The following is a 71,151-nucleotide window of genomic DNA, read 5'->3' as shown; positions in this document are numbered from 1 at the left end:
TTATTCAAAAGACAGTAAAAGGGTTACAACTAACCTACAGACAGTAAAGGGTCACCATTAATCTATACATAACCTGTGACAAAGATCAACCAAGACAAAGTACACCCAAGGCAATCCTCTGTCAAATCAAGCAGCTGACTTCCTAGATGAGGCAAAGTCTGCAAAGGGACGCAGCAGCACTCAGTGAGTGACATTCTGCTGTTCTGCCTAAGTGCCCAACATCTAGGGCACAGAGAACCAGGTGCCTAAGTCCCACCTGTGCCTCGGCATAGCTAGGAGTCAGGATCCAAGAAGGAGTCTAAAATCAGCAACGATAGACTCATCCAATATACATCACCGGGACCCAGACCCAGGCAGCAAGCCGGCTCCAACCTGTCATCTGAGGACGGCTGTCTTCCCTGCAGGACGGTGGGAAGCCTGCGCTGCCCTCCTGTGACTTCAGGTATCTGGAATGGAGTGGTCCATGGTGTGCTGAAGCAGCAATGGGGACAACCTAGACAGGGCGACAGTGACATTAGTAACTGAAACCACAGCTGTTCTTCCTTCATCCTCACCCCAGCCTGCTCACCCCACGGGAGCTGCATACGTCCCCCACTTCTAAGGACTTCAAGTCACAAGAAGCCACCACAGAGCTGACAAAAGGTCAAAGAGCAGACCAGACCTTTACTCTGGGTCAGCACCAAGGCTGCCAGGGCAGGGGGCAGAGTGCAGAGGTGGGGATAATAGCCTTACTTTTTGATCATATGCTCGTAGATCACAGTGGGAATGATGGTCAGTGTGATGACGTTTCCAGCTGAGGTCAGAATCTCAGTAATCTTTTTGTCCTAAAGAGGAGGAAGGCGCTTGGTCATCCTGGGTACCAGGGATAGCATTGCAGCCCAACTGATGCTTAGCATGGCTCCGGCTCTGGCTTGAGGATACCACCCACACCTCACATCTGCCTGCAGCAGCTGGCTGCCCAGGACCCTGGGCATCTCAGGTGGGGTATTCCTCGCATCTGAGAATTGCCAGGGTCATGACACTGGCCTCCCATTCCTTGAAGGCCAGCCAGCCATATGGACCTGATAGCACTGTCCCACAACTGTGATTCTTGGGTCCCTACCAACTCTGCTTGGCCCAGCCACACTTGGTCTCCAGCGGGAGGCACTGGATCCACCTGTACCCACAGGCTCCTGTTGGCTCACCGGCCTCCACCTGTACCCACAGGCTCCTGTTGGCTCACCGGCCTGAAGGCCTCTCCCACACCTCATTGACAGTAAGGAGAGCTTGAGAAACCGCTTAGACCATGAAGCAAATAGCAGAAAATCCCCATGCAAAGGGTGTCCAGCAGGTGAACGGCCGCAGCCATGGTGCTGAGCCTCCGCCCAGGCTCTGGTCACCATCCTTTTGCATTTATAAGGAATCTGCTTTCTTAGTTCGAGGAAAAGATGCTTCAGAGGGCTATCAATGGCCACAAACTTTGAAAAATGATAGATCTCAAAAATTGTTAAGTACCAGACACTGAGCAAGAGCATAGACCTAGTACCCTAGCCCTAAGGGTCTCATGGTATCGCAGCTAGGCAGAGTAACTTGCAAGTTCACAGTGGTGCTTTGGGCCAGCTGTAAGAACCACAGCCGAGCATGACTCCTCTTAATGTTATGACTGAATTGGCGGCTTTTCACCAGAAGCGGTCTGCAGCCGCTCAGGAGTGGCATTGCTGCACTCGGATTTCCAAGCGCAGACTACGGTGGCCTTCTGCTTAGTGTGCTTGCTCACAGACAGACAGGAGAGGACGCGTCAGGAGGGGCCTCAGATGCAGAAAGGATTTCCTGAGCACAGCAGCACAAGCCACCAGAATCAGTCTCCACAGAAGGTGAGGGGAGACTGCTGCCCCCGAGGAAGAAGGCACGTGATAGGAGTGGCTTGTGGCCACTACTGAGTGAGATGCCACCACCTACCCGTGTGCACGTGGGGTGGAGCAGCACAGCCACTGTAGAGCGGCATGAGTGAGGTCAGGACTGAGTCGCTTCAGCTGTGCATGGCCCAGACCACACAACTCATCGCTGCCCATTCCCAGAAGACACCCATCTTTCCAGATCTATAGAGTGGGCCTAAAGCCATGTGCACATTCTCGCTCTGTAAAGATATAATTCATCTGCCCTCCCTGAAGAATAAGTCAAAGTCAGAAATGGATTTCCAAGTCAGTATTCTAAAGGAAGCCATTACTGAATGTAATCAGCATCCAAAGAGAAGTGCCGTGTGGAGGAGGAGGAAGAGGAGGAGGAGGAAGAGGAGGAGGAAGAGGAGGAAGAGGAGGAGGAGGAAGAGGAGGAGGAGGAAGAGGAGGAGGAAGAGGAGGAAGAGGAGGAGGAGGAAGAGGAGGAGGAGGAAGAGGAGGAGGAGGAAAAGGAGGAAGAAGAGAAGGAGAAGAGGAGGAAAAGGAGAAGGAAGAGGAAGAGGAGGAGGAGGAAGAGGAGGAGGAAGAGGAGGAGGAAGAGGAGGAGGAAGAGGAGGAGGTATTTTTCCTTGTGGCCAGCAGCAGCCCAGGTGCCCATGTAGCCACACATTGCAACACCCCTCTGGTACACTCTGTGTGTTAGGAGGAAGGAATTCTTACCAGGCATCTGCTCAGTCTGATTAACATTGCTCAAAGCCCCCATCAATCTTAGGATGGGAAGTTGAGGCTCTGGCATGTTTCACAGACTATGCAGACAGGAACTGTCCCACCATCATCATCTCCACGGTGACATGGCCGCACCACTGCCTACCTTGAGCCCAATGACGTTCTGTCCGTTCACCTCACACACACAGTGGTTGGTTAGAAGTCCATTGCGGGCTGCAGAACTTCCCTTTACCACAGACACAATCTTCCCCTTTTTGATGGAAAAGCCAACTTGGCCTGAGCTGTCTTTGTGCATGGTGACAGTCCTCTGGAATGGCCTGGTGGAGAGTGACAGTAAGCTGGGCTTGCAGGTGTGGCTGGGGCCAGGCAGGGAGGATGTCGGGACCTGGATACTGACCTGTCCCGAACAATCATGACAATCTTCTCTGCTGATGCCTTCTTCAGTGCCTTGTGAGCTTTGTGTGTGCTCCACCCAGCACAGTCACAGCCATCAATCTGCAGGATCTGGTCCCCAAAGCGCAACCCCACAAGGGATGCAGGGGTGTTGGCCTGCACCAGCTGCACAAAGAGCCCCTGGGAAGCAGGACCCCAGAGTTAGCACCCCAGGCCCCTCCTCTGAGATGTTCTTTCCCCATATCCTGTGAGCTTACAGTGTAGTGAGACCTAAGATCTGTAAGGGATATACAGGTTACCCCTATTTCCTGGAGGAGGAAACACACCAGACCACACAGAGTAAGCTGAATAGAATTTCAGCATCATGGTCAATTCTCCTGTACTGTCCTTCCCAAATATGTCTGGCTGGTTTTCTCTACAGTCATCAGGAAGCCATGCACATGGGAGTTGTGACACAGGAAAATGGGGCAGGGGTGGGGAACTCTTGGGTGTCACGAGCCTTGTATGGGGCTAATTCCTGCTACAATAAGGCACAGCCTCGAGGCCTCAGATATTGGGTACCTTCTCAGAATCTTTCTTGCTATGAATAGAGGCTCTCTGAGCACTGGGAAGGGAGGCCCCTATATACTATGCCTGCATTGTATATAGGGGAGTTAGAAGACAGCCTGGACATATATACTATGCCATCTCAGGCTGCTGGGTGACCGTCCCAAGGGGAACTTGTATTCCTAGGGCTGTGACAAGGCTGTCTAGCACCAGAGGAGCACACTCTCCTGCAAGGGTCCCCCACGGGCATTGCTTACCTTGTCAACAGCCTGTAGGCGCAGTCCAGTCTTGCCACGTTCATCCTTGCACAGGTGGATCTCTCGCACGCCAGGCTTGATCTCTGCACGCAGTACACCCAGGTTGTTCCCAGATACTGGCGCTACCAGCTGGCCAGGTCCAGGGCTAGTGACCACCATCTGGAGATACAGTGGTGGGAGTGGGGGTGTCAGCCAGCCACCTGGGGCCCATGCCTCAAGGGTCTCCGAGCTCTAGGTAGGGATGTATCAAGAGGACCAGACAGTCCCTGAGTTCCCCTCTCACACACTTTGCAGAGGCTGAGAGGAAATGATGCCACCAATAGAGAGCATCAAAATCCACACCCTAAACACGAGGGGAGGGAGAGAGGAAGCTGGGTTCAAGAAGGGGTCACTGTATTTTCCAAAGGAAATTAATATCAGGAAAAGATGCACTTAAATTTCACTTTTAAAAAAAAAGACATTTTCAATCAAAGACCAGTGGTGGCACATGCCTTTAATCCCAGCACTTGGGAGGCAGAGGCAGGTGGATCTCTGTGACTTTGAGGCCAGCCTGGTCAATAGAAGTGAGTTCCAGGAGAGCTAGGACTACACAGAGAAACCCTGTTGTGAAAATGTAATCAAGTCCATAAGTAAATGCTTTCTTTTGTAAGGGAAAAAAAAAGACATTTTCATGAGAAATAGCCATCAAAGATGACAGGGCTAGTTTTGACTTTGTCTTGGACAAAATAATTTGAGCCAAAAATAAAAATTAATAAACAACCCCACCTATAGATATCCAAAGGATGTCCAGTCTCACCAGACACAGGACTATACAACTGCCCAGGACAATGAAGCAAGAAAACGGAAAAGATCACACAGGACAGGAAGATACAATCGCTCCTGTTGACAAATGCCATGATTGTCCACTAGGATGTCTGCAGAAATCTAAAACTCCTAGCCATGAGTTAAATACAAACATTCATCAAGATCTAGAATTCAATGTCGACATACAGAAATCAGCCGTGCTGGAACAGGGCCATACACTGTAGTCTTAGTTACTAAGGAGGCTGAGGTAAGAGGGTCACTTGAACCCAGGAGTTAGAAGACAGCCTGGGCAACAGACTCAACTATTTATCTACACCCTGACCACCTTCTCCTCCCCCACCCCCCCCAAAAAAGAGAAAAAAATGATATATGTGTGAATCTAAGAAGACACGTGCAGAGACTGTATACCAAAGCTGACAAAATCTAGGATGCAGAAACATTAACAAAGACCTAAACAAACAAAGTCTCCTGTGTACACTCACTGGAAGAGCTAGCAAAGGGGCCAGGACCTGCGACACAGATAGCACGTTTCTATGGAAGCTCTATGAGCTGTCTTAGAGACACAGGCAAGGCCACCTAGCTTCAGGCAGAAAGACAATGGGATGTGAGCAGTGACACTAATTCAGACAAGAAGGACAAGATCCGAATAGCCCCACACTGGGACGTCTCTTGCCTCAGGATCTGAGGCAGCAGGTTCTAGACACCTCGGTCAACAGCCATGTAGGAAATCCAGAGATCCTTATCCTGGGGAGGACAACTGCTTTGTGGCAGTTGTCAAGGTTGCTAGGGGTAAAGGCTATCTCAATAAGACCTACTCCAGCAATGGACAGACAGGGCCAAAAATAGGAACCATGACATAAACGTCTCAATTTTCCCAAAAATCTACTCAAATTCAAATATAAAGTTAAATGTAAAGAAAATTGTAGTAATTTCAGTATAATGTAAAAGAGAAAATCTTTAGAACTCAGGACTTAGGGAAAATTTCTTTATAATGGAAACTGAAGAAAAGAAGGAAAACTATGAAAAAAATATTTGACCTCATCAAAATGAAAAGCTTTCCCCCTTCTCTGTCAAGGAGATAAAGAGCTAAACCGAAGACTGGATGGTATTTACAACCAACATATCTGATGAGAAGCCCAGATTATAAAATGTAATCCCTAAACCCAACCTTTAAAAGTCCAATTAAAATGCATGAAATGGGGGTGGTGATTCGACTCAGTCAGAAGAGTGTTGCCTAGCATACACAAGGCCCTGGGTTTGATCCCCAATACCACACAAACAAGGTGCGTTTCACACATCTGGAACCCCAGCACTTGAGGGCTGGAACAGGAGGGTCAGAAGTTCAAGATTACCCTGAGCCAGACCTTGTCTCATGTGGTGACATAGAATATTCCACATCACTAACAGCTAGGAAAACGCAGGTGAAGACCTGTCATAACTAGTGATGGTACCACAATGCTGGTAAGGGTGTGGAGGCACCAGGTAGGCGTATTTGGCACCGCCCACAGGAGAGGAGATGCACAGCCAGCCCCTCCAGAAGACAGCCTGACAGCAGCTGCCTGTGAACACTCGTTTATCACATGATGTAGCAACTGTATTCCAGCCTGCTACAGCATAAGTGCCTTGAATATAATAGTAAGAAACTGTATAAAATAGTAAGGAAAAAAGGAATGCGAATTATGCATACATGGGGACCTGAATTCAGGTTCTTACAACCTGGGGGACAGAGACAGGAAGATCCCTGCCATTCGGTTCTCAGCCTGGATTAATCGGTGAGCTTCAGGCCCAGTGAGACACCCTGTCTCAAAAAATAAAGATGAAAAGGGACAGAACAAGACATGGACTGTAGTCTACGCATACATACACATATACCACAGACCCACAACACAACACATGTATACAACATTCTAGTCTATACCCACATGCACATATTCCTCAGACCCACAACATAACACATGCATACAACATCCTAGAAGCATCATTGTTTCTGATTTATGCTTAGATAGCATTCTGAAATGATAAAATTATACAGACAGAGAACCAAGGTTGGGAGGACACAGCTGGGAGTCCACAGCTGTCTGACATCTGTGAGGCCCCAAGTACTGCCAAAGGAATACAAATGAAAGGGACGAGGAAGAGTAAGGAATGAGGGAAGGAGAAGGGAGAGGAGGCTGCCGGAGGTCAGGGAGAGATGTCGGTGTGAGCACAGGGGGGTGGGAGGAGAGCTTCATGAGCAGGGATGGACGGTCCTGTCTTTAGATGGGGTGGTCATGGGGTGTCTTCATTTGAACAGTGATAAGCTGACAGAGCTACAGACACACACTCTACTAGTGTAAATTGTTGATCTTGCTACTGTACTGTCGTTATGAAAGTTACACTTGATGAAATAGACTTTCTATCTTTGCAACCTCCCAGGAACCTTTATTTTTAAAAAATACATTGAAAACATTGATACAATGATAAAAATTGCTGAGTGTGGAGCTGGAGAGAGGTTGCTCAGCAGTGAAGAGCATCTGCTGCTCTTGCAGAGGACCCAGCACCCACATGATGGACCCAGCACCCACTCACAACCTTCTGTAACTCCAGTTCAAGGCTCTCTGACATCCTCTCCCATCTTCCTTGGGTAGTAATCACACATGCAGTGCACATACATACAGACAAAACAATCATATATGTAAAAATAAAACAAATCTTTTTCAAAGACAACCAAGGAGGGGCGTGCTTAGCTTCAGCACTTGGAAGGCAGAAGCAGGCAGATTTCTATGACTCTGAGGCCATTTGGGTTTACAGTTCCAGGATAGCCAAGGCTACAATAGTGAGAAACTGTCTTAAAAAAAAAAAAGTAGCAAACGTAATTTAGGATGAGTACATCTGGTCCTAATTACCGGTATAAAGAATGGTTGGGTTGACATGCATGTATATGTGTGTGCAAAACACACACACACACACACACACACACACGCCTTTTAAAATGGCCACAACTAAAAGGTAGGCAACTATTTAGTAGCCACCTAAGGCAGGAGACAAATACCTACATTGTCACCATTTGGAATCTGAGGCAGGTTCTGCTGAACTTCTTGGCTAGAGAGGGACAGTCCCATGTAACTCTCCAGTTCTGCCAGGTTTGGATACAACTCTGATGGTAAAGAAGGGACAAGGTGTCACCAGGGCTTATATAGAACCACCCGGGCTGGCCCACTCTTTTTTTGTGAAGTTAGGAAAATTCACCAAGATTACCCTGATCCCAAGTACCCACATATGTCACGTGTCTGGGAGACGCTTGCCCGTGGAATGGGCCAGCTCTGCCGCAGGCTTGAAGCACCTTTGCCTAGGAGCGGCCTCAGACACTGAGGCCCTCCTATACTGCTGAGGTACTGAGCTTGGTTACTTTGGTACCCATTGGACAATTAACACAAGGCCAGAGCAGGTGCAAGACCACTAGGGACCATGGGCCATGATGGGGGCAGCTCAAGGAGACCTCAAAACCCTTACAAGAGGAACCATGGGCCCTAGTTTAAGCTTCTCTCACAGGACTGACCCATAATTGCCATGAGCTTCTGTATGGGTTACCTCAAACATCTTGTCTCCCTGAGATGGCCTGCCCATCCATGGTGGCACCAAATCAGGCACCAAATTTACGCCTCACTAGGTCAGTTTCTCCAATGTTTCCTCAAAGGGTAAGGTGAAGGTTAATTGTACATAAGCCCCCACTAAAGGGACAGATGAGAGCATTAAGAAGCGGCCAGAATACTGGGTCATTTCCTCAAGGTCAGCATATCCCACATGTCCAGGAGAGGCAGGTCTGCCCAACCCTGGGAACAGGCACTTCCAAAGTTCCCTTCTATGCCCGGGTGACAGGTCCAGCAGTGCAGAGGTGTGTGAAGGCGCTGCGGTTGTCATTGTTTGAATACTGGGGTCAGGCTCACTCACCTGAAAGTGGGGGTGCAGAAGCCATCGGGGCTGGCAGAGTGGGCATCATGGGCGAGGCTCTGGCCTGAGCCTGGCAAAAAGAACACAAAGTGCTGTTCATCCTTACCTTGGACCTCTCTGAGGCAGGGACTCTGAACATTGAGTACTACGATTGTAGACCTGTGGTGGTGGGGTGTCCTTGAACCCTCAAGGCTCTGTCCGGAGTGTAAATGTAGCCTCTACATATACACACCATATAAGCCAAGTATAAAAAGTCAAATACTGCATGGGCTCACTCACTTTGGACACGCTCTCAAAGCTAGATGGATGCTCTAAAGCACATAGGGAAACTGTGGTTTATAGTCAGCAATTACTAATATCACAAAATATCTAGCTGAAAGAAGTTTGAGTGTTCCAACCCCAAAGAACTGACATGAGTCTGAAAGGACGGATGTGCTAGCCACCCTGATCTGACAGGTACACTGTGTATACAGGCTGAAATGTCACATGTACCTCCATGAGTATGTATAGCCAGAAGCGTTAATTAAAAATCAAAACTGCATATTTGTTTAAAATGTGGCCTCTTGGGGACCAGTGAGCTGGCTCAGTGGTCAAGAGCACTTGCTGCTCTTGCAGAGGACATAAGTTCAATTCCCAGCACCTACATCACAAATAACAACCATCTACAACTTATCTGATGCCCTATTGTGGCCTCTGAAGACACTGGACGTGCCCACGGTATGTATACATACATGCAGAGAAAACATGCATATAATAAAAATAAATAAATCTTTTTTAAATGTGGCATGCGTCTTTCTGGCAGAACGTCCTCTGGTGCCTGTGACCAACTATTTTCTATCCATGGCAGCCAAAGCATGAAATCCCGACTCCCAACCAGGGAAAGAGGCTGAAGTTTCCAGGCCTCTGGGAAGGGAACAAAGAGGGTGTGGGGTAAAGGTGGAAGAGGCTGTTTGGGACTGAGCAGGCTGAGCCCTTGCCCTGGGTTTCCTGAGGAAGCTGGCTGGCACCTCGGTGTTCCTTCAGAGGATGGGACAAGTGCCAGAATCCACCTCACTGTGGCTGCTTTGTCTTTCCATGTCTGCTCCAACTCCATGGGCCTCACCTCCTGGACTCTGCCTTTACCCACCAGCCTCTGCGCTGGGTCCCAGGGCTTCCCTGGAATTCCCAAGGGCTCCCAGTACCCAAGATCCTCTAAGATAAGCCTTAGTTACTCGTGTTAATCCCCAAGGTCACCATCAGGTAAATGGAGCCTGATTCCTTACCTGGATGACTTGACCCACCTTCAGATCCTCCAGAGATGGGTACAGGACAGACATAACTGCTTCCTGAAGCACACTGCAGAACACAGAGGGCAGTAAATCATTAGAATGCAGCTCCCATCCTCCTGAAAAGGCAGGACTGCTGCCTCCTGCCACCTGTGTCCCTCAACATGCTGAGACCATCACCAGGAGTTACTATCCCATCTTAAAGATGAGGATTTACACTAATCTGTTTCTCAAGCTCATAATCGCCACCCACAAAATTCCATAATTTGACTGTTCCTGGACCTTAGAAACCAAACCTAGCAGACTGTCCAGGATGTACCTAGGAGACAAGACAGGGCCAGGGGCGTCATTTTTCCTGCCACGTGTCTGATGAGCTAGTCAGGCTTCCCCATCCAGATCAGCAGGTGCACACGGATCAGCTGTTGCATACCAGGTGAGGCTGGGAGCTGGCACAGTGTCACCCACAACCACAGGCAGGTTGGGACTTAGCATTTAAACAAAAAGGTGGGAGACTGTAGAAACCCCCCTGGTCTCTTCCTCCCTTCCTCCTTCAGCTCCACAGTATGCCCTTTGGCGTAGGGTTACTGCTGCTGTGATGAAGTACCACAACCAAGGCAGCCTGGGTGTGGTTTCACCCATACTCTCATGTAACCACCATCACCGAATGCAGTTAAGGCAGGAACCTGGAGGCAGGAACCTGGAGGCAGGAACCTGGAGGCAGGAACCTGGAGGCAGGAGCTGATGCAGAGGCCACTTAGGGGAGCTGCTTTTTGGCTTGCTCAGCCTGCTTTCTTATAGAACCCAGAATGACTGGTCCAGGGTAGCACCACCCATTGAGAATGTGTCCTACAGACCTGCCTATAACAGGTGTTTTCTCAACGAAGGTTCTGTCCTCTGACTCAAGCTTGTGTAAAGTTAACACAAAAACTAGCAGCCAGCTGGGTGGTGGTGGCGCACGCCTTTAATCCCAGCACTTGGGAGGCAGAAGCAGGCGGATTTCTGAGTTTGAGGCCAGCCTGGTCTACAAAGTGAGCTCCAGGACAGCCAGGGCTACACAGAGAAACCCTGTCTTGAAAAAAAAAACAAAAACAAACAAACAAACAAACAAATAAATAAAACCTAGCTGCTACAATTGACCCTTTGTTAACTTGATAAGCACATCACTTCTTAAGTATAACCTTCCTTTCTTGGTGTCCTCAAGATCTCATATTAATACTACAATCAGTCTTTACAAATTCAAACACTTTAAATGTTCAGTCTCTTTAAAAATCCAAGGACTTGGTGCTGGAGAGGTGACTCCATGGGTAAGAGCACTGACTGATCTTCCAGAGGTCCTGAGTTCAATTCCCAGCACCCACAACTTTACCACAGCTCACAACCATCTTTCATGGTATCTAATGCCCTCTTCTGGTGTGTCTGAAGACAGCAACAGCGTACTCACATATATAAAATAAATCCTTTTTAAAAAATCCAAGGTCTCCTTAAAATCCAAAATATCTTTAAAAATTCAAAGTCTCTCAAGGGCAGGTTCATATAGCATCAAAAATCTTTCCTTACTCCAAATGTTAAGAGCTGAGAGGCACTGCTGCTACGCAGCACACTGGAGGCCCCAGGTTCTACGCCAGCACCACAGGCCTCCCTTGGAAGAACACATAAACTGGGGCAGAACTGAGGGTGGGGGTGGGGAGCTGCACACACCCACACTTTATCATCCCGCATGAGAATTTGCAGCACCTAAGCTCAGTGCAGTCCTATCACCTCTTTAAAACCTGCCATTTCCTCCCTAGGTCAGTTGCCTGGGGAGTTTGCCCTCTGGGTTCCTCCCTCTACCAGACTCAGTCATACTTCCTGCCCTTTGCAAGGCAGGATGCTCCACCCCGTCTGTCACCTCCCTCCTGCTGTGTCCACCTCCCAGAGTAGAGGTTACTGCCCTGTCACCCTGGGCCCTGCCCCCAAGACAGGCTCTGAGCTATATACCCACTTCCAACTCTTCAGTTAGCCTGTGCCTTCCCAGCTCGCTGCCACTACCAATGGTTAAGGTATGTCCTTGCCCACATGTAATAGGAACGCTAGAAAGTGGCATAGGGAACTGATTAGGCTGTGCCATGATGGTGGGAACCCAGCCCTGTGACCCTGCATGACCCACAGGACATTCTCATGAGTCATCTCTCCCTCTGTACCTGCTGTCTAACCCAAGTTCTCCTTCACTCCCATCTCCATTATCCCTCTCGTGTATCACCAAGACCCCTGCCATACAGACCTCTCTGCCCATCATTACTGACATAGCACCCCTAAACGGGTCATGATCTCTTTCTTTGCTCTTCAGACAGTACCCACCAGGCCTTTTAAGCATGAAGCTAGGATGTTGTGACTTTGCTTAAAACCCCCTGCCTCTTGGAGGCAGGAGCTGATGCAGAGGCCATGGAGGAATACTCTCTTATTCCAAGAGAGAAGAACCAAGACACAGTCCCAATCAAATCAAAGAAAAACCAAACTTCAGCTCATTAAATAACTCAGTGCCCATGGCTGCTTACGGGCTTGCTCCTCGTGGCTTGGCTCAGTCTGCGTACTTATAGAACCCAGGACCACCAGCCCAGGGTGGTAATACCCACAATGAGATGGCCCTCCCACATCAACCGCTTATTAAGAAAATGCTCTCCAGGCTTGCCTATAGCTGGATCTTATGGAAGCATTTTTTTTTTTTCCAATCAAGGTTCTCTCCTTTCAGATGACCCTAGCTTATGTCAAGTTGACATAAGAACTAATCAGCACAACTGACTCCTTGACAACCTGACAAACACATCACTGTTGAGTCTTAACTTTCCTTTCTTTCTCATCCAAGAGCACACATTAATATCAGTATCAAAATGTAAAAACACCCCAACTTTTAAAAGTCTCACAATCTTTAGAAATTCAAACATTTAAAACTTCGGTCTTGAGCTGGAGAGATGGCTCAGTGATTAATACTGTTCTTCCAAAGGTCATAAGTTCAAATCCCAGCAACCACATGGTGGCTCACAACCATCTGTAATGAGATCTGATGCCTTCTTCTGCTGTGTCTGAAGATGTACTTATATGTAATAAATAAATAGGGTGGAGTGAGTGAGCCGGGCCAGAGTGAGCCAGGATCAGATGCCCTCTTCTGGTGTATTGGAAGACAGCTACAATGTACTCATATAAATAAAATAAATAAGTCTTTAAAAAAAACAACATTTCAGTCTCTTTAAAATATTCCAAACCTCTCTAAAACTCCAAAGTCTCATTAAAAGTTTAAAATCTCTCAACTGTGGACTACTGTAAAATCAAAATAAGTTAAATACTCTCTTATTCTAAGAGAGAAGAACCCAAACACAGTCACAATCAAAACAAAGAAAAACCAAACTTCAGCTCACTAAATAACTCAGTGCCCAGCTTCTGGGATTCATTCTCCAAAATGGTCTTCTGCTATGACTGGGCTGCACTTTCAACAATGGCGTCTCTCGGATGCTTGTCAGAGCATCCAGCCCTCCACACAGTGCCAAGCCTCTATGACCCCTGCATACCTTCAAAACCAGTACCACCCGGCTGACACTTATACTTCTAAGTTTAGCTGCCAGTACGTGGTACAGTGTTGACTGCCTCTAGAACACAGCTGCAGTGTGCTGACTCTCAGGATACACTTCCCAGATTTCACCTCACTGATTCTGCTTCCCAACCACAGCTGATTAGCATCAACTGTCCCAGTAAAATAATGTCTTTACTTCAGTAATTAATCGTAGCTGAGTCTTCAGCCCCAGCTGATCAGAACCACCGATTCTAAGCTCAAGCCATCAAACAGCTATGATCGAGTCTTGGCTTCTCTCTGAAAGCTCACAAGTCAGGCCTCCATTATCTTCACTGCTTTTAGCATTATGTTCTAATCCTCCAACTGCTCACAGCAGCTCACCAACCTTTGAACGCTCAATGGCTTTTCCAGCCCACAGTTCCAAAGTCCTTCCACAATCTTTCCTGTAACAACACGGTAAAGTAGATCACAAACAATATTCTACAATCCTGGTACCAATTTCTGTCTTAGTTGGGTTTATTATGGCTGTCATGAAACATCATGACTGAAGCAGCTTGGGGAGGAGAGGATTTATACGACTTACATATTCTGAATCACAGTCCATTGAGAGAAGTTAGGGTAGGAACTTAAACCAAACAGGAACCTGGAGGCAGGAGCTGATGCAGAAGCCATAGAGTGCTGCTTACTGGCTTGCCTCTCCCGGCTTACTCAGCCTGCTTTCTTATGGCACCCAGGACCACCAGCCCGGGAGTGGTCCCACCCACAGTGGGGTGGGACCTCCGCACCAACTACTAATTTAAGAAAATGCTCTACAGGCTTCTGGATCTTATAGAGGCATTTTCTCAGTTCAGGTTTCCTCCTCTCAGATGATGCTAGCTTCCATCAAGTTGATATAAAACTGGCTAACACACACACACACACACACACACCAGTAGCTCCTGTGGAACCTAGTCTGTATTTCCTGATACAGACCACAAGGGCTCCCTGAATCTTCCTTGAAATGGAATTGGTAACCCAAGGGCCATATGTAAAGAAACTGTATTTGACCTTGACAAATACATAACAATTTGCTGCTTAAATACAAAATTGCAGGTGCTACACTTAAGATTGCTGAAGAACAGGAAGCTTTGGCAACTGCAGATTCAGGTGAACAGCCACAGACTCCAGTGTGCACGGTCCCACTTCCCTCCATTGTCTCCTTCACCAAGGAGACACTCATTGGAATTGAGTTCCAATAAATTTGTTTGCAAATTTTGTTTGTTTATTGGTTGGTTAGTTTTTCAAGACAGTTTTTCCTTGTAGACTTGGCTGTTGTGTTCCAAAAGATTTCTGTTTGCAAAATTTATGTCTGTCTGTCTGTCCGTCTATCTATCTATCTATCTATCTAAATTTTTCAAGACAATTTCTATTTGTAGCCCTTTCTACACTCACTGGACCTCACTCTGTAGACCGGGCTGGCCTCGAACTCACTGAGATCTGCCTGGCTCTGCCTCCCAAGTGCTGGGATTAAAGGCGTGCGCCGCTGCTGCTGCTGCTGCTGCTGCTGCTGCTGCTGCTGCTGCTGCTGCTGCTGCTGCCGCTGCCGCCGCCGCCGCCACCACCACCACCACCACCACCACCAAACCTGGTTTTGTTTGTAGTTTTGACCTTACTCCCCAGCTCCACATCTTCCCATGAGTCCTTCCCCAACCTGTACTTTCAACAGCTGTGCCAAGGAGATGCTTTCAGGAAATGGAATGAATCTCACTGTCTTTGCTCTCTCAGCCTAAGAGTCTTGCTCCCTTTGTCTAGCATACTGTCAGAGTCACAACCTCTGCTCTTTGCCCAGCTCAGGCCAAATGATTCTCAAGTCTAAAATACGAGGATCCATCTCACAGGAAACCTGATCTGATTGGTGCCCTGTAGTGCTCCTCTGTGTCCTTACTCCTGCTTGTCCTCTAGTCTTCTAGTTGAGTCTACTGTCCGGCTCTTTTGTTAGACTGGGAGTCCCGAGGGCCTTTTCATCGACTGCAGAACTCAAGTGCCATGCAAGGAGGAGAACGCAATGATATGCCAGAGGCAATATATCTGGCCCTTCCACTTCTCCCCTAGTAAAGCAAAGTTCTGGTACTTCAAGACCACACCCTTCTTAGGAATGGAATCAAGAACCAGAGGACTTATATCTCAATCTTGGGTAGTTCCTTAAATATGAACTGTCAGGTCACAGACCTGACCTGCCCCTTCGAGATGATCACTCTGTGGGAGCAGATCCTTCAGCCTGATTTATGGCCCTAGCCAGGACCTGGCTTCTCTGTGTTCGGTCACATAGTCTATCCTAGACTAAACCATGTGGTGTGGCACTTCCTACCACTCTCTGAAAGTATATAGATTTTTTTCTGACCCGCCCCCTTCCCTGTTCTGTCTATGATGGCTCTCTGACTTTAAGCTCTCTTTGGATGAAGTTCCTCTCTGCGTCTTTTTTTTTTTTTTAAAGATTTATTTATTTATTGTATGTAAGTACACTGTAGCTGTCTTCAGACACACCAGAAGAGGGCATCAGATCTCATTACAGATGGTTGTGAGCCACCATGTGGTTGCTGGGATTTGAACTCAGGACCTTCAGAAGAGCAGTCAGTGCTCTTAACCACTGAGCCATCTCTCCAGACCTCCTCTCTGAGTCTTAAAGGGAAATCTCTCCTGTCCTTAAAGTCCCCATTCATGTTGTCTCTGATAGAAGACATCATCTCTTCTTAATGCTTTCCCCTCTCAAGGCCTGATCATGGCTCCTGAGGTCTCAAGGCTCTTTCCCTTAACAAAGTTTATTCCTGAAAGGTAGTTTTGTATCAGCTCCTTTCCTAAACCAACCAAATCAACCCACTCACTCATGTACCCACTTGTAGCCCCTCTTGTCTGACATGAACACATGAACAAATTCTGAAAATAAAAAGTTCACTTCTAATTTGTACTGAAAAATATAAGTAGCATGGTCAGGACGCCTTCATAGATGGGGTTGTACCTGCTTTCTTACGACTGGCGTACCCAACCAGCCCTGCTGATTTTTGTTGCTGCTAGAACATCTGCAGTTCCTTGTCCTAGGCTAACGTTTGGGAGCAGAAATGAGGATCCTAAGAATTTCCTAGAGGCAGGAAGCATTATGATTCTAACTCCTTTTAGATCAACTGCAGGAAAAGACGCCTTCACCTGGGGTCTGCCTTACAATGTATACCCTCCCGGAGACTTTTAACCTTGTAATAACTCTCAGCAGTTACCATGTACCAAATTATGCTTTGCCACCAGTATGCACTATGCGGATATGAACCTAAGAGGTCACCTTCTTTTTTTCTAACAGTACAGCAAAGGAGCAGATGCGTTTTGCAATTGCCCTCTGAGAGAAAACAGATTTAGAGACCCACTTCCTGGAATACTTTCTCGTAACTGCCTTTACAAGGAATGGTGAGTATTCTTTTTACTGCAAACTGCTGTCCTTCCCCCTCATTACAAAGCATCCTTGCCTGGACAGTAACTCAAGATGAATCTCAACCCATTTCTTTCTTTAAAAAAAAAAAACAAATAAATAAAATAAAATAAAGAGTACGTGGGCCAGACGCTGCACTCTTCTTGCACCGAGTACTGGGGAGACTCAACTGTCCAGGGCCCATCCTCTGTACGCCCCTACAGCCCACGCTTCCGCGACCCAAGCTGCCTACACTCCCCTATCCAAGGGTTCAGAACGCAGCCGGAAACTGCGTCTCGGTTTGTGGTCTACAACGCCTGCGCAGAAAATCCTGCTCAGCTGAGGGTGGTGCCCAGGACGCATGTGCACCAAGCGTACATGCGCGGCGGCGTGCCTGGGATCAGGGTGGGGCCTGTGTTCCCAGGATGCCCCACGGCTGCGGAGTCACCTTGACAGCTTTTATCCCCCGGGAGTTGCAGACTGTTCCTGCACCCAGCTGAGACCGGAAATGTAGTGGACTAAGCAATGGGAAGGCCAGACTGCTTCTGCAGCCCTCCTCATGCATCCCTAAAGAGACTTAGAGCCCGGGGTTCTTCCGAGGGCCCCTTGTGGATCTCGGCGGGTCAGACTCTTTGACTTACTGGGCACCGAAGCTGCCAATGGGTGGGAGAAGAGAGCAGAGTCAACACCTCTGCTCATTCTGAAAAGGGATCCCCTCTCCCTTTGACTTAGAAGCGTTTTCAAGTCCCTAGGTGTTGCTTCTGGTGTCAAACTCTCAGGATTCTGGCGCGGCGCTGACTCTTGACCTGCCCTGGTTGAAAATGCAGGCGCACCACCCACCGGTGCTGGAGCGGTTGGGCGTCTGCTGCCTAGGGAGGCGGAGTTGGCTGAGGGAATACTTCCTACAGAAAGTTAGACCAATCACTCTTTATAAGGGACTCAAGCAGTGGACTCCATGGGATGCAGGGGAAAAGCTAGAAAATCAAGGAAATCTCCAAGATCGGCCAGTGGCCATGAACGATGGAACGGTTAAACCAGTGAGAGTAGTGTGTGCTATTCCTGGAAAGGGAGACGCAGGCATAAATTCCCCCTGCTTTTTGGATATTTATTACCTTCAGGAGACTCCCTGGAAGTTTTCCCAAATCTTGACTGCAACCCCACCAAATATACTTCTGAACTTGACCAGAAATCTGGGAGTCAGACCCTGCCTTTACCTGTTGGTGAAACCATATCCAGCTCTTTACATCAGAATTAATCTCAGATTTCAACATGACTTTAAACACTTCATGACTGACCCCTGGTGGACGCGTCTCTGTTCTTACCCCCACTTACTGCATTCCCTTCATTTCAAATAGCTTGCTGGTTTTTAAACACAGCCTGCTAATCCATGCCTTCATGCCTTGGCAGTGCTGTTCCCTCTGACTTAAATGCCATCCACAGTTCACATGGTGAATTGTTCAGCTCTAAGCTTGCCCTTAAACCCTGCACCCACACAAACCCCAAGGATCTGCGTATTCACTAGTCATTATTCATTCCACACATATTTAGGAAGCGACTACTCTGAGCCAGGCCTTCTGCATTTCCTAGATTGAAATTCCACCAAGCTGTATTGGTTTGCCTGTCATCCTTACTGGGCGAATCACCAGTGCCCCCTGTGTCTTCGTAAAGTAACAGAGAAAAGCAGAAGCAGGGAAGAGAATCCTGCAAACCTAGAGTGTAGGTAGCTATCACCTCCGAATTCAAACAACCTTCCCTCCTGGAAGGGAGTGGGAGGCCTGTGAGACTCAGGAACCTAAGGGAGCATAAAAGACTCTGAGCTCAGAAAGCTGATTCACAAAGCCCTCCCCAGGGTTATGTAAGCAGTGAACAATGGCGAGGGGAGAGAAGGTTCTTCTCTTTGCAGTCATCACCAATGCTGGGGTGAACTGCCTGGGTCTCCTAGGCTCCGTTAACCCTCCTAAACTCCTTGGTTTACCACAGTGGACATGGACTATTTTATTTTAGTTCAGCAGTTCTCAGCCTGTGGGTTGCAACCCCTTTGGGGTTGAATAATCCATTCACAGGGGTTGGTTGCCTAAGACCACCAGAGAACAGTTATTTACATTATGAGTCACAACAGTAGCACATTTACAGTTATGAAGTAGCAACAAAATTTTTGTTTACGGTTGGGGGGGGTCACCACAACATGAGGAACTGTATTAAATCATCCAGTCCTTGCTCCCAGGACCTTCCCATCCTTCAATATCTTTCAATTTCTGTCCCAGAGCTTTCTATATTTCTTTGCATTGTAAGCAATAACACCACAGTATATCAGCAGTCAGGCCCTGGGTGATCAGCTGGGCTGCAGAGGGGCCCATTAGCCCCCATCTTTAAAGAATAAGAACACTTTGTTCCAAACTGCTGGAGCTCTGGGACTCCCACTCGTTCCCGAGGACAGCTCATCTGTCCTTCAGAAAACAGAAGCGTGGGTTAATGTGTGGAGTAACAGCTTCTGTGAGGCCAAATTAGCCCAGGGATCTGGTGAATCGGCAAGGAGGAGGCTGTTGCTAAGCCACAAGCACGTACCTCCTCCTTCCAGGGCTATGCTGTGCCAGGGGGAACAGGACTCAGGAAATTCTGTTCTCCCAGTGAAGGTCCAGGGGATGCAGAATAGAAGCCAGGGCTTTAGAGAGAGGCTCAACCTACTGCCTACCTCTGACTGTGAGAGCAAAGAATGGGCTAGGCTCCGTGTCATTTATTTTGTAACAACAGTAAAATAACATCTCCTTTCAGCACAGAGTTATCCAGACATGAGAAGAGGACCGTTTAAACGAGTTACACATGGAGAGCATTTAGCACAGGACCCAGCACAAATAGGCAACCCCATAACTGTGTGCTCATCCCACTTATGACCACCCCCTAAGTCCAGGTACTGTTTTGGATGCCCACAGTAAGAAGAAAACCAAATTATCACTCTTTGATGTAGGGACTTTGTAGTGAAGAGCTGGATTCAAAAGCCCCAAGACTTCGTGGGCTGTGTCGGGTAGTGGGAAGAACTGGGGAGGAAATGAAGTGGAATGGAGAGGGGAGGGCAGCAGTAGGGTTAGGGAAGCCTTGCTGTGGAGAGGAGAGACACTTGAGGCAAAGCTTAAAGAACTGGGTGGGCTAGAACATTCCAGGGAGACGGGCCCACTGCACAGACGCTGAGGTGAGCATGCTCAGTGTTCAGAGACTCTGAGGGAGGAAATCAGAGAAGACAGGAGAGGCTCAGATCCTGGAGGGCTCATAGGTCTTGGTGAGAGTTTTGTCCCTTCCTGAGTGAGAGGGAGCCACTAGGAAAGTCTGAGAAGCAGGGGGCCCTAACCTTCAGGCCTTCTGGGCAATGGACGAAGGATAGATTAGATAGACGGAAGGGGAACAGTGCAGGAAATCATACATCCTTCAAACCCTGCCTGGGATCAGAAAAGGAAAGCTTTGTTCTCATTTATTCTAGGAGTGAAGCAAATTAAAAGGCCACCTAGGAAGTCCTAGAAGATAGGACAAGGGAGGGAAAGAAATTGGTTGTGAGCAGGTCTTGTTTAGCTCCTTTTCCCAGCCAATACCGACTGTTCTTACCTGCTGGCTCCGCACTCTGCACCCTTCTCCAGCCACCGCAGCCTCCTGGGATATGCTGGTGGCCTGTGTCCCAGTTGGGTTCCTGCTCTGGGAGGGTGGTGCCCGCCCCTGGCTCGGCTGACTCACTGTGGACTGGGATGGGCCCAGGTTAGCCTGTGGTGGCTCAGTGAACAGAGCAATCACCCACGTAAGGCCTTCGCCTGAGTCTAGATTCAGAGGTGGGGCTAAAGTATACAGCTGATATGAGATGTTATAGAGACAGGCGCAAGCTAGGGCTCCCGGGCCTATGAGGAAGTCAGTGTGAGCTGCGGAGGCCTCACCTGCCAATAGGTAAAGTCAGTTAACTGGAGAGCAGTGAGAGAGATGTACTGGGCCTTAAAAGGTGGCCATAGTTTGTAACCTAGTATATGTCTTAGAAATGTATTACAGTGCAGTTTCTGGATCCATCACAGTGTTTCTTTTAGTAAAACCAATCTAGAAATCCCAGATGCCTGACATTGGTTAAAGGAGTCACCAATCTATAGAAGATGACACAATTATTAAATCATTTCAGGAAGGTGCCAAAGGGGAAATATAACCACAATACTGAGACAGCGACTAATCATCATTGAGGTCATACCCTCTGGATTTGTTTTGAGAAAAGTGTACTAGAAGAGGCATGGAAGCCCCACCGCCTTTCCTGCTCTCTCTCATTCCTTCTGAGGCGCCAGGGACCAAGCCTTAGGCAAATGCTGCCTGACATCTCCAGACCCTGGTGAGCTTTTCAGTTTGTAGTTGTGTGTAGATCCCAGTAATGGTGGGAAAGTGTGTCTGTGCATACACACACACACACACACACACACACACACACACACTCACGGAAGCTGCATTTGCCTGTGTGTGCATGTAAGGGTCAGAGATTGACAGTCTTCCTCTGGTCCTCTCCACCTGTTTTAAGACAGGGTCTCTCACTGAACCCTGTGCTTGCCATTTCAGCCAGACTGGCTGCCCAGCAAGCCCCTGGGTCTGTCCTGGCGCCTGTAGTGCAGAGTGCTGCTGTTCACAACGTTCATGTAGGCGTGGAGAAGCCCTCATCCATGCATAGCAAGCACAGGGTTACCCATCGAACCATACCTCCAGCCTTGCTTACGATTTTCCTAAGAAAGCAGTAAGGGGTTTTTTGTGGTTTTGTTTTTTAAATCTAAATGGTAATCTGGAAGAATTAAGGAACTGTGTTGATAGGACAGGGTTTCTTCCTTTCTTACTTTTTTTTTTTTTTTTTTTTTTTTTTTTTAAAGACAGGCTCTGTGTGTAGGCTTGGCTGTATTAGACCAGTCTGGCTTTGAAGACATAAGAGATATGCCTGCCTTTGCCTCCCAAGTGCTAGGTTTAAGGTGTGTGCCACCAAGTCCAGCTCTATTGTGTCTTTTAAATCTTAAATCTTTTGAATGTATATTTAACTCACTAATCATATGAAAGTCAAGTTAAAAAGAAGAGGAAGAGAAATTCCTGGTGGGTATAGTTGGATGATGGTGTCTAGGGAGGGACCCAGGAGTCATGTGCTAAGAAATCCCCTAAGGAATGACATAGTGTGCCCACTCAAGGTGGGGTAGGTGTCAGGGACGCTGGTCAGGCAGTCTCACAGCACAGTTGCCATGATGAGCCTGGTCAGATTGTATAACAGCAGATCCTGAGACACTTCCTGCCTGTGAGGAGCCTACAGCTCGGAGTGCCACTCAAGGAACACATCTCAGGAATGGTGACACTCCTGTTCATGTGGCCTTTTGCCTCCGATTCTGAGAATCATCTTGTATTGCTCATGTGTCCCAAAAGGCTGAAAATTCAACCCTTAGCTAACTGAAGGCAAGGCCTACATATTAGATCTACAAAGAATGTTCTCATAATTAATATAGGAACCAGTGCTATGACCAGGACTTATTTCTGTTTCTTTATAGACTTGCATGAATAACTAATAGGTTTAAAACACTGGTGGCCAAACATTCATTTAGAAACTCCCTGTGAGCAATGTGGCAGATCAGAGCCCGAGCAAGCAGCCACTGCAACCTTCCCTCTGAGCTCACGACTTGTCCAGCATCCTCGGTTCACATGGAGGCTGGAGCCTGCACCTGTCACCTGAAGTTCATCTATGAGGTAATGTCCCTGTGCTTCCATGTTGGCAGAGCATTGTCTGTGACCTTCTTTTTACAAAACAGAGTTTGTCCATGTAACTTTGGCTGTCCCGGAATGTGCTCTGTAGACCAGGCTTTCCTTAAATTCAAGAGACCCACTTGCCTTTGTCTTCTGAGTGCTGGAATCAAGACTGTGCGCTTCTTAACCCTGGGGCCAGGAAGTGCTTTAAAAAATACATGTCCCTCCTCCTAGGAAAAACAAACCAGTTAAAAACTTAAAATATTCACCCATACTTAAAAGGTTTGGATGGGTTATCAGAGCTAAGTCCCAGGTCTATGATGTCACACCAATTTCTAAATTGCTGACCTGGGTTTCCCACCTGTGTTTCTGCACAGGTTTGTCCTCAACATTACATGCATTGGTGGTGTAAAGTGCCTGGAAAACTGTGACAAGGAAATGGGATGTCACTGTCCCAGTCCCATCTCTATGACTAAGATGGATCTAGAGCTAGATGGCTGTGTGACAATGAGGAATAGGTCAGCATTGAGAGCTATGGTCACCATGGCAACGTGGGGGACTCGGTGTAGCAGATGAATAGTAAGAGAAGAGGCTTTGAAATGTATAACAGAGTCACAGGAGAAGCAGAGCCAGGGAAGGTGGTGGTGCACACCTTTAATCCCAGCACTGGGGAGGCAGAGGCAGGTGGATCTGAGTTTGAGGTCAGACTGGTCTAGAGTGAATTCCAGAACAGCCAGGGTTACAAAAAAGAATACAGCACAAATGAAAATTTGCTTTGACATGTGCTGAAAATACCACTTGAGTTTTATATGTTCCCAATGGAGTTGGAGAGAACTGATTGTCATCATTATGAAGTAGCAAACAGCAGATGCACAGTGACCTTCAATCAGGTCTCTCTTTACCAGGTTATCACAAAGTTGGCAGTTGTATAATATGAAGCCAATTTTGAAAACATTCCTCATGATCAAGTTGATCACGGTAGTACATATATTCCTCAACATTCTACATGATCAAGTTGATCATGGTAGTACATATATTTGGAAACTAAAGTAGGATTTTCTTGGGTTGGAAACCCTGGGCTACTCCAGGCCAGCCAGGGATAAAAGACTCTGCTATGTCTCAAAATAGCAAACTGAGAAATGCTGTCCTCTAGATAGGGCATGGCCACTGCACATATAAACCACATGCAGCAGTGGTTACCATACTCATCCAAACCAGTAAGAATCCTAGCATGGATCATGGAGCAGCTCCAGAGGCTCCGCCCCAGCAGAGCAGTACTAGCAATTGATGCAAGAGTCACTCCTCTCTCCCCTCCCTTCCCTTCTCTCGCTGAGACAGAGTATCATCACTATGTAGCCCTGGATGACCCGGAACTTACAATGTAGACTAGGCCAGCATGGAACTCAGAGATCCAAGGGCTGGGATTAAAGGTGTGTCTCTCCATGGCCAGCCTGAAAGTCACTTTTAATTGGAAAAGCCTTTTTTTTTTTTTTTAAACAAACTTGAGACCCTTCAGAAACTAACAGTTAATTGTACATGCTTCTAAACCTTTTAAACTTTAAGACACGGATGGGGAGTACACCATGAAAATCTACAGACAGCTGATGATTGGCATTTTTTTTTGCTGAAAATTAGAATTTCAAATGAAGACGGAAGTTCTTCAACTGAAATTCTAAGCTGCAGGAAGGCTATACTTGTTAGGAGGGTCTAGTTGTATGGACTGGTCAGCTGGAGGCTCATGTGAAGTATGTGACTTAGTGCCTAAGAGATTAACCCCCAGTTCATGTGAACACTGTGACTGGTTTCCTGACACTCAGTGACAGCTCTGTGTGCCAGCCCAGCCCTTTCAGTCTGTTCAGAGACAGTGCCTTCAACTCAGATATTTGCTGAGCAGATGAAGGCAGTGTGCCTAGCGGTGGCCCCCAGCCCTCTCTTCCTTGAGAGCTTGTCTAGGAACTTGTCTGACTGCAGCAGAAGGAAGACAGGGCTTATAAAGTTCGACTTTCATAGCAATGTTGACTTTGCTGTTTGTTCAATAGTGACCGGTAACTTACCTAGAGATTTAATGCTTTTTGCTTATACAAATTATAAATTTTACCATAAAATGAAAATCAGACATAAAAACACAAAAAGCATTCTGTACTGCCAGAAGTGAGGAAGGCTGCTCAACAGGGGAGGAGACAGCATCCTCTGACCAGCCCTAGGAATCTGGAAGATGCCTCCTAACCCAGGCTAATGTGTTACAACTGTACCTGTCCCCCTGGGTGCTAATGGTGGGCCAGGTGCTGCCTGCATTCTTATACACCGAGCATTCTACTGGCCTCTAACAGGCTGCCCTCCAAAGTTCCCTGAAACAGTTCCCAGACTGAGGGCAGCGCCTGACTCAGGGCCACACTGCCAAGCATGGCCACAGCCTTGTACCTAGGACTCTAGTCCCTAAGCAGGTTTAGCTTTGAAGACAGGATGGAAAATCACATCTTTTGGCTACTGCCACATAACATTGGGGTTCCCTTAGCAAGAAAAGAAAGTTCCAAACTAGCTAGGGCTGCAGAGTGAGACCCATGCAAACATGGGTATGGAGCAGGGACTGAGCAGGAGCAGCGTCCGCCATCCTTGCCCAGGTATGCACAGGGCCTCAGCTAACTGATCCTACCTGGCACTGTGCCTGTCCTTCCTAGACACTGTCCTGAGGACATGGGAAGGAAGAAAGGTCATGGAAGAGTCATGACCCCCGCTGCCTTCCATATTCCTATATATTAAATGGAGATCACAGTTGATAGAGGAGCCGTGCTGCACCACTCCTCTGCTGAAGTATACTATCAAGTCTTTAGTCTCTTTGGGCCTCAGTTTCCACATTTGTTCAAGGAACAATTTGGGTGGATTTATCCCAGATTTCCCCAAACCATCTAAAGTTGCATAAAGGGCATTCACAGTGCCACTGGAGTCCCTGATAGGTTCCTGACATCACAGGTGCCCAGGTGAGAGCATTTAGTCTTCCAAGAAAAAAAGTCTGCTCCCTAAACTTTCTCAGCACCATCTTTTTTTTTTCTTTTCCTCTGTCCCCTCCTGCTTTTTGTCATGTTTTTTTCTGGGCCGGGTAGGCAAGGCCACATTGAGGTAACAAACACAGAGCTCATTTCTCACACGTGCACATGCCTGCCAAGAGCTGGCAAGTCTCCGAATCTCCTTACGTCAAGGTGATAGAGTAACTGCACCTCAAAGGCTGTCAGCAGCTGGGCATAGGGAAAGAGGTTTCCATCTGAGAAGTCTACCCTAGGTGACCCCATCAATGTAAAAAGGGTTTCAGAGATGCTATGCCCCCACATCTGGAACCCAGAACATGGGCCATACAGAGCTGTATCAAACATGACCCCAGGTATCAGGTGATTCTGATCATCTTGGGAGAGGGAAAACAGGTGTTCATGGGTGTCTCCACAAACCTGCTGTGACCTCCCCAAGAAGGAAGCCAAAGAAGACTTGGTACTTCAGAACTTGGATGAAGCAGGCGGCCCTACTTTTCAAACTGCTATGCCTGTAGCTGTGTCCCCAGAATTTTTGCACTGAAACTCCAGTGACATGAAGCTTTTGGAGTGTGACTAAGCATGAAGGTGGAGCCCTGTGAGTGAGACTCACCCTCTTAGCAGCCTTGGACACATGTACTTCTACCAGGGAGGACACTGGGGATAATGTATTGGCCTCGTCCCCTTTCTGAGAAAAGTCGGGTGTGCTCTAACAGGTGGTTGAGCCTTGTATCCTACCATCTCATTTAAGACCCGGCCTGTCAGGCTTGTTTAATTCCTGTTTCTAGCAACTGGTGGATAGAACAGTCTCAGTACCCACAATTCAGTGCTAACAATTCTAAGGTGGCTGCTTGAGGTGACAGGGACTGAGTGTTCCTATTTTGGGCCTGCACAGGCCACAGTTAAGGTCAGTAGTCAGGGCTCCCGAGTGGAGTGGGGTGAGGCTGTACAGACAGGCACCAGAAACAAGGTCCCTGTGGGAGGACAGTAAAATGAAGCATCACCAATTTTGAGCATTTAACTGTACATGCCAGGACCTGAATCCCTAAATTTGGGAATTATCTCAGAATCCCCAGTTTAACCACTAGTGTTAGTCAAATTTTACAGATGAAGAAACTGAGGAACAAAGTTCAGATTTCTTGCCCATGGTAAGAAATGAAAGCCAGATTAGAACCCTGGCTGCTTCCAGAGCCTATGTGCTCTTAATTGCTATTTTACGTGTGTGTGTGTGTGTGTGTGTGGTGCGCGCTCGCGCACACCTCCTCCCCTCCCCCCAAGTCCCATTTCCTAGCTGTCCCAGTTTCCCTGTGGGGAGGCTTCCCCTCCTTTGCCTCTGATCCCAGGAAAAAGAATGGACCAGGTCCAGCCACTGACTCTCCATTCATTTCTAACGCTGGGCTATCAGGCAGAATTTTGACTGCCCAATTACAGAGAAATCTAAAAGCTTCCAACTGGAGAGCTCTACCTGAGGCTGTAGATCGTGATCACCTTGATTCTCCTGCTGAGAGCCGAGCCCCTCCAACACAGGGTACAGAAGCCAGGGTTCCTGAGGCGGGTGAAGTACACACAACTGGGTAGGGTGCTTCAGGGCACAACTACAGAACTACTCACACTCTTGCACAGGACCATTGGGGGCTGGGTTGCATCCAGAATAGGTTTTGTTGGCTCTCTTAGATTCCATGACACCAACTTGATTTTTAAAGAAAAATACAAAGTATGCTTAATAATAGTGTTTTTAAGTTTGAAAACAAACTGATATTCCCTTTTAAAAAATGCATAACTTTTGTTTGTAACATTTGCATTTCACTGTCCCTAGTGAAGTGACCAAAGTTCTTCACCTCTAGACTTCATTTAGCAATTTTTCCTATAATCACAAACTACAGAAATGAGCCCAGAGAGCAGAGTCTAGCAGTTTGTACTGCTAAGGTTCTTGCCTGGCTGTAGGAATCAGCCTTCTGCGTGTTTGGCAAGCTCTATTTCCATGTGGCATCATTTCAGATGATAAAGTCATGAGGGATCCAATCTGGTGAAATGCTGGTTTCATAACTTGTGCTCCACCCGATAGCTGGCATGTTCTTGGGATATCAGTCATCTGATACAACCTCACTCCAGAAATATTAAAAGACAGTAGAGTTGGGAGGCGGTGTGTAAGGATTAGTCATGACCTAGTCACTTTTTGGGAGATAGCTTCAGAGGCCAGCAGTACAGAGATGTGATGTCAGGCAGGTGACATCACTGCTTTCTGAGTTTCCACATCAATGCATGAGAACTGAAACTTCAATGTAATTTCTTCCTGATGTTAAAAAGTCCAGAGGGATCACGAAGCCCAGGGAGGGAAGACTGACCAAGCCCGTGGCCATAGGGACTGGGGTAGCCCCACCCTCCACTCCTCCCGTGGCCCTCAGACTTTCACGTACTTTTAAAAATATATTAGTTTTAAAAATGTGTATGGCTACCTAGTCTATGTGTATGTATATGTACCACAGACATTCCTGGTGTCCATGGAGGAACCTGGGACTGGAGTTAGAGATGGGTCGAGCCACTGTTACCCAGCATCCAGTGCCAACTTCCCTGAGAACAAGCACTTTACACAGCTGCTCAGATCCTCCCCTCTTCATGTGCTGATGAGGTCACTGTTAATACTTTGAATACTTATTTATAGAGTCAGGAAGTTGTGCTCAGGCATTTTATTGCACCTTACTGCCTTGGTTCCCAGATGCTTTTTGTGGACCTGCCTCCCTAGCTCTGGATTACAGGTCACACAATGCCTCCATGGTGTTGTTTGGGTCTAGTGATCTATCACAGGGACTAGGGACCCCTGGGCAATTACAAACAAAACAAAATAACAACAAAACACCACCCATAGCAAGGCCATATGGAAATTTACCTGTTATATAGCTGGTCCTGCAAGATACAGAGAAAAAGGCCAGCCAAACACAAAGAGGTGGCAATCACAAGGCAATACTGGGAAATACACACCTCCATTCTCTGGGCAAACAATTATCAACCTAGAATAATAGTTCAGACAAACTGCCACTAAGACGGTGTCTACTTAGACACTATGACTGTCTGTGGCTGAGTCCAGTGGGCACACATGCCTGCACAAGCACTGCAGACTGACTGACGGTCCTCTAGTGAGAGAGGCCATCTATTCCTTCCAACCTGGGATGGTTACATGCTTTGCCTAGATGGCAAGCACCGAAGTCCTTCTATGTGCTCTGCAGCTTTCACAGATTTGAAGGTTTTAGAAACTTGAGACCAAAAAGCCTGGGGCATGTTTATTGAGAGGTAGGCCACAGATGCCTGGGTCATTACCACAGTAATACACTGTGAAAATTTTTGTAGCAATTTACAACTAATATTTAGGATACAAGACTTTGGCTAAGTTTTGAAAATTCTATTCTAATTCATTTTTTAAAAAAAGAAATCTACATTATGTAGAGTGGAGGTGGAATCTGCTGAAACCCACAAGGCACTGGAGAACTCACTGACCTGTGGCATAATACCCCTTGGCTAGTCCCTGCTGGTCTCACTGCTGTCACAGCTAAGCCAGTGCACCAGCCCTCAGGGCCTTCATACTTTTTGTTCCATTGCTACAGGAAACATGTTCAGCCTTCACCTGGCCACTTGCTGCTCTCGGCCGCTTTCATGGTGCTTGGTAGCATTTGTTGCTTCCCTTCCCCAGAAGTTAAAGCCTACATCAGCACTATCCTGTCTCAGGCTGTAATCACTCCGCAACCCAGCATGCACTGGCCTAATCACTATAAAACACTCGCAATTAACTGGATTTACTTTCCAAAGTCTTAGGTAATGCTCCTCCTGAGGAGTTAGAAATGAGTGTTAAAACAGAGTGCCCACAAGTAAGCATATCTGACACTGTATCATCCACATATATACACCCAACAGCACGATTGTCCGCCTTTCCAAAAGCTGCCAGGCATTCGGCTGGGTGCCGTGTGTCCCTGCTGTGGAAACCTAGCCTCTAACAGGTACAAAGCCCAGCTGCCTGGGGTACACACACCTGGAATTTAAGCAACTTGGATGACCTCATCAAACATTCTGGGCAGAAGACAAGAGTGCTACCTTTTGGCATTTTAATTTTAGTGCATTAAAAAAACCTTTATGGCCGGGCAGTGGTGGCGCACACCTGTAATCCCAGCACTCTGGGAGGCAGAGGCAAGCGGATTTCTGAGTTCGAGGCCAGCCTGGTCTACAGAGTAAGTTCCAGGACAGCCAGGGCTATACAGAGAAACCCTGTCTTGAAAAAAAAAAAAAAAAAAAACCAAATCCAACCCCCTCACAAAAACAAAAACAACCAAAAAACCTTTATGGGCGTTTTTTTATCTGCACACACGTATGTACACCACTTGGTGCTTGGTCCCCATGGAGGCCAGAGCGGATATCAGAATGGCTGGAACTGGAAATCAACCTGGAGTCCTCTGGAAGAGCAGCCAGCTGTAACTGTAGACCTTCTTTTAGCCTCCAGGAGATCTGCACACATGTGACTCACACATGGAAACATACATTTTAAAAAAATGTCTCTGGGGATATGGTAGGATCTGAGTGGGAAACAGCATGAGACTTTCTAGAATGACCGTGATCTGATGTGGGGCAAAATTTAAGCAGACACTGCCTTGTTTATAAGCATTAGGGAACTGTAGTATCAACCAGACATTTCAACAGTTCTTAAATAGGTAGTCACCAAAATTCTTATTCTGATAAATTTGTTAAAATAACTTTGAGGAAAATTAAGATGTAACTTTAGGGTATAACCAGAAATCTAAATTAAAATAATTTAATAATTTAAGTATTTAAAAAAAAATTCTTCAGGCTAGCAAGGTAAATGTGCTACATCCAAGCACCCATATAGTAGGAAAACCAGCTTTTTCAAACTGTCCTTTGACCTCCACATCAATGTTAAAAAATAAAAATCAACCATTATTCCAATGCTTGACAATGTCTGTATTTTAAATTAAGGGGGACATTTAAAAAAACAAAACAAAACAGGTAGTGATCTCAATATGTAGACCAGGCTGACCTGGAAGTCATAAGAGATCCACTTTCTGAGTGTTGAGATTAAAGATGTGCACCACCATGAGCAGTTTTACAAGGTATTTGGGGGCATCCTGGTGATCAGCATTAACTAACTCTCAGTAAGAGAAACATTACTGGCACCTACAGGATGGGGTTGGGGGATAAAAAAATAACAAGGCAGTCTTTGCATACCTATCTAAGAAAGATTTAAATCCCTGCATCCTCCCTTCATAATCCTTCACATGTCTGCTTGTAACACATGTAGCCCACTCCCTGTTAAAGGCACGTAGGATCTTCTCTCTACCTGTCAGTAGCAGCACAACAGTTAAGAGATATGAAAAGGACTGTGACTGCCTCAGCCTGGTACCAGACTGTCCCTGAGCTATGCCTACTGCCCCCACGCCCATCATGGCCAAGTGGGGGAAGGCTGCTCACTGCTGCATGGTCAAGAACAGGCACTACATACCTACCATCTTTGTGCTAACAGGGGCACAAGGCCTGTGTAAGCAACCTCCATGACACAGAGCTGAGAAAAGCCAGCATAAAGCACTTTTATTGCAATAATAAAACTTGAACGGCATATGTAGTGCAGAGGGCAGGGGACAAAAGCTTTCTCTCACCAAATCACTACACAAGGACAGCAGAGGGTGAGAAGGAACCGAAGGAGGAAAAGCCAGGAAGCCAAGATCAGCAGAGAGCCAAGCATCAAACCCAGGAGATGCTGAAGCTGCGATGACCAGCATCATTTTCTTAGAGAACACTCAAGGATATGTCGTGGTGGCTGGGCATCCACTGGGTGGTGAGTCTACAAACAGCACCTTCAATTTAAACTTTCCACCGAAGTTCTTAAAATTTAGGAAGTGGAGCTTGGATAGTTACAAGATTACAAAAGTCCAGAAAATCCATTAGAAAAACCATAGGATGAAAAACAAATTAAGCCAGGTCATAAAGAAGGCTTCAGAGGTCCCTGCCGACCCAGGGACAGGTATTGTCGTGTCCAACACAGGCCTGAAGGGACCTGCTTTAAAAGGCAGCTAGTTTCAGAAGGTGGGAGGACTGTCAGAAGCAAAGGCTCTCTCCCTCCCTTCCCATTTCAGTTTGGGTAGGGCTTTCAGTTTAATAGGACCTCCCTCACTGGAGAAAAATCCAGCCCTCAACAGCATCTCGAATCTGCCATGGCTTTGCAGCATAGCAGCAGAATGTCTTAATATATAATAGATAAATTTTTCATCCAAAATAAAATAAAATAAAATAAAATAAAATAAAAATTCTTGCAAATTCCCCCTCAACACCAATTCCTATTCTAAAAGTTAACCCATCGCTTGTGCTGTTAACACTTGACAATATACTTCATTGGAAACTTAGATCTGAAAGACAGAAACTGAGTCTTCACCCCAAAACAAAGTAACTTGAGGTTTATGGCATATAGTTTAGGTCAACACACATACAGAAGGGGAAGAGGACATGGAGGTGTCCGAAGCGAAGCTGAGTGACGGGACACATTCAGTCGAGTAGGTGTCTATACAAAGGGTGGTAGGACGTCAGGAAAGCTCCCCACGGATTCATGTGCACCCATCTGGAGGTACCAGATTCCTCCATGGCAGATCTGTTGGGGACAGAAAATCTTTAAGTTCCAGCAACTCTGTTCTCTGTGTGGACAGTCACAATTTTATCTGTCATGCCAAGTCCTGCCCTGAGCAGCTGAGAGGTCTTTTGGGAACAGGCCAATTTGAGAAAGCAGATGGATTGCCTGGTTTCCAGGCAAGTAACTTTCTCGTGTTCAACTTGCCACATGTGGTTCATAGGGCTTTTCTCTTATTAACCTAACATTAAGTTTAGCATGCTAAGGACAGGAGGAGGCTGCCCCTCCCACCCCCACGCTACTGATAACACAGTAATCACCAGGATCCAAATTGGCTTCAGGTTTCTAACAAACACATTCTCACCCAGCCCCTGGTTGTGGCCCCTGGTTTTTTTTTTTGGGGGGGGGGGCGGGGGGGCAGGGGGCGGGGTGTAGAACAATCAGGAAAGTCTGGGTCAGTGGTAAGGGTGACATTCATGTGTAAAGAGAATAAGGCCATACCACTAGGACGCTAAGCTTAATGTTCTAAGAATGAAAGAGGAGGCAACAGGCTTCAGCTCTACTTTGCTACCATATGGATGTGACCAGGCCGGGTTTCCTTCACTAGGAAGAACTCAGGCTCCTACAGTTTCTTCCTAGAACTGTCTAATCTTAAGACTTCCTCCGAAGGCACAAAGGCTGCTCTTATAAAAGTACTTTTCTTACTAGCTTTTAGAAGCACAAGGCAGAACAAATCCAGAAAGAGTTGTTATTTCCTGAAAGTCTAAAATGCTAGCACTATGAACTTGGCCTGTGGTTCCAAAGACTTCAACTCAATAAGCTACATATAAAAAGTTTTAACAGCTGCCCTTCCCACAAGCTCCTTCAATACACATGCCAGCCTGCTCTTGGAATGGCCAACTCTTACACTGACATTAACACGGGGGAGCGGGGCATATGCAGTGTTCTCTGCCCTTGTCTTTACCAAACCCTGTACCTAACAAGGGAGCAACAAAGAGCCCTTCAGCATTGAGCACTCTTACCCACGTGCAGAGCTAAGGGAGGAGGCCACGACTGTCATTCCAGTTTTAGGAGCTCCACATCAAAAACAAGAGTGGCATGTGGTGGGATGATGCCTGGGTGCCCGGTGGCTCCATAGGCATAGTCTGAGGAGATTATCAGTTTGGCTCTCTGACCCACACTCATCTGTGAACAAACAAACCAACAAAACCAAGGATTACAATCAGCTGGACATATTCCTGCTCTCTGCACTAGCTGAGCTGGTTACTAGGTGTCCCTGGCCAGGACAGTGTTGACCAAGACACTCTAGTGGCTGCATCTGCCCACCCAGTAGGCAGCACCCACACTATCAAAAACTCAGGAGGTAGGGCAGTCACTTTAGATGGGACCCAATAGCAATTAAAAACCCTCTTGACTTTTTGAAGGATCAGTACTTCCTGGTGTCACACAAACAGTTTTCATACTGTATTATTATTATTATTATTATTTTTGGATTTGGTTTTTTCGAGACAGGGTTTCTCTGTATATCCCTGACTGTCCTGGAACTCACTCTGTAGACCAGGCTGGCCTCGAACTCAGAAATACGCCTGCCTCTGCCTCCCAGAGTGCTGGGATTACAGGCGTGCGCCAACACCGCCCGGCTTTCATACTGTATTATTAGTACAATTAGGTCAAGGGGGAAAGGCAGTGGTTATCAGATGCAACCTTTTCATCTGTGGTTACTGTAATCCATTGATGTGGCAACTCTCAACACAGAGCGCTGACAGTACTTTAATAAATAGCTTAAATAAATAAAGAGAAACCACAGATTACAATCTGAGGACAGCCCACAATTCTGTGCTTTCTATATTTAGATTTAGGGTAGGAGCAGGATCTCACTCTATGTTAAGTGTAGCATAAACTGCTCTCAAACTCTTAGTAACATTCCTGCCTCATGGTAGGTTAGGATTACAGGTGTTAGAAAGCACCACACATCCAGCTTACACTTACAATCTTATGGTGAGACACTTAAAAAAAAAAAGACACTATTGCTTTCAGAAACATCACAGACTAGTGCAATGTGAACACTCAAGGCCTCAGGGTGGTGACCCAGGGCATGCCCTTCTCACTGGGAACTAAAGTAACACGAACCAATAAATGTATTTTAAGTCTCAAAAAAACAAAAACAAACAAAAAAAAAATCAAAAAACAAAAAACAACCCACCAATTTTTCTGGGTAACAGGATATCATATATAATATTTATACATTCAGACTAACTAATGGAAAATATCTTTAGAATAATTGCAGTGCAGCTCTCATTAACATGGAATTTACTATGCAGCCAAAGCAGACCCCAACTCTTGGGAGAAAGCCCTACTACAGGCTCTGAAGTATTGAGATTATAAATACGAACTGCCACAGCTGTGACAGGATCCTGTATCTGGAAATAGAGCCAAATCAGCATCAAGAAATGGAGGAGCCAGTTGGTAGTGGTGCATGCCTTTAATCCCGGCACGTGGGAGTCAGAGGCAGGCGTATGTATTTCTTATGTCGAGTTCAGTCAGAGGTAGGTGTATCTCTTATGTCGAGTTCGAGGCCAGCCTGATTTATAGAGATTGCTCCTTTCTAGGACAACCAAGGCTACACACAAAAACCCTGACTTGAAAAACCAAAACCAAAACCAAACAAAACAAAAGGAGAAGGGGTAAGTGCCTCACCTATCCCTGTCTGTCTTTCAGCCCAGTCCTACCCACCCCCACCCCACCCCCGCCACTCCCTCTGTTATACATAAATGACCTCAAGATTGATGGCACCTTCACAATTTGATGACACTTCAGACTATAACCCTATGAAGGCTGCAACTGAGCCTACTTTCTAGACCTTGCCCTTCAGTATTACTTAACACATGTAAAATGAAGACTGCAAGACAGGTACACAGTATTTTTTATGCAACCAAAATACTGGGAAAGACTCAAATGGCCTTCATTAGGGTTCTGGTTAACTGAATTATAGCACCCATACCCCTCAGAGAGCATGTAGCTGTGTGAATCTTGTCATGTTCAGCCAGAGAATGTCAAAGCTGAGGAAAAAAAGTAAACCCGAGGCAGTTTTGTGCAGAAAAAGGCAAACAAAGTATATGTGTATGCTAAACAATGTAAGACATCCCATGGGGCTGGAGAGACATGGGGCTCTCTCCCCACTGGCTCCTCTTGTAGAGGACCCAAGGTCAGTTCCCGGCACCCTCATGATAGCTCACAACCATCTCTAATTCTAGTTCCAGGGAATCCAATATCCTCTTCTGACCTCTGACGGCATGAGACACTCACCCAATATAGGCGGGTAAACATACAGATAAAAGTCCCCCCCCCCCCCCCACCAGGGTTTCTCTGTGTAGCCCTGGTTGTCCTGGAACTCACTCTGTAGACCAGGCTGGCCTTGAACTCAGAAATCTGCCTGCCTCTGCCTCCCAAGCTGGGATTAAAGGCATGTGCCCCACCACTGCCCGGCTGTGTTAATTCTTTATTTTAGAAGACTTACTGCTTTTTATCTGTATGGCTGGGCGGTGGTGGAGCACGCTTTTAGTCCTAGCACTTGGGAGGCAGAGGCAGGCAGATTTCTGAGTTCAAGGCCAGCCTGGTCTATAGAGTTCTAGGACAGCCAGGGCTACACAGAGAAACCCTGTCTCGGAAAAAAACAAAACAAACAAACAAAAAAACGAATGAACCCTCACAGAGTATTACTTGTGGGGTGTTAGGCAGATAGTAAGAAACAAAAGGAGAACATACCTGGGCTACCCCTTCTTCCCAGCCTCGGATTACCTCCTGCTTGCCTAGTGTAAACTTAAAAGGCTTGTTTCTGTCCCGAGAGGAGTCAAATTTCTTTCCATCTTCAAGCATCCCTGTAAGAAAGTGCAGTTGTAACATGAGAAACCAAGAGAAAAGGTGTGAAGCAGTTCAGAAAACAGTGGTACAGGCCTCATCACCACAGCAGGGTCAGTGTACCTGGTCAGGCATTTCATCCTGGGAACTGAGCCAGCTCGGGAGGATTTCCTATGGCCTCCTACGGCATATGGGCAGCTATGCAGATGACCTGATGCCATGCAGTCTGCTATCTCACTCTGAGGTACAGCTACTACCTTGCTCTGGAGAGTCTAAGCTCCCTGCCATGACCACTCCAGCACCATGGACTTCTCAATTAGTAACGGTTTCCTTGTATAAGGCTTTCCCATGCAAGAGGCAGTAATCCCCAATTCTGCCACAGTACATATGTAACAAGCACACAGCATGTTCTCCATTCTGCTTCAGGGCTGGCTGTGACTATATAATACATTGCTGGGGCTGAGAACCTGGGGAACCTGGGGCCGGAGAGATGTCTCAGAGGTTAAAAGGTCTGACTGCTCTTCCAGAGGTTCTGAGTTCAATTCCCAGCAACCACATGATGACTCACAACCATCTGTAATAGGATCCAGTGCCCTGCCCTCTTCTGGTGTGTCTGAAGTTGGTGATAATGTACTTAGATATAAAAAATAAATAAATCTTAAACAAACAAACAAACAAGAAAACAAAAAAACAAACAAGCAGGAATCCAAGCATGGGCTAGCGTTTGAGTTGCCAATCTTCCTGAGAAAGTAGCAAAAAATTTGGATGTCCAGAGGAACTGGGGCATGCTAGCATCAAGCCACTGCTGAAGCTCAGGTTTTCACAGCACATCCCAGTTCACAGATGAACCTCTGGCAACAAGTGAAGTAATTTGCTCAAGTGGTAAAATAAGACAACCCCCCTCATACCATGTTCCTTTTACTGGATTGCTTTCCCAAGGGTCAAGCAAACCACAATGAAAGGGGAACTCCAGCATGAAGTTCGCAAAGGGTGAGCACCATGAGAAAAAAGGAGTTAGACATCTGTGGCAGACATCTGCAGCTCCCTTTTCAAAAACAGCCCTGCATGGATTTCTCCGGAAACCAATGTCAGCCAACTGAGGTAACTGACCCTGAGCTCTGAAAGCTCTCAAAGGAAACCCCAGGCTGGACGGGGCTGGTGGTGGGCCCAGAGCTGATATGGAACACAATAGGGTTTAAAGAGCCACTAAAAAAAGAATTCTCCAGTGCATGTGTGCTTACAAAAGTGGAAAACCCTGAAAAAGAAATCCTAACCTAAAAAACATTGTCAACTTTGGTCAGTAGATTGTGGAAACAGATGAACTGAGAACATTATCACAGCCACTAGACTCTAGACTTCGACCAAATAGGAAATGGTGGAGGCTGCAGTCCTGAGCAAGAGTCAAGACCAATATCCTGGGCAAACTGCACCTCAACAGCCTGAAGACGGGAGGAAGGACAAGAGGAAAACAGGAGCTACCCTGTTCACTATGAAGAAAGAGGGTGTAGAGCCCTAGAACTGCTGAGCTGAGTATACATTTAACTTGCTTTTACTAGAATACAATCACTTCCTGACAGAAGAACTGGCAAGCAGCTGACACAAATGGTCCATCAACAACCAGTCTCTAGGTCACAACACCTACTACACACATGGCCACTGTCAGCACAACTCCAGCCACAGGAGCCACCTAACTGATCCCAAAGTTAGGGAAAGACAGATGCCAAGAGTCTCAGAATCCTTTCTCTGGACATGTGCAAGCTTTTCCATTCTGCTTTAACAGAAATAAGGAAACCTACTGTAAGGCTTTGCAGCCCACCTAAGGTCAGAACCAATGAACACAGGGGGGTTCTGTGAACCATGAAGGATAACTGAGAACTAGAAATACTCTTCTTGGTCTGGGCTCTTCTGAGCAGACCTAGACTTTTGTCCCAGGACAAAAGAGCAGTCCCTGCCCTTTAAGCTTAACTGTCTATAAGAACCTGCTGGGATGCCGGGCGGTGGTGGTGCACGCCTGTAATCCCAGCACTCTGGAAGGCAGAGGCAGGTGGATTTCTGAGTTCAAGGCCAACCTGGTCTACAGAATGAGCTCCAGGACAGACAGAGCTACACAGAGAAATCCTGTCTCAAAAACACAAGAACCTGCTGGGAGAAAAAAATCCCAGATAAAAGAGGCTGGAGTGATGATGGTTCAGTGATGAAGAGCACTCACTGGCTGTTCTAGAGGACCTGGTTTCTGTTCCCAGCACCCACACAGTGGCTTACAACGGTTTGTAACTCCATTTCTAGAGATCTGAAGCTCTCTTCTGGTCTCCATGGATACCTAGACATACACATGATACAAACACATATAGTCAAAACACTCATACCCATAATTTCTTTTAAAAATTCCTGAGCCAGGTGGGCGGCACATGCTATTAATCCAGCTCTTAAGAGGCAGACCAGCCCTAGTCCACATAGAGTTCGAAGACAACCTGGGCTCCATAGAGACCCTGTCTCCAAAATGAGTGAATTAAATAAAATAAAATATTCTGAGAAAAGCCTGAAGAGAGGGGCATGTGAACCAAGGCTACGAAATAATTCAGACCCAGAGCCCCGCACTTCCACTCCCAATGCAGCATCAGCATTCTAGGAGTGCGACAGCTCAGACCAAAAGACACCTCTCAATCTAAGCCTTTCTCTATGCCAGTTACACTGGCCTATAAGTTTGGTCTAACTTGAAATTTTTTAACATTTACTTTTAATGATGGTTCTTAAACACTTTAACCTCCCTTTTAGTCCACTATCCATCAGAGGTAGGGGGAAAAAGGATACAGGGGAAGTGGACCTGTTTAAAAGTGATTCTTTGTAGTAACTCTCATTCTTTGAAGTCTGGAAACTGATAGCTCAGTTCACAGTTTGGTAAGGACAGTTCAATCTACTTGTAAACACTTTATAGCTATATCAGGAGTCTAGTTCAGTAGAGTTAGGATCAGTAGAGTGATAGCACTATCAGCTAGAGACAGCCAGGCCTCAGCCTCAGCCTAAGACAGTAGGAAGATCAGGGCCAATAAAAATGTCAGAAAAAGTCTTTGGCTATGTCTCTCTCAGAGAAGTAAAAAATCAGTGAAGCCGTGAGACCAAGTAGTCTAGAGCTAACTCTATAAGGAAGCCAAGCTCAGGCTGTCACTGTCTGGAGAGTCCTTTAGACTCCCTCCAAACATCATGTCCTCATGAGTCTTGACTCACTTAGCTCATGTCTGTCTCAGGTGATATCACGGTGCCAATCAGCCCGGGGCTGCAAAAGCAGCAAAAAGCCACAACACCCTACCAGAAGTTTTTTGGTGTGTTTCTCTCTATGGAGTCCTGACAAACGGAGCACAACTACACAATGTAAGGTAGATAATATATATATGTGTCGTTAGCAAAAAATCCTTTCACTATATCTGCTTCAATGAAATATTCCTTCACAAATCTGTCTAAGCTTTTCACCTGTGTCCACTACAGGAAAAAAACTTCAAAGGAGGGTTAAGGAAGCTTGCTTGGCCTTCTCAGTAGGGCTTGTGGATACTTATGGCCAAGTATAAGTTGTATGAGACAAACTTTGGTTGATGTACTCTGCCCCAGTGTAGTGCTTCTACAAGGAGTAAGAGAATAGAACAAGATGGCCAAAGTGCTTCCCCGACACTCACCTATGCTGTACATGCACAATCAATCAAAACACGGAAGAATACTCCTCATGAGTAACTACTTCTCAGTTTTCAAAAGAACTTAATTAGGATTGCACTAAATAAATTTCACAATACATTAATGGGTTGTTCCAAAAGAATTGTATTATTTCTTGTCAAATCTGAACCATAGCAGGACCACATTTTAATTACAATGAAAATGTACAATATACTCTGCAGTTCTTAATTCCCAAAGGCAGGGGAAAGCTGCCTCCTGCATGTGACACGCACTGGTGTTGCTTTGCCTGAGCTGCCTCAACTGACTAACAGCAGGCAGGAAGCTCAGAGGGAGCTTTCTACCTGCAGTGTTCTTCAGTAAGGGATGTCTAACTTCCTTATCTTAAACTCATGTGGGACATGGAGGGGCAAAGGCTCTATTAGCTCAGGAGACAGGATCACTGCCTTATTCTCTTACACTATTTCACATGAGTTGTTGTCTAAAGAAAGAGGCCTTGAGTCTTGCTCCAGAGCTTTGGACCATAGTCAGTTCTTATCAATCTATTCTATCTTCCCAGGAAGAAGTGAGAGTAGGAGGTATTCTTTGGGACTGAAGGATTTTTTTCCTCCCATAATTGAATTCTTTTTTTAAAGTTGTATTTAATTATATACTTAATGTATAAGGGTGCTTTGACTACATGTACATAAGTACACTAGAAGATGGCATCATTCCCATTATAGATGGTTGTGAGCTACCATGTGGTTTCTGGGAGTTAAACTCAGGACCTCTACAAGAGCAGCCAGTTCTCTTAAAGTAAATAAATATCCCTAGAGGTAAGGGTAGTTGAGTGGGTACCACAATGGGCTAAAGGATAAAGAAGGTCTAGAAGAAAGAGATGCAGAAGAAAACAGGAATGTTAAAAGGCAGGCATAAGAGTGCATGCAGCTTTCTGAGAATTATGCTACTCCTCTTTGATGGCAGAACACAAGAAAAGTAGATGGAAAACAACTAGATAGGATTTCTGTCATCCACCAAGATGGAGGGAAATGGTCAAAACTGTCTCTGAATAACCAACCAACCAAACTAGCCATCTTTCCACAAAAACTAAGAAACGACTTCAATGAAACAATGGATTTATGACATTAGACACAGTAATCTCTGAAAGCTGGGAAATAAGCAAGGCCATCCTCCAATGACTCCAGCTCACATCATTGGGAGTTTCCTGAGGTGAGAACAGGGACAGTCAAAGGCATCAAGAGTCAACTTAACGGACCACCACTTATTCACCCCCTGCTACATAGAAGTTAGAAAATTGGAACTCATATTCACACTATATCAAATATTACTTCAAGTTATATGTGTGTTCATGTGTGTGTATGTGCTATAAATGGACATAAATGGAGGTCAGAGGACAACCTTAGATGTTAGTCCCCACCTCCCAACTTGTTTGAGACAATCTCTTGCTCACTATTTAATGCTCCATGCTAACTGGACGGCGAGTTTCCAAGGGCTCTGTTTTGATCTTCTATCTCACTGCAGGAGCATTGGGGTTTATATGCTATCATGCCCACCTTTTATATGGGAAGTCTGCAAGTCCTGAACCATAATCTCTCTAGCCCTCAAATGTTACTTACTTTAAAATGGACCATGAGCTTAAATGTAAATGCTAACCCTGCATAATTCTTCAAAAGAATAAATGAGCAAAGAAATCCTTGCAATCTTAAACTAAGTAAAGACTTCTAAGGTATAGGATCAAAACACACAAGCCATCAAAAAGAAAAAAACTAGACACTGAACTCCACTTAAAATTATTTTAGCTAGACAATTGTGGCACATGCCTTTAATCTCAGCACTTTCAAGTCAAAGGCAGGTGGATCTCTGTGAGTTCCAGGCCATCCAAGTCTACAGAGTGAGTTCTAGACCAGCCAGGGTTATACAGAGAAATCCTGTATAACCAACCAACCAACCAACCATTAATTTTTAGAAAAGACAAGACAAGACAACTTTATACTACTCAAAGTGTATAAAGAACTACCATAAGGCTGGCTGGTGATGACACGCAACTTTATTCCAGCACCTGGGAGACAGGGACAAGTGGATCTCTGTGAATTTGAGGCCATCCTGATCTACAAAATGAGTTCCAGGACAGTCAGGGCTACACAGAGAAATCCAGTCTCAAAAAACAACCAAAACAAACAACAAAAACCAAACAACAACAAAACCAATAAAGGCAAGAATGAGGAAGGATGATCGTCAAGTTCAAGGCCAGCTTGAGCTACACAACAGATTATCAAAACTGAGTAAGAAAAGAGCCAATTAAATTAAGACAAACCTTTGAACCTATACTTCACTGAAACACATGTACACAGATAACATGTGAGCATAGGAAAAGATGTTCAACATTTTTAATTATTACAAGATGCAAATTAAAACTACCTGGAAGGACATTACTAGTTAAAGTAAATAACTAAAAGACTGGCTACATCAAGTATAGGGAGAACATTACACTGCTGGGGGAATGCAGACCAGAGCCCACTGCTCTGGAAGGACACGAGTGTGAGCACGCACGCCGCATTTGGCCCAGCCGGGCTACATTTCATATCATCTTAGCCTATAGGAAGATGTGGACACAATGTTTAGAGGAATTTTTAACAGACAATCCTAAAAACCAACCCAAACACCTACCAAGTATTGAGTGAACACATAACCCATACACAGAAACTACTCGGCAACAAAAAGGAACAAATTATCTATATAGGGAAGTCAAAAGAATCTTGAAATACACTGAGTAAAAGAAACCAGAATAAATACTTCATAGTTAACATTTGAGTAATGTCCAAGTTTAAGTTACAAACTAGTCAAACATACAGTTGTTCATCTTTTATCCCAGAACTCCAGTAGGCAGAGGCAGGAGGATCTCTTTGAGTCCAGGTAAGCCTACATAGCAAGTTCCTTGACTCAAACAACAACAACAACAATAACAACAACAACAAAACCAAACCAAAAAAACAAAAACAAACAAAAAAACAAAAAAAAAACCAAACCAAAAAACAAACCAGCAAACTAAGCTCTAAGAAAGTACAGTAGCAGTTACAGAAGGATACAGGTGTGGGCTTCACAGGGAATTCGTTTAGCAGGGCTTAAATTGTACACTGTTGTGGTCTTTCAGACAATGTTTCACTATTTAGTACATACCCATAATTCTCCTGCTTCTGACTCCAGGTTGCTAAGATTCTAAGTATGAACCATTGCATGCAGCTAAAACTGAACACTTTAAACATGTGATATTTACTGTATGACAACTGAACCTTAACAAAACTGTAACAAGGAAAAGATCATGGAGGTGTCTGTCTACATTGAAGGCTGGGAGAGATCATTCTGAGGTCAGCCAGATCAGCAAAATAAGACCCTGCCTGCAAAGACAGAAGGAAAAACAAAATAGGTGATGATGTTCACTAACCCCCTGCATAAGCTCAGTTCCTGCTCCATACAGGGAATGGAAGCAGGACAAAGGGAACACACCGAGTCTCAGCAGTGCTCCATCCCTTTCAACTCCTAAGCACCCGGAGCTCTCCGGCCAAGTTACCCCAGAACATCCTAGAGGAAAAGCTGACTCGGCTGGGAGAGGGCAACTGAGGCTACTGTTCACTCACAACAAGCTTTCTGCTCTCAAAGACACACTTATGCTGGCAGCAGTGGCCACGTTCATTTCTGATTAGACACAAACTCCGCCCCATGACTGAGAGCGGTCTGAAGAGCTGTCGATTCTCCGTTTCCAGCCTTAAATCATGGTACTTGGGGCCAAATGAAGCTCAAGATCACAGACCTGGATTCTGTCCTACATCCCGGTGGCATCTGGCTCAACCCTGGGCTCCTCTTGCCTGACTCATGGACTAATAGGACTGGATAAGCAGGAGGCTTCCATGTTTACACCTTCTTCCCTATATGGCAGCAGCCGCTGAGGAATGTTTCTACAAGGGCTGGCTTTACTTTCCAGAACCTTTAAGTATCCAACTAGTGAGAAAAATGGCAAGAAATGGGGGTGTCCAATGTAAAGCACAAGATGAGATGAGGCTCCCTCTGCCCATGCCACTTCTATCCCATACAGCTTCTCACTGGGGAGAATCAGGCTTAAATCCTTATGGGGAGAAGAATTTTAGGAGTTTGTGGGGGAGGGGAAGATTCAAATCTATCCCCCCCATAGCATGCCAGACAAGCACTCCATCGGTCACACCCAGTTCTGGAGTGAGTAACTGGCAAAGAGAAAAGCCACAGGCAGTACCTGGTAAGCACAGCACCAGAGTGCCCTAGACTGCACTCTCAGTGCTTGGCTCTGGCCATAGAAACAGTGAGGGCCAAGATCAAGACTCAAATCCACGAGGACTAGGATTATCATTTCAGATTATTTCTGGCATTTTGCTTTTCGGAAGGCAGAGTCTCAATGCCCTCTCTTGGAGTCAAGAAACTTGAGCTTCAGTAGCTGTAGTGAAAGCTCATTCACAGCACTCACCAATCTTCACATGTTTTCACAGGCAGCACTCTACTGACCAAAATAAAGGATGTTATAAAGAGAAAACTCTAAACCCCTCTATTGAAGTCAAATAAAATGATCAAGTAACTGAACATGATAAAACCAAAGCTAAGTTCCCATCACTTGCCAATGGGAGAGGGAAAGGGACTTGCTAAGGCCAAAATCCAGATTAGTTTCCAAAGTACAACCAGCACAGCTGCTGAATGGAAGGGCGGGAGGTGGGGGGCACCCAAAGGCTAGTCAGCCTGTAGCCTTGCAACTGAAACCACTCAGAATTTTCCTAGGTGAGAGCACAGCCAGAAGCCTCAGGACAGACCTGTTTCTCTTCCCTTTTTATTAGACACAGATGCTTCCCAAGCCCCCCTTCTGTATGACATCTGTGTTAGAAAGACAACATTCCTATGCTAAGTTTACCAAAGGGGACGGGAACAGTCAGCCGTATGTTTCTAAAGCTAGTCATGGTGGTTATACTGCTGATATAATTGAACAGCATTAAGATAAGTTAGAATGGATATGACTAGACAATCAATTTAGCTGACAATGAGTCAGTACAGGAAAGACAGAAAGAACGCTCTGCTAGTAATGAACTGGAAAGTCTTAGCACAGGAAAGACAGAAAGAACGCTCTGCTAGTAATGAACTGGAAAGTCTTAGCACTTAGACTTCTCACAATAGACTTTATTATAAGAAAACAAAATTGGTGTTTGGAAAATGCTATGCTCAAAGAAAAAGCAATGGTTCTTTAGCAAGAGTCTGAGCTGTTTTAACCAACTTCTAGGCCCTCATGACTGCATGGCTACACCCCAGTGTAACCTTCCTGCACTTATAAGGATATCCTAGATGAACTGTATGGCCGAAGGTCAAGTGCCTATCCAAAGAAGGAACCAACTCCATCTCATCACTGGCCAGGTCCATAAAGTGCAAGCACACGCCCAACCTTGAGGAAACACTTCTAATCTCTGGCCATATCCCTTTAGATTCTATGACCAAAGTTTTCAAAGTCAAGATCCACAATGGGAGGACCTGTGCAACAATATGAAGAACACAGGCAGAGTAAATTCTGCCCCTGCTCTCCCTCCAGCATACACCTGACAAGAGCAGCCAGACAGAGCCTTTGAGACACGACAAACAGACCCTTGCTTTTAAGCCCTCTCATAGCTCACTCTCTCTTTCAGAAGACTCTAACAGCCTTAAAGTGCCAGGCGGTGGTGGTGCACGCCTGTAATCCCAGCACTCTGGGAGGCAGAGGCAGGCGGATTTCTGAGTTGTAGGCCAGCCTGGTCTACAGAGTGAGTTCCAGGACAGCCAGGGCTACACAGAGAAACCCTGTCTCAGAAAAAAAAAAAAATTAAAGTGGCTCCCAAGAGCTGCCATCTCTCTCTGATCTCGCTGCCCTCTACCTCCACTTCTCTGCTCCAAGCACTGTGATCTGCATTTACATCAAACACACTCCTACTTTCGGACTGCTGCACTGCCCAATTCTTACTCAAACCGTCCTGTACACTAATCCCCCAACTTCTTCAGCTATATTACTCTCACTTTTTTCCAGAACCAGGGGCCTCTCCTTCCTTCTTCTTGGGAATCATTTGATATGTGAATTGTGTCTTGGGTATTCAGAGCTTCTGGGCTAATATCCACTTATCAGTGAGTGCATACCATGTGTGTTCTTTTGTGATTGGGTCCTCTCACTCAGGATGACATTCTCCAGTTCCACCCACTTGCCTAAGAATTTCATTAATTCATTGTTTTTAATAGCTAAGTAGTATTCCATAGTGTAAATATACCACATTTTCTTATCCATTCATCCGTTGAGGGATATCTGGGTTCTTTCCAGCTTCTGACTATTATTAATAGGGCTACTATGAACATAGTGGAACATGTGTCCTTATTACCTGCTGGGAATCCTCTGGGTATATGCCCAAGAGTGGTATAACAGGGTCCTCTGGTAGTATCACGCCCAGTTTTCTGAGGAACAGTCAGACTGATTTCCAAAGTGGTTGTACCAGCTTGCAACCACACCAGCAGTGGAGAAGTGTTCCTCTTTCTCCACATCCTCGCCAGCACCTGTTTTCTCCTGAGTTTTTGATTTTAGCCATTCTGATTGGTGTGTTACTCTCACCTTCTTGATGAGGCTTTTGCCATTTAAAATCTTGACCTATTCTTGTCTCTCTCCTTAGCACTAATGAATACATTTTTGCATAATCACATTAATTATTCCTTTTCCACTACAGCTAAAAATCCACAAAGGTAGGAATTGTGTTCTCCTTCATTCTTACATTCTTGGTGCTCAGTACAGTACCTTGCACACAGACATGAGTTCATATGGAGAAATCCAAAGTACCTTCTAACTTTAGGCATAAGTACACTTGAATAATTCATTCTTCTTGCCTGCCTGAGGCACTAACACTCAAAACAAGGTGCCACGCTTCCAGGCAGTTCTAGCTTACAGGTGCCAGTTGCCATGGGGATTTCAATGTATGGCTCTCTCTTACCTCCTGACACACTATCACTGAATAATAGAGAGAAGGGTGAACTACGGGTGAACTATGGGAGTAATGGGTACAAGGAGAAAGTCACAAAGTCCAAAAAGTACTTTCTCTTTCTAGAGTGAAGAAATCAGAAATCCCTGCCACAGGACAGGAATGTGGGAGTGCTGGGAGTGCATCAGTACTTACACAAGGGGCGGACACACTCCCCTCCCCACCTTCCCCAGGGAGAAACTTTTGAGTTCAAGAAAACAACTTGAGTGGTTGGAGCTCTTGGGACAGAAAGTACACATTTAGAGGCACACAGAACATCCTACTACAGTGAAGGAACCTCAAAAGAAGCAAAGCTGTAAAACCTGCTTTGGGAACAACTGTGGTGATTTCACTTAGTTTGGTTTGCGACCGGATCACTTTACATCGTCTTGGATGTAACAAGCAGGAAAATAATATAATCCCTCACGGCAGGTAAGACACCAGGATCCACTCAGCTCTTCTGCATACCTACTTCCCCACCTGCGTAACAGGAGGTTGTCCTGGATGGGGCAACCACTTCAATCTTTTGTGTTTAAAAAAGGGTTTCACCATGTGAAACCTGGAACTTGTTAGGTAGACCAGGTTGCCCTCAAGTTCATAATGATCCAGCTGCTCTGCCTCCGGAGTGCTGGAATTAAAGGCATGAGGCACCACACCTGGCTTCCAGATGCTTCAATCTTAAGCTTCGAAGTCTGATGACCACTCTGAACAGCTTTGGTGGCAAGACCACAGCTCAACCCTGTTCCTACTCTCCAGACACCACAATAGACAAGAGCTCCAATACCTGGTACATGGAGCATAACGATTTAAGTACAGTTGAACAGCGCTATAGCTGCCCCATATCTCTACTCACAAGGTGCTGCTGCTCCCAAACTCTCATCCTTTGAGGAGCATGCCTAACATCATTCATTACTTGCTGATGGCCTAGGCTGGAACACCCCACACTTGGGATACAGCTAGGTACTATATATCCTTGAGGAAGAAGATCAAAATCCCCTATCAGTTCAAGACATGTTCTTCAGACCCAGAGGAAGAGTGTTCTTATGGCAACATATCAAGTTCCCTTACCCCCACTGCCCACCACTCCTTCACACAATCAACTCCAGTTCCTGGGCCTTGCATAAAAACTCTTCCTCCAGATGGCCACAAAGCCCACTACCAAACTTGTTGTGCGTGATGCTGGAGGGGGGTGTCAATTATAAGGACTTTTCCAACTGTCTCCATTAAAAGCAATCTCCTTCCCCATCTGTCTCTGCTTTGCTTTGCTTTACTCTCTCCATTGTGCCTCTCACTATTGACAGTCAGACTGGTCCCCCTCTTGAGCTAAACCCTACTAGATCAGGTCTTTCTCTAGTCAGTTTACTAGCCACTTGCACCTGGTTTGTTGCTGCACAAAGGGGAAAACAAACAAAACCCCAAAATAACAACAAAACGTTGTTGTCATAGAAAACACCAGAGAAAAGCTTAACAGTGGCACAAAGGCAGTCATTATTGGCATCTAAAACATCCTTGAAGTTGAGGCTTGGAGATGGAGCTCAGAGTTGAAAACGTTTGGCTAGTACCTGTAAGGTCCTGGGGTTCATCCCTGGCATGCAGGGTTCAGGGCTGAGGGACGGGTCACCTTACTTCCTTTGCTGTTTCTCTGGACCCAGTCTAAATAGCAAAAATGGACACTTGGCTAAAACTCACATGACCAAGAGTTATTAACCCAAGTCAAGCCTCAGTCACTCATATCCTTCCTCTTAGTCACTCAGGCAAGCATCCTGAGCTGGACACTCAGGCTTCCACCACCCACCAGGCAGAAACATAGATCTCGAAGAGAAACTACGGAGGCAAGCTGAGAGTAAACCAGAGATAAGAGATAGGGGCTCTCTCCTCCCTTATTGGGACTCCATGGCTTCCCTCTTTGATGACCCTCTTCCTCTAATCTTAAGGACAATGTTCTCTTCTCATCACAGTCCCTCTGAGATAGCGTCTATTCCCAGTGACTTAAAAGCCTTAATGCTGCGGAAGTGATCTCACAGCAAATCTACCCCCTTCTCTCACGCCCCCACAGGTCTCAAACAGGTTCTTCCTGGGAGGCTGGTGGCAATGACTCTTGGGAACAAAGCCACCCGCCCTCAGAACAGCCTATTCTGTGATCGTGAGGCACAGCTGGCTTCTCACTAAGGCGTCTTTGTGGAATTTATCAAAATGAAATAAAAAAGAAAGCTTTTGTTCTAACGAGTGCCAGGGTCCTGCTGGCGTTCTGGGAACGTGTGGGTGGGTGATGCCTACATGGAGAACAGACTTGAAGAGGCATTAGGAGTTCTGGGTCCCATAGTCATCTGGTTTTTTGTTTTGTTTTGTTTTAAGGAAAAGGCTCCAGACACTCTATAGGGAGAGTTCATCAGGAAGCATAGCAAATTGTTTCTGCCTACACGCCAGTGCCTGGCTTTCAGCAGCAGTGAAGCCAGGCAAGGATGTGGGGCAGTCTTGGGTGTAGACAAGGCAACTCACATCCTCCTCTCTATGCCCCTGATTTCTATCGGGCACTGCAGAGTGGCTGCCACAGACCAAGGTAAGAGGTCTGTGGGAAGTCAGGGAACAGTCCACTCGCACACATTCTCACCCTGTGGGTTGCAACTCCATCCATGGAGGGAGGGGTGCCCAACGACCCTCACAGGGGTTGCCTAAGACGACTGAAAACAGATATTTACACTATGATTCATAACAGTAGCAAAATTAGTTATGAACCAGCAATGAAAATTTTATGGTTGGGGAGTCACAACATGAGGAACTCTACTAAAACTGCCTTAAACACGTTTGTTTTTAAAAAAGCAACAACATTCTTTTTCAACTTGGTATCACAGATGACTAAACTGATGATTGTTCCTCTACTAACCCTCCCAAACGAAGGTGCTGACTGCGGTCTTATCACAATAGCTACTTTGATTTGGCCCATGAGAAGACTCTGTTCTTGCCAAGATGTATTTCAATATTCCTTCCATTGGCAGCGTTTTAAAGGTCCTTAACTCCTGCCATCTCCTGCCCCTCTACTCAAGAAGTCACAGAAATCAGGGGGCATAGAGAGGAGGATGTGAGTTGTCTCCCCTTCCCAGTAAGTCACTTCCCTCAAGAAGGGGATCCTCCCCTGATTAGGGAGAGAAGGCTACTTGAGCCAGAACAGCTTGGCCAGATCAGCCAGAAAAAAAAAAAGGTGGGGGTGGTGACAGTGGAAGGGAGCGGGGAGAGGCAGAAGAAACAGAGGAAGGATGGGGAGGGGGACAAAGGAAAGGGTGGGAAAGGGAAGGAGGGGGAGGGAAGCCGATTCCTATCAGCCGTGGCTACACCACTCAGCCTAGCTATGAAGTCACAGTCAGTACCCCTCCCCCTCCCCAACCCAGGAAGACCTTGTAAGGGCATGGAGTAAAGATGGTCCCAGGGCCAGCGGTCTTGATGCTTGAATTCTGGCAGAGTGTGCATGTCTTTAAATTTTCCTTTGATTTAGTTACTGTGTACTGCATTCACGACCCTCCCACCCCCCAGTTTCCTTTATCTTTAATAATGGAGGTGAGAAAGTCTCTACTCTCAGGGGAAAGGAAAATGATATGGTATACATCCTCTGGTCTGGTAATCAATGCCATGGAGGCTGAGGTTTGCAAGTGGGTCAAAGAGAAATAGACAATTGCATTATCTATTTCCGACAGGGCACATGAAGCCACAATAATGACTTAGCAAGTGGGTCGTTTCCCACCCGCCCCAGAAAGGTGAATTCAAGGGTTCCCCTGGGAAAGGGTGGCTGGGCAGACTAGGAATTTTCTCCCTGTCCTAACTACCGAAGTGATCCTAAAGCACGGGGAAGGCATCAAGCCATCGGGGTTCGGAAACGGTTCAAATCTTCCTGAAGGGTCCCTGGCCCGGAGCGCGTGACCTCCGCCAGGCGATGAGTTCGCCCCAGCCTCAGTTTCTACGGTTGGAGAGTAGGCTCCCTGCGGCATCCGGGGCCGCGCACCGGTCAGGGTGTACCAGACTGCGCCAGACCGAAGTCCCGCTTAGCGCGGCGGGCCCAGCCTGTCCCTCGGGGCATGGCCACCGCCCAGGCCTCGGCTGCGGGCCACGCGGCCACCACGCCCCGACTCCCAGCCACCGCCCCTCCCGCCCGGCCCCACCCGGCCGGTCCGACTCACCCGTATAGTGCACCACGCAGGTCTGGCCGCGTTTCGGGAAGGTGCGCCCTAAGGAGAGACAGACTGCAGGTGAGTGGCTGCGAGCGGCGGCCGGGGAGCGGGCGGCGGGTGTCTACTCACCGTCTCCAGGAGAGATGGTCTCCACCTGCACTCCCATGGTGGTGGCGGCGGCGTTGGCGGAGGTGGAGAAGGACGCGGGTGGTGGCGCGACGGGCGGGCGGCGTGGAGCCGGAGCGGACCTGGCGGCCGTTCAGAGCTTCGGCTTCGTCCCTCTCGTGTCTCCTGCGCACGCGCACCGCACCGCACGGCACGCCCCGCCCTACTTGCGCGAGGCGCTCACATCCCAGAAGCGGGGCAGCTGGGCGGAGGGACCGGAAGTCCGGAGGCCACAGACCCCCGGATGCAGCTGCGGCGGAAGGCGCGTCCTGTTGGCGACTCCCGGCTTTCTTCTTCGTTTCTCGGAGACGCCGCACTAATAACGGGTGAAAGCTCACTTAGAGATGCTTTCCTCTTGCGCACATCTAATTGTCCTGTAAAGCCGATAGTTGTGAGTAGGCCTTGCACCCGTGGAACCAAGGGAACGTCTGTAAGTGGCCCGAGGTCCCGAGCTCCTAATTGAATCAGTATTAACATTAGCCTGCATGAAAGCCCACTTTCCCACGAATACGCATATATTAATATATATGGAAATGTAGAGGGGAGTGGTGGCGCACGACTTCAGGCCTGGCCTACAGAGTGAGTTCCAGAGCAACCATGAAAGATAAACCCCGTCCCAAAAAAAGAAAAAGAAAAAGAAAAAAAAATCATATATGTATGTATGGGGATCTGTGAGTTTTGCTTGAATACCTTCAATACTTTAAAGAATAAAAAACTTAATGGGCTGGAAAGACAGCTCAGGTGTTAAAAGCACTGGTTGTTCTTCCTGAGTTCAATTCCCACACCCGTACAGCAGCTCACAACTACCTCCAGAATAAAACCGCCAGGGTTGCTGGTGCAGACCTGTAACCCCAGTGCTGAGGATAGGTGGATAGTCAGTCTAGCCTATTCAGTGAGTTCCAGGCCAGAGAGAAACCCTGGACCCATAGAGGTAGACAGGGACTATGGTCCAGCGGAACCAGTCTACTGCCATCTTAGGTTTAAAAGCCAAATTCAGTCCTTACCTTTGGCCCACTGGGACTGAGGAACTGAACCTCAGGGGGTGCACACCTTGGAGAAGCACACATTTGTGTGTGACTACCTTCATTTGTTGAACTACCTGAACAGACAGCAGCATCAAAAAACAAACCAACAAATGTCGTAAGAACATATTTATCTTATGGAGTCTTCCTCTGGTAAGTCATAGAAGATTTTAATTTATTTATTTATTTATTTTTTTGACATCTGGTTTCTGGTTCTGTCAGATCCCAGTCTAGGGACTACAAACTGCTCCAGAGGTGATCTACACCAGGCAGTCCCACAAACAAACAAAACCAGAAAGTCCTGGACTTGCTGAAAGCTGATGTAAATACAATGTGATACTTCCTGTCTCTTCATCTGGGTCAGCAAGCCAGATGATTTTGATGAATACCCCAGTACCCTAATCCCCTCCTGGCCTTTGGGTAATATTCCAGCCTTACTGGGCTCTAACAATGGCATCCTAATTTTTGGAGGAAGTAGGTATAGAGAATATATCTCTTGTTCTCAAAAAAGGGTTGGAATATTAGGTCTAAGGGAACTAACTCCCTGGCAAAGGAGACAAAATAGCTACTTATAGAACTTATTGGCATACCAAGATTATGTGGCCTTTGTTTTATCTATGCTAACTAAATAGATATAATTTGTGATTTTATCACTTGATACATTCCAAATTTTGTTTTCACCCAGATAAAGAATGCTAAGACCCTACCAAAGATTTCACAGGGGCACAGAAGACAACCAGGGAATGAAGATCCAGCCTGCCTCCATTTTAGGCCTAAAAGCCATCTTATAAAGACAAAGGAGGTCCATTCTGTCTGTGACTAAACCTCTATTTTTCAAGGATTGGGCTATGCCTCACCTGTAACCTTAACTACAAATAGTTCAGTACTGCCTGTTCCAGGAATGGCAGTCATGCCTTTGTTTTAAAGAGTTGTTTATAGCCATCTTGCAATCCTACCTTTGTTTCAAAAGATTATATGACCACCTATGACTACCTTGTTATTGACCATGATTACCTTGCTATTCCCATCTTGCAACCATGTCTTTGTTTCAAGAACTCATTAGGACTGATTTGTTTGCCATGCTCCTATAATGCCACCTATTTTGCCCATGAAATCCCCCATCTGGAAATTCCTTACCCCTGAGCTATGAAAACCTTGTTTTCCTCACATCCAGTCTTAAACTCTGCCTTACGGAGAGGCAGCCTTTGTAAATGTTAAAAAAAAAAAGTCTGCTTTAATTAATGGCATCTTTCTCCTCCCATCTTTGCGATAAACAAGGCCGCCACACATATACACGCACACAAATTTGCATGTACATATGTACTCACACAATAAATATAAAAGAGAGTTGCAACTGTATTTCACAATGTCTGAATCTAGATGACCCTTTATTTCATTCTGAGAAAGCTCTCCTGCTAGTGTGAATTGGACTTTCTGCTACTTACAGCTAATAGATTCTTGGCTTATGTAATATCCCAACTCATAGATCTTTACCTTGAAGGCCACCCTTGTTGGTTTCTCAGCTGCTTGAAGGTCTATGTAATGACTACAAGGAACTCTCCTGCTGAAACATGCATCAGAATCGCCTGTTAGAATCCAAACTGTTGGATTTCACCCCCAGAATCTCACTCTAGTGTGAGGTGTGACCAGAGAATCTATATTTCTAAAAATTTAGAAGTAATACTCAAATTAGTTGGTTTGGGGTATATAAATATTGTGGTCAGAGCCAGGTGGTGGTGTATACCTTTAATTCCAGGACTCCAGAGGCAGAGGCATGCCCAGGCCAGCCTGGTCTACAGAGCAAGTGCCAGGACAGCCAGGGCTGCACAGAGAAACCATGTCTCAAAAAAAAAAAAAAAAAAAAAAAAAAAAAAAAAAAAGGAGGAGGAGGAAAGATTTTTTTTTTTTTTTTTTTTTTTTTAGTACCAGATAATTTCTATCTCCCTGGCAAAATAGGAACATGTAGCAAACAGAGGCTGTTTACAATGGACCAGGAAACAGGAAATGAAGCAGGAACCAGAGGCTGTATGTAATCTTTAAAGGCCCACTTCTGGTGAACTATCAGTTAGTTAGCTGTAAGCTATGGAATCTCTAGGTTCCATATCTTCCCACAACATTGCCACCAGCTGTGGAATAAGCATATAAAATAGGATCATTTCATATTCAAATTCATCAAACCAGGGCAATCTTGTTGGCCTGGAAACCACATTTGGAAAACCCATTAGTATAGAGGAAGCACTGACCCCTGAAATGGGGAATGCCTGAAATTTTAGTGATCTGAGATTGAGTCTGAGGGGGAGGACAGAACCTACGTGAAAACAGATGCATGCAAGTAAGTTCTATAAGTTCCGTGGGAAAGGTAATTTCCACTTCCAGCTCCCAAAGGGAGGGCATCAAACATTCTCAGTCAACTTCTTCTTCTTCTTCTTTTTTTTTTTTTTTTTTTTTGAGACAGGGTTTCTCTGTGTAGCGCTGGCTGTGCTGGAACTCGCTTTGTAGCCCAGGCTGGCCTGGAACTCAGAAATCCACCTGCCTCTGCCTCCAAAGTGCTGGGATTAAAGGCGTGCGCCACCACCACCTGGCCTCAGACAACTTCTAAAAGTGTCTGCCATGTTTTCCCTTTTCTGTTGTCCCCAGACAGAACTCAGGGTCTTACTGAGCCCTGTGTGATCTAGCTCTACTTGGACTAACAGAAAAAACTTTCCTCCCTGTCCTAGTTTGCATTCTATTGCTGTGAAAAATACCATGACCAAAAGCAGCTTGGAGAGGAAAGCGTTTATTTCATCGTACAGTCCACAAGTCAGAAGTGGTAACACACAGTGACAGTTTGCTACTACTGAAAGAAAAGACAGAGCAGGGACTCAAGGCAAAAACCTGGAAGCAGAGGCCATGGAGAAACACTGCATACTGGCTTTCTCTATGACTTGCTCAGCTTGCTTTGTTATACAACCCAGTACCACCTACCTGGGGATGAACCCTCCCACGTATTTTCAGTTGTAGTTTCTTCTTCCTAAGTAACGCTAGCTATGTTGAATAGAAAGAAGAAAAATCATCAAATTTCCTCATGCATGCTCTTGATTCTCACATGCTATACCCATAGCTATGACAGTCATGTGCTGGAGTCTCCTGGGCTTATGCTAACAGAAAATGCTCTCTGATCTGCTATTCCCCTTGGCTCTTTAAATATCAGAATGTTTTGGTTCTGTGTAGCTCTGAATTATATTTCTCAAGGGCTTTTAGAGCTGAAGCAAAAGCCTCACTACCCATGGAAATTGTGAGTACTGTGTCACAAACAGGGACTCATGGTTCCAGGGCACAAGCACTGTGATCAAGAAATGATATGAAACCCAACTGCCCTGGAAGGACACAGAGGTCTTCAAGCTCCAACAAGAAGAGGTAAGGGTTAGCAGCAAGAAATGCAACAAGGGCTGGAGAAGTACCTGAGTGGTAGAATGCTTAGCTAAATGTGCAACGCGCACACGCACACACAAATTACAAATAAATGCAGCATTTGGGGGCTTTAGAGGTTTTGTATATGCAGATCACAAAATCCTAATCCAGAGCCCAGATTCCAAATTCACGGTGAAAGGATTCAATTCTAGAAGGGCTTGCTACACTTGTTTTGTTCTTTGGCAGGTCTCTTGTAGACAAGGATACCCACTGTGTAACCAAGAACGACCTTGAAATTATAATCCTCCAGCCTGTATCTTCCAAGTTTTGGGATTACAGGAATGTCTGGTCTTATGTGGTGCTGGGGATAGAATCCAGAGCCTCATGCACACTAGGCAAGCAATCTACTAACAGCTCTACTCCCAGCCCAAGACCATGTTATTCTTGACAATTTCTCAGAAGGTAGTGTAACACTGAAAATACATTTTGCTTGTGATTCCAACAGAAGAAGCCATTTGTCCTTTAGTCATCTTCTCACACAGGGGACACAGGGGAATCTATGGGAGACATAAAACTCAAGAGTTCCTTCATGAAAATAGGCTATTCTCTCCCTGGGAGTCCAGTGTCTGTGGAGAGGTTGGATCCTTGACGGTTCCATGTGTACAGGTCACAAATCATTTCTACTTCTGGAGGAGGCTTTGTGCAGAAGTCCCAAGTGTAGAGAGCTGTATTGGGGTGCCATGCTACCTGGCAGGACCTTGACATTTGACACCAAGACTTACTTCTCTGAGTTTCACACTGGTGCCAGCCATGTAGGTGGTAGGGACAAGACATCTGCTCACCAACTGGGCAGTAGTGGCACATGTTTATAATCCCAGCACTTGGAAGGCAGAAGCAGGTGGATTTCTAAGTTCTAGGCCAGCTTGGTCTATAAAAGTGAGTTCTAGGACAGCCTCAGGGACACACAGTGAAACCCTATCTTGAAAAACAACAAAACAAAACAAAACAAAAAACAAAAGACATCTGCTAACTGTGAGTTCCTGGTCCCTAGCATCGAGAGGACATGGGGTGGAATGCCATCTCTGCATATGATGGACTCCCTGGAAGTTCCCAAGCCTGAGGTAGGCTCTCTCCATTGTCAGTAGACCCTCCAATAGTCCAGATTTATTTTCACTCCAGCTTCTTAGTAGAGAATGGAACAAAACCCTCAGACTTCCCATTCTTAGGGCTCCATTCCTGTTTTCCAGGGCTATCCTCTCGCTACCCCTGCAAGTGGTTGGGAATTAAGGTCTGTAATGCCTAGAAAGTTTGGCAGAGAGATAGAAGAAAGGACATCATATTTTAAGATACCATAGCTAAATGGCTAGAATAATGATTCAGTGGACTGAGCACACTTAATAAGCATACCGTTGAACCCAGGGGCATTTCTCTGTCTTAGAACACTCGGAGCCAGGGCGATCCTTCATGGCAGGTGGGTCCTACAATATATGTATGAGAAACTTGAGAAGAAACGTCTCAAGTTTCTAGGCTGCCTTTGAGCTTGTGGTCTTTAGCAGGTGGCTAATAGGATTCTGTTGTGATCTGGGTTTGAGGACCAAACAAAAGGGAACTTGAGTTTGTCCTGGCCAGGCCTAGAAAGATATCAGCTCTTCCATTAGCCACCCAGCCATGATCAAATGCAAGGGAAGTTGGGAGGTGTGCCCAGCAAGGAGAGGGGACCAGAGGGGTGGTTATGTAGTAGCCTCTGTTTTGGTAGGTGTGTTTGAAAGCCTCCTCGACTTGACTATTGTAGGGAACTTCAAGATTGTATGAACAATCTTCAACTTTAAGCCTTGTTTCCTGAGTCAGAAGCAGTAACATACAGTGACATTTGGCTACTACTGTTTACTGCTTGGTTCTGACTCATTATTTACAAAAAAAACTCTCAGTGTTGGCATTCCATCCAGAGTCTTGTGGGAGGGAGTTTGAGGCATAGACCAGGGGCATTTGATTTGCTAGGTAGGGCTTTGAGACACTGTCCTGTCCCTCCCAGCGCTTCCCTCTTGCTTGCTTCAGGAGCAAACTCCTTTTTTTCAAAGATTAGGTTTTTAATTGTGTATATGTGTGTGTGGGGGAGTACTTGCAGGAGAGTGCAGGTGCTGTGGAGACCAGAGGCATCAGACACTTGAGGCTGGAGTTACAGGCGGTTGTGAGCCACTCAGTGTGGGTGCTGGAAATCAAATTTAGATCTCTGCAAAAGCAGCACTCACTCTTCTCCCCTGAGCCATCTCTCCAGAACCCTCCCCGCCCTCAACCAGACTGTGCAAAGCACTGCTGGGCTTCCAAATCCCTACCCACTCCTCCTCCTCCTCCTCCTCCTCCTCCTGTGTGTGGGGTCTTTTGCTGCTGCTAGAGGTTGCCATGTGAACAACTTCAGCTGAGGAAAGCAAATGTCTTCCCTCTAGGGCTTTGAAGAAAAGTCACTGTATCTCTGCTTAAAAGAAAAGAGAAAGCCAGGTGCAGGGGCTTTGATGGGTTTTTTGTTTGTTTGTTTGTTTGTTTTTGGTAACCAGAGGCAGGAGGATTGCCTCAAATTCAAGGCCACAATGGCTACAGAGTGAAGCCTTGTCTGTAGAGAGGAAGAAAAGAAATAGTAGGGAGGGTGGGGACTTGGTTGTGTGCTCAATATTTCACCTATTGCCCTTTCTGTTACTGTGGACAAACACAGGCGTGTGCACACATTCCTGCAACTTGCTGGTTCCTATGGATGTATGCTGGTGGTGGCATTGCTGGCATTGCTGGATCACATGGTATTCTTGGTTTTTAGTGAACTCCATGCTCTTTTTCCACAATGGCTGTATTAACTTACCTATCCTCCAACACTATTTGAGGGTCTTTCTTACTTGCAACTTCACTAATATTACTCTTCATTTCTTTTGTGTAAATAGCTGTGCTGATCAACTTTCCATTGCCCAGCTCAACTTCCTGTAAGAGGAAGAGGTGTATATTTTGATTCATTGTTTCAGAGGTGTCAATTCCTAGTCCCTTGGCCTTTTGCCTTAGGCCTGTGGCAGAACAGGGCAGCATGGTGGGAGCCCATGAGGACAGGGTCTGTTTACTTTCTGGTGGCCAGAAAGCAAGGAGAAAGGAAAAGGCTGAGGTCCCAGTATCCCGTCCAGGATAGGTTTCCAGTGGACTTTTGTCCTCTAGGCCCCACTCACTTCTAGGCCTTATAAGCTCCCAGCACGTTATAGGCTGGCAGCCAGGCCTCCAGCATATTTGCCTTAGTGGTACTTAGTGGTACTGAGATCTAAACCAGAGCACCCCTCCCACCTTCGATTTTTGAGACAGGGTTCTCCGTGTAGCCCTGGCTGTCCTGAAGACCAGGCTGGCCTTGAACTTAGAGATCTTCCTACCTCTGCCTAGTGTTGGAATTAAAAGTATGCACCACTATCACCCAGCATGCAATACCCATTTTAACTAAATTGATTACTGTAGTTTTGATGTGTTTCCCTTGTGACTGTGACATTACCAGTATTTCCATATTTTGTTGACCATTTGCATATCTTTTTTTGAGAAATATCTACTCAGATCATTTGTCATTCTTAAATTGTATGACTTGTTTTTATGCTGGCTTGTTTGAGTTCCTTATATATTTTAGATGTTTATCCCTGGGTAAAGGATTAATTTACTAATATTTCCCTCATTTTGTAGGTTGTCCCTTAAGTAAAATTCCCTTTGTTTTGCAGAAGACACATGGAGACGGCACAATAGGGCTCATTGCCTTGAATATTAATGTAAAAATTTCAAGCATCAAAAAAGATCAAGCAAAGAAATTGTATATATGTGAGTACACTGTTGCTGTCTTCAGACATACCAGAGGAATGTATCAGAACCCATTATAGATGGTTGTGAGCCACCATGTGGTTGCTGGGAGTTGAACTTGGGACCTCTAGAAGAACAGTCAGTGCTCTTAACTACTGAGCCATCTCTCCAGCCCAAGCCTGGAACATTCTAAAAACAGAATATGCTTCTTAGAGCCTTGGGTAGAAATGATGGACTCTGAACCCTGGAAAGAGTCCCAGTTTTAGGTGCTTCCAAAGCACACAAAACTGCTTCCTGTAGGATCCCATGGCAGATGGATGAATCTCAGTCTCTCTCTCCCTCTCCCTCTCCTCCCTCCCTCTCCTCCCTCCCTCCCTCCCTTCCTCCCTCCCTCTCTCTGTCTCTCTCTCTCTGTCTCTCTGTCTCTGTCTCTGTCTCTGTCTCTCTCTCTCTCTCTCTCTCTCTCTCTCTCTCGTGTGTGTGTGTGTGTGTGTGTGTGTGTGTTTGTGTTTGTGTGTGTGTATGTAAGTCAGTAAGTCAGTAAACTAGAGATGATCCTTAAAGTAACAATGGAAACAAGTTGCATAGGTATCTCAGCTGCTCGAGGCCTAACTCGTTTGAAAAGGTAGGAAATTAGGAAATAGGGATTAAAGATTGTCCTATGTCCTGTGTTTAATATCTGATCAGCCAATTCCCTTATCAGATTACTCCAGATCACCAATGACAAAACCATGATAGTATTAAAGCTACCATGATGCATTGATTCAGAGCTCATGTAAACAAGAAATGTCTTTATTCCTTCATGGCTACCAGTGTAGCCAGAAACAGACACCATGTGACTGCAGAAATGCAGTGGCCTTGCCAAAAAACAAACAAACAAGCAAACAAACAAACAACAACAACAACCAGCCAACCAACCCAAACCAAAAACCTAAACTTGAACATGCTCATTCCTCTTGGGAAATCCTGGAAAATCCAGTAGTCTTCACAGTGCACTACGACCTTCCTGCACCAAGGCTCCTCCTATAGCCTGAATGGTCTTTCGCATGCATTACAAGTTCACGACATGACTTATGCCTGTGATCCTAGCTACTCAGGAAGCTGATGCAGGAAGATCACTTGAGTTTGGGAGTCAAAGGCCAGCGTTGGCAGCATAGCAAGAACACCCTTCTAAAAAAAATGTTCCAACTTTTAAAGCATAAACAGGAAAATGGGCAGTGTAAAATAAGCCCCCCATACCCTGTCCCTCAGCCACCCAGGTGTTCCCTCCCCAAACCACAATTATACTTTAGTGTAGTGGTTCTCAGCCTGTGTGTTGTGTGCATGACATGAGACTCTTTCCCTTGCTCCCATTATCTTGTGCTCCCACAGTTGCCTCCCTATAGATTATACATAGGTGCCTCATTATGTATTCTTGGGCCTGGTGCAGGACAGGAAGTCACCAACCCTTGTTGACTGACTGATGGGTACCTTAGAGTCCATTTCTCTCATAGTATCCTAAGTCTTACAAGAGTAATTGGTGTGTGAGCACGTGTGTGTGCTTGTGGGTGTGTAAGCTCATCCTTATGATGACAGGTGGGGTCAAAAGCAATCCCAGTGTCTTCCCCTATCACTCCTCACGTTTTATTTGTTTATTTTTCGAGATCCCATCTCTCACTAAAGCTGGAATTGATGTTTTGACTCGACTGGCTCTGCCTGTCTGTTCCCTGCTCCCAGCCTAGCATGCTGGGGTACAGATCCATGTGCTGTGCCCACATTTTACTTGGGTTCTGGGCATCAGTACACACGTCCTCAGGCAGCAGCAGTTTGCCCAGTGAGCCCAGAAGAGATTTTTAAAACTGCCTTTCCTTTGTGCTCAGTCTTCCAGCTGTCTCCGGTGAGCTCTTTGTCTGAGCATCAGGGCCCACCCACCTCCTGCTCCCTGGGGTAATGCTCCAGTACAAGCAACTCTCTGTTTTATTACGTTCTCACAGAAAAGCTCATAGGTAGGTACAGCCATTATCTTCCATTAGAAACAAGGGCATGAAGGCTCAGAGAGGAGAACAGCTTGTCTAAGGACAACAGCCAGCGGGGTGGGGGTGGGGGTGGGGTGACTCAAACCTAGATCTGGTTGAGAAGCCTGGGTTGTGTGCTGGTCACTTCTACCTATACTCTTGGGGTCCTCGGCATTGTGTTAGATTATTGTGATAGTGCTCCAGGGACTTCTCCTTAACTTCAGTTCTACCTCCTGCCATCTGATAGGGAAGCTAAAGGTCCTTAAATGGCCAGTCTCTTCTGAATTCGGGTCACTGTTAGGGACCTGAGATATGTTAGCCTGCCTAGAGGAGTAGCTGCTCCATATCTTTGGGTTGAGAGGCTGCTGATCAACTAATTGGCAAGAGCCATGTGTGCCTCAGCTAGATGAGCCATGCCCACATGTTCCTGGTCCAAGGATGAAGCCCTGGCCCAGGAGTGCAGAGCGCCACCATGACTTCCTGAGCTAACTCACATGTTAACATGTCCTTGAAGTCTCCCTCCGTTCTTGATTCCTCACCTGTGGCCGCTCCCAAGGCCACTGGAGCTGGAACATATTTGCCAAAGCCACCAGGCCTGGCTGACATATGGGAGCTGACAGATACGGAAAGGTGTTACTGGATATTAAGGCAAGGTGCTGGGCTTAAGTGTGCCGATTCCTTTAATTCCACTCAGAGCCATTTTACAAACATCAGAGCATAGAAGTGAAAGGGGGATGGTTGAGCTCAGGTCTCTGAGGTCCTTTCTCAGCTTTGCAGTCTTTCTCAACATCCAAGAAGGGACTCGACCCTCATGAGGGTGAGATGCTATCCTTTGGAACTGGCAGTCTCTCAGATTGCGCCACATCTGTACATGGGCCATACAGCGTCCTAGGCCTTGGTCCAGGAAGAGATGGATGAGTAAAAGGGGTCTATTAGGAAGGGAGCCATGGCTGGGTGAGCGGGAGGCCTGTAGTCATAAGACAGCTCTGTACCCTGGATCTGCCTGCCTCTATCCTGGGGACAGTCACCATGGCCAGCATCTGAGGGGTGTGTGCCACTGGAGAACTCATTCCTGCTCTGGGCATCATTTCCTCAGTGTGAATAGGGAAGATGACTCAGCTGTGTTTGTAGCTGCTGTTCCTAGAATGCCTCTGCTTCCCTTTCCTCTTCCCTACCCCACCTCTGTGTGTGTGTGTGTGTGTGTGTATCAGAGGTCAACCTTGAGTGTTATTCCTTAACGGCCATATACCTTGTTTTTTTTTTGAGATACACTTTCTCACTGGGACTCAGGGATTAACAATTAGGCTAGACTGGCTGGCCAGTGAACCCCGGGGATCCATCGTCTCTGCCTTCCTTATACTGCAATTTTAAACCACTGCCATGCCTAGCCTTTTTCTAAACACGTATGTGGGGAACTAGACTCAGGTTCAGCATGTGCTGTAGGCACTTTGCCAGCTGAGCTGTCTGTCTCCCAGGGTGCTTTGTCCCTATAGCTCCTTTCCTCTCTCCTTGCTTACAGGTCTCTGCCTTACAAACGTTCTCAGATCAGGTCCACAGGTCCCCACATGTCCTCAGACCATTTTCAGGGGATGTACAAGGACACGTTACATTTCATAATAACATCAGGACATCATTTGTCTTGCTTCATTTTTTTTTGAATGAATGAATGCTATTCTCCAGAAGCCAAATGGCCTAGGACATTGCAGCCACTGAAACAGTTTTAAGGAAAGCCTCTTGTGCTTTGTTGAGCGAGACCACCCAGAGGATTTGCAGCTATGTAGAACAGCACTAATCTTCATGCTAAAAAATAGTGGAAGATGGCTCTAGACACAAGAGTGGTGCTTGTATGAAGGGTGGCTCAGTGGTTACGAACAGTGGCTGCTCTTCCAGAGGGCCTGAGTTTGGTCACTGGCTACCCACATGGTAGCCAATAACCATCTATAACTCTAGTTGTAGCAGATACAATGTCCTCTTCTGGTCTCCATAAGTACCAGGCATACACAAGGTACACAGGTATACATGCAGACAAAACAAACACTCATATTAAAAATAAAAATTAAAAAAAGCCCTCAGGTCTGAAGCCTTTAAGAACATGAAGAAAGCCAGGTATGATGGTAATCTCCTGTAATCTCAGCTCTCAGGAGGTAAACAGAAGACTGTTATAAGCTTGAGGCCAGCATGGCTGGGCTACATATTGAATACTAGAGAGCTATGTAAGAAAGACTGTCAGGCTGGAGAGATGGCTCAGCAGTTAAGAACAGTCGGTTAAGAGTACTGACTGCTCTTCCAGAGGTCCTGAGTTCAATTCGCAGCAACCACATGGTGGCTTATAACCATGTGTAATAGGATCTGATGCCCTCTGCTGGTGTGTCTGAAGACAGCTACAGTGTACTCATATAAATAAAATAAATAAAAAATATTTAAAAAAGAAAGACTCATTTATGACACAAATATATATTTATATATAATATATAATATATGTATATATTATTTGTATGTATTTATAGGGTTCCTATAACAAAATATCTAAGAACTGGTGGCAGCAAGAGACAGCTGCTCTAGCCTCAGTGATGGTCTATTCCAGCACGTGGCCAGCCTGGGTTACACAGTGGAATACTGTCCATAGGAAGGAAGGAAAGGGAGGATGGAGGGGGAGAGGAGGGAGGGCGGGAAAGTGAGAGATCGGAAGCAAAGCAAGGCTGCATGGGTAGCTCAGCACTCAGTTCCTTTCCAGCTCACTCCTCTTCACAGCATCCAGTACAAAACACTAAGTCCCTTTCTGGAATGGCTGTCCTGTGTGTGGTTGGCACTGTTGTCAACGCCAGGGACAATTCCACACAGAGGCTCAGGGAGCACTTAGAGCTGAGTATCCGCCATGGGATGGGAGGATGGCAGGTGATCTCCATCTGCCTAGATAGTGACACTGTCCTCGTGAGTCTAGAGGCCCTGGTGGCATGAAGGGCTCTCCTTAGAAGTGCCCGTCTGGGTAGAGGTTGTTGTAGCTGGTCTATTTATACTGGCTGAGGGTAGGAATGGGGGAAGCAGGCCAGCGGGGAGGACTACTCAGCCTGGTGGGCCAGGCAGGGGTTTGGGGTCAGGGCGGGGTGGGGGGAGGGGGCGGGCATGCCTGTTAAGGAAGGCAACAATGACCGTAGGAACCACAAGAAGCAGACCCGAGATTGCTGTTGAACTGAGGCAAAGAGCAGCTCAGGGGTGTTAAGGGTAGGAGCCAGAGGAAGGGAGGGCCTCTTTGTAAGCCCCAGCCCTAGCCAGGTGTGGATGAGCCCCACGTTCTCAGCATTTAGGCAGATACAGGGGTAGGAGAAAAATCCTGATTCTGTTGTGTCTCTGGCCTTGACTTTGGGACTGAGCTTGAAGCTTGGCCAGTTGCAAGGAAGTCTAGAAGCAAACCTAAGGAAGGAGTAAGGGATTGCTTATAAAAGTTCATAATGCAGTGCCAGCACACTATACACAACGATGCCAATGGTTTCCTTATGATTTTGATTTTTTTATTTTTGAGAGAGAACCTCACTGGTAGTCTTAGCTAGCCTAGAACTCACTGTGTAGACAAGACTGGCTCCAAACTCAGAGATCTGCCTGCCTATGCTTCCTGAGGGCTTGGATTAGAGGCCTAAGCCACCACTCCCAGCAGAGAACAATGTTCTGGGGACTGAGAGGCCTGTCCCTCTATCCTAGACCAAAGACCCGTATCTGACTTTCGCCCCAGTCTGTAGGACTCTGTGACAAGGCAGCTAGATTGGGGGAAAGGGCTCTTGCACCTGCTTCACATCATGACCAGTGGGTAGAACAGAGGCTTTCTGGGCAGTGCTCCAGCTTTGCCTCTTGAACCTGCTTTTCAGCAGAAACCCCAGGACTGGTGCAGCCTGCTAAGCTCTCACCCGGGAGCACCATGGCTCGAGCACTGTGCTGCCGAGCTCTCACCCGGGAGCACTCTGGCTCAAGCACTGTGCCGCCGAGCACTCACCCAGGAGCACTCTGCCGTGCTCTCACCAGATGACGACGCTGAACTTCAGAAAGGGAAGGTCACTTGCTCAGGGTTACACAGTGCATCAATGTTAGAGCCAGAATTCAAGCCTGTCCACGGTGGTTTTGGACCTGCTTTGAAAGGCTGGTCCCTGTGGTGAGTAACTGCAGGCAGGAAAGGGGGTTCAAGGCCAACAGGCCTCACTTGGAACCTGTTGACCCGGCTTTGCAGCCTGTCCACCCTTTCCTGTAGCCTACCTGCCTGCACTATAGAGCAAAGATTCTCATCCTTTCTAACGTTGCAACTCTTTAATACAGTTCCTCATGTGTGGTGAATACTCCCCCCATAAAATTATTCCATTGTTACTTCATAACTTATTTTGCTACTATTACAAATCATAAAGTAAATATTTGATTTGCAGGATATCTGATATGTGACCCTAATAGGATCGTAACCCACAGATTAAGAGCCTCTGCTCTTGTGTGGTCACAGCCAAGGATTCAGTGAGGGCCAGAAGCCACAAATCCTAAGGACTCCACCAGCAATGCTCATCCCTGCCAGTCCCAGACTGAGCCTCCCTGTGTCTCTCCAGGGACTGCACTTCTGGCAGTCTAAAGAACATTCCTGGGTGCTCCGAGTCCTCCAACCATATGAGAGCTTGCCTAGTTGAAGGTTTAAGCAGTGGAGTTTGTGAATTTGCCGCTGTTCTTAGTTTAGGGCTGCCATCCACTCATCTCTGTGCACACATTAGATTCCACAGTTAGTTCAAAGCTTTGTGAGTCGTTGCCTTTAGGTTCCCTGGGACCTCAGGCGGCCTTTCCAAGTTACCCATGTAGAAGTCATGAGACTGGGAACACTGCTCCATATCAGCCAGACTTCTGGGCTGGGGAACCTCCCTCCAAGCCCTTGGAACGCTGCTCCAACTCCTTTCCCCACATCAGACCTAGCTCACTGATTCACCATGCCTGCCTAGCTACAAACGAACACGTGTGGGTGTCATCATTCATGCACCTACACAAATGGCCACATCTGTCCTTGTACTCCACACCTCCTAGATCTTGGGTACTGTAGTACCAGAGCAGTTGGTTTGGCTGCTAGCCACAGTGACACGTGTTGAATGAAATGATGAAACTTGATGAGAGTGGTGGGTGGGGTCACTTTAGGAGGCGACCCAGAGGGAAGGAGAGAATCTGCCTGGGATTCTGATCCTGACAGGTTTCATGGGAGGAGGTGGAGGAGCTGAACTCTCTCTCTGATTTCTGAAGCTCTTGTGCCTGGCCTGGCTGGTGGCCACTGTGTCCCCACTGCTGCTCTAGTTCTTCGAGGGCTGGCCTCCAGCTCACATTTCTGCTCTGTGATGTGGGCACCTTCCTGGGATCTGTTCCCAGGTGTTTCTGTCTTATGGCCTAGATTGTTATCTCTGAGGCACAGTTGGGGGCCAGGTGCTGTGTTCAGCACTTAAAATAACCCCTCAGGACTTCATAGTGTCTACAGAATTTTAGATGCTGATACTCACCCCCCTTCAGTTTTGTACCTGAAAAAGACAGTTTATTCAGAACAGGCAAAGCTGTGGGGCTGGGATGCAGGCTAGCTGACTCTAGTCTGTGGAAGGGGCTGCGTGTCACCAGGGAAGGGAAGGACAGATTGCACATGACTGTGCAAAAGGGTTACAGAATCCTTTAGATCCAAACTCCATCTCTGCCACAATCAGGCTATTTGGCCATGGGTATGACCTGCTTCTTCTGTAAGTGACAATTTTTTCTGAGGACCATTATCAGGCTGATATCAAACCAGAGCCCAGCATATAGCAAATACCCATTGATGGCAACTGACATGGCTATTGCAAGCTACTGATTATTCCTCCATTCACATATTTGCAAGGACAAATGAATGACCAATTGCTTTTAGTTGTGATAATCCATCACTGAACACCCACCATGAATCAGCACCATGAAGTGGAAGTTTCTGGATATGTCATGTGATGCAGACTCGTGGAGTTTTGCTAAGACAGACTTGCATGGCGTTTTGCTAAGCCAAGACCTGCGGGAGGGCAGGTGATGTTTGGAGAGAGTATAAACAGGACTCAACGGACAGTGGTGGCATGCTTGCATAGCTGGCTTAGCGACGCTTCACTGGTCTCACGCCTGCCTCCTTGTTGATCTTTACTTCGATGACTGAGGCACAGCAGAGAACATCTCCTGGCATCTTGGCTGGTACCAGTCATTCCTCTGACCCATGCTGATAAGACAGAAGCCTGGTGGTTTCTGCTGGAACTTGCCATCTTTGCTGATTTATGTTGGGTATCCTGACACTACTGAACTGGACTGCTGGAATCCTGACAAACAGAAACTAGCATCATCCCAAGAAACTACTTCTGAGCAGGTCCAGCTCCCCTTGTCCTACTTGCCATCTTTTCTCCTCTATGTTTGGATGGTAGAAGGCTAGAAGGTGGGGGTGGGGTGGGGGGTTGGGAGTTGGGGTTGGGTGGAGGGGGATGGGGGGTGGGAGATGTGGGGGGATGGGGGTGGGGGTGAGATCAAAGCATTTGAAAACACTTATTAAAAAGTAGGTTTGAAAGTCACTTTCTGACGGGAAGACCTAGTGTCAGAACTACAGGCAATGAGCTCCCTACCATCCGAGGAAGGGAAGCAGAGACAGAGGGTGTCAGATGAGGGCTGACTGACAACCAAAAAGCAGGCCAAGAAGCTATAGCAAGAATCAGGAGAGGTGTCACTGTACCCTTCAGTCTTCAGTGCTCATGACCTGTGCATTGAGTCTGTGGGACCCCAGGAGCTACAGAAGTTTTGTTTTACTTGATCTACGGTGTCCATGAACCTTGAGGGCTGGGCTAGAGTTTTTTCATGTCTGGAGAAGGATCTAGGGCTGGGACCAATGACCCCTGTCATTCAAAGTCACCTTGACCCTTTACCGCTGCAAGCAGTCTTAGTTCACTCAGTCACAAAAATAAACTGTAAGGAAAAAAAGAAAAAAGCAGAAGCGAGCCACAAGATGGAAGAAAATGAATTAGAAAAATATTTGTGAATCATAGCTTCGGATTTCAACATGCATTGGTTCAGTTCTGAAATACTCTTCCATAGAAAAACGAAAAAGGATGAGGAATGGAGGGTCACAGGAAAAACCTGCAACAGCTTCCAACTGCTTGCAGAGATGCTCAATGCTGAGGTAGGTGGCAGCTGTAAAGGCCAGATGGGGGACAGAATGGGTGTGTAAGTGGCTGGACTGAGGACAAGAAGAGAGCTGAAAGGGCCACTGTTCACCTTTCCTCTCCTGATGTATCTAACCACAACAAGAAAACAGTGCACCTCTCCCTGGGATGAGAGCGCTACAACCCAGGTGAGTTCCCTCATTCTCTGTACTCGTTGGGGGCAGGAGCCCAGGCAGAAATGCCAGGGCGCCCTAGTTCTGCCCCAAGAACTGGAACAGAGTTCCCTTTTCTTTCCTTCCTTCCTTTTTAAATTTTATGTTTTCTTCCTTTCTCTCTCTTTTCCTCCCTCCCTCCCTCCCTCCTTCCCTCCCTCCCTCCTTCTCTTTCTCCCTCCCTCCCTCCTTCCTACTTTCTTCTTGTTCTATGCCCAGGCCCTGGTGAGAGTGGTGGTAGAGGCTGCTGCCCACTGAGAGACTGCAGTCAAGACCCTGAAGGAGGGTTGATTTCCCAGTAAGTCAGCTGGGTTGTGACCCACACGTGTTGAAGTGGGCACTGGGGCTTTCTTCTCCGAGGGGAGCCTGGGAAATTGGAAGGCACCAGGGAGGTTGATAACGGAGGAGACGGTGAAGCAGCCTCCTGAAGTCTGTGAACCCCTTGGCTCACTGCTGAGCTACATACATAGAGATGACAGGAATTAGCACTGGGAACACTCAGCCACGTCTTACAAGACAGACTACTTTCATACCTCCCACAATGTGTGGGGCACGCCCAAATGGCACAGAAAAGGCTGCCAACCCAACTGCCAATGGAAGCAATGACCACAGAAGGGAGGGGCTTGTGGCCTAAGCTACCCAGGCTTTGTTTTCCTACCTGAAAGGAAATACCAACCTTCTTTGTGGAATTTCATCACTGAAGTTCTGTAATATAGTATTCAAATGTTCAGGACAGAATTCAAAATCACTCAGCTTTTTATCTCTGCGATATATACCACAAACCTTCAGGGGTATCTTCTACCAACCAGTACATCCAGAACATGAAGAGATAAGATAATATCAACATGCAGAGGTTAAAAAATTAGACTGAAAATAAATTAAAAAATAAATAAAGTAGACAGGTGCTCATTCCCACTCAGTCTCAGGGGACGTGTGGACGTTGAGGCTCTATGCCAAAGTGTATTCCAAGCAGTACGAGTATATATTTTTATAGAGATAAAATTCCTGTGGCATAAAATGATCCGTTTAAGCCCAGCATTTAGCCCAGTCCATACAGCCCAGTCTATACGGCTACATACACACCACATCTCTGCAGCCCAGTCTATACGGCTACATACACACCACATCTCTGCAGCCCAGTCTATATGGCTACATACACACCACATCTCTGCAGCCCAGCAGCCATTGGGTTCTACTTCCTATCCCACCCTCCCGTCAGACACTGGCACCATTATTGGACTTCTGTTTCTGTGGATTTACTTATCTGGACATTTTATATTGATAAAATCATACACTATGTGTATGACTTTTTAAAAACTAGTCTCTCACTTAGCAAAATGTTTTTGCAGTTACCTGGAGTTAGGAAATAGTCTTGAAATCCTCTGAAGTGAGGCTGGGGACAGTCAGTCAACTTCTTGCCACCCAAGCCTGAAGACCTGAGGTCCATTCCCCCAGAGAGTATAAAGATAAAATTTTAAAAACTGCTCCTATTCTTAAGTTGTAGATTTAAAAAAAAAAAAACAAGTGCAGGTACTAGACATTGTTGCATACTTTTTGTGTCTATTGAGATGATCATGCCATTTCCCCTGACATAACGTTAACATGTATGTTATACTGGCAGACCTTGTGTTCAACCACCCTTTCTGTGAGAAATTTTCTCAATCCTTTTGATAAGTTGTTAGATTTGCTTTCTAGATATTTTGTGCAGAAATTCTGGAATCTATTTTTATGAGGGATATTGGTCTGTTTCTGGGAAGTTACCTATTGTCTGGTTTGGATAACACTACTTTGTATTAGTCTCATACAAAGTGCTAGGAAATATTATTAAGTATTTTGTCTATTTGAAAGTTATTTTTGCTGAATTGTAAGAGTTCTTTACATTTTTTTTGTCTACTGTGCCCTTGTACAGAGTTGATTTGCAAATGTTTTCTCATATTTTATAACTTCATTTTTTTCATTATGTGATTTGCCTTCATGAATGTCTGTGTACTACCTGTATAACTAGTATCTATGGGGCCAGGAGAGGGTATCAGATCTCCTGTACGTAAGCTGCTATGTGGATTCTGGGAATTGAACCCAGATCTTTGGGAAGAGCGGTCAGTGTTCTTAGCCACTGAGCCAGTGAGTGGTTAAGTAGCCAGTAGTCCTTGACTTTCTTTATAAAGTTCTTCACAAAAACATTTTAAATCTTATGTTTGCTTTGTATATTCCTTCTGTTGCTCATGATTTTGGTGTCAGCTAGTCTAGTTCCCCCTTAATTCAAGTTCATACATTTTTCTGTGTTGTTCTCCAACTTCTAAGTATAATGTAGTTTTGGTCACATAGCTGTATATATAATACCTCACTTTTGTCCCTATTGTTAACCTGTGAAGTTAGTATCTCCACTTTGCAGAAGAGAAGGCCAAAGGGCTGTGTGACTTGCCTAGACTCTTGAAGCTAAGGGGCCATGCTGAGGTTATTGGGAGTCTGCCCCTCAGGCCGTTCCCATTGCTTCTTAGGAGCTAACTGAAAGCACAGGAGCAAATGGTTCTCATCTGGGAATGGTGACTTATTCTTTCTCTCAATCTTTTAG

At 46.3% G+C, this 71,151-nt stretch overlaps 2 protein-coding genes across 3 annotated transcripts in view; both read right to left on the bottom strand.

Moving 5' to 3' along the window:
• Sdcbp2 (syndecan binding protein 2) overlaps positions 1-9,969 on the bottom strand; it is a 9,970-nt gene extending 1 nt beyond the window's left edge. The window contains exons 1-8 of the mRNA XM_052183885.1: positions 9,796-9,969; positions 8,534-8,603; positions 7,639-7,739; positions 3,800-3,958; positions 3,001-3,176; positions 2,749-2,920; positions 733-824; positions 1-493 (exon numbers count right to left, since the gene is read on the bottom strand). The exon at positions 1-493 is cut by the window's left edge and continues 1 nt beyond it. Of these exons, the coding sequence (XP_052039845.1) occupies positions 439-493; positions 733-824; positions 2,749-2,920; positions 3,001-3,176; positions 3,800-3,958; positions 7,639-7,739; positions 8,534-8,603; positions 9,796-9,849 (879 nt within the window). The 5' untranslated portion in view covers positions 9,850-9,969 and the 3' untranslated portion in view covers positions 1-438. The remainder of the gene's footprint in view (positions 494-732; positions 825-2,748; positions 2,921-3,000; positions 3,177-3,799; positions 3,959-7,638; positions 7,740-8,533; positions 8,604-9,795) is intronic.
• A 21,108-nt stretch (positions 9,970-31,077) lies between these two features.
• Fkbp1a (FKBP prolyl isomerase 1A) lies at positions 31,078-51,126 on the bottom strand. Of its 2 annotated transcripts, none has more exons than XM_052183889.1 (5): positions 50,971-51,126; positions 50,851-50,898; positions 35,898-36,010; positions 33,159-33,317; positions 31,078-32,156 (listed from the first exon to the last, which is right to left on the bottom strand). In XM_052183889.1, the coding sequence occupies exons 1-4, from the start codon at positions 51,005-51,007 to the stop codon at positions 33,189-33,191; spliced, it is 327 nt and encodes a 108-aa protein (XP_052039849.1). In that variant the 5' UTR covers positions 51,008-51,126; the 3' UTR covers positions 31,078-32,156; positions 33,159-33,188. The 2 variants fall into 2 exon arrangements, with proteins under 2 accessions (XP_052039849.1, XP_052039848.1); XM_052183888.1 differs by having other exon boundaries at positions 33,155-33,317; positions 50,971-51,125.
• Positions 51,127-71,151: the final 20,025 nt, after the last annotated feature.

Source organism: Apodemus sylvaticus, chromosome 5 (genome assembly GCF_947179515.1).
Source record: "Apodemus sylvaticus chromosome 5, mApoSyl1.1, whole genome shotgun sequence".
In the NCBI taxonomy this organism is placed as follows: domain Eukaryota; kingdom Metazoa; phylum Chordata; class Mammalia; order Rodentia; family Muridae; genus Apodemus; species Apodemus sylvaticus.
Note: the sequence above shows the minus strand (reverse complement) of the source record. Positions and strands in the feature narration are given on the sequence as shown.

Bases quoted from the DNA above. Each gene is read 5' to 3' on its own strand.
- Fkbp1a (XM_052183889.1), bottom strand. From the start codon at position 51,007: ATGGGAGTGCAGGTGGAGACCATCTCTCCTGGAGACG. The intron at 50,899-50,970 runs GTGAGTAGACAC...GTCTCTCCTTAG, and splicing joins GACCATCTCTCCTGGAGACG to GGCGCACCTTCCCGAAACGC. The intron at 33,318-35,897 runs GTATGTTCTCCT...GTTTGTTCACAG, and splicing joins GGGAAGAAGGGGTAGCCCAG to ATGAGTGTGGGTCAGAGAGC.